The sequence below is a fragment of the Zingiber officinale genome, chromosome 3A, assembly GCF_018446385.1.
Source record: "Zingiber officinale cultivar Zhangliang chromosome 3A, Zo_v1.1, whole genome shotgun sequence".
In the NCBI taxonomy this organism is placed as follows: domain Eukaryota; kingdom Viridiplantae; phylum Streptophyta; class Magnoliopsida; order Zingiberales; family Zingiberaceae; genus Zingiber; species Zingiber officinale.
This window is the reverse complement of record NC_055990.1, coordinates 47302773-47374861: the sequence shown is the minus strand read 5'-3', so window position 1 is coordinate 47374861 and position 72089 is coordinate 47302773. Positions and strand designations below refer to the sequence as shown.

The window sequence follows — 72089 nt, the reverse complement described above, 5'->3', positions numbered from 1 at the left end:
CAAGATCAACATAAATCAAATAGTAAAAATAATACTTTCAAATCTATTATATTTATTACTATGTTTATAATTATATAGCATATTTAATCTTTCTATTATTATTTGGACAACTTATATAAATAAGTCTATTGACTTTAGTAAATCAACAGATCAAAGAATTATTCTCTATTCTATTTCCTTTCTTTATTTATTAGTTTTCTACATGGTATTAGAACCATCTTCTCTACCTTCCAATTTTCTTCTTCCAAATTTTTGTTACAACAACTATGGGAGTTTCTGTATGCTAGTTTGATATCATCGATTACAGTGATGCAATCTTAGCAACTTTGATGATGACAACAGTAGCTTCGACGATAGTAGCTTTTCTTCTTCTTTCATCAATGACTCTTTTCAATCGACGACAGCGGCAACGTTAATCATAGCAAGGCAAAGTTGCTATTTGTTCGTTTTGTTCATCTATTTGTTTTTATTCTTCTTCTTTGTTTTTTCCTTCTCTGTACTATTTTCTTTCTCTACACTATTACAGAAAAAAATAGGAAAAAAAAAGAAAACCAGAGAGGAGAAACAACGGGAAAAAAACTAGAGAGAAAAAAAAATAAGAGAGAGAAAAAAAAGTAAAAAAAAATAATGCAAAAAAATGTCTTCTTTAGATTCTACTGAGATCCCTACGCTATCACAAAATATCTCTTTCCCTTTTCATATGGTTCCTTCTTTTTCCGTTAAACTTGACCTTGATAACTATTTACTATGAAAATTACAATTTCTTCCGTTACTTTGTGTTCATGACTTATTTGGTCATGTTGATGGTACTTCATCCCCACATCAAAAAGATGATCCATCCTATGCTATTTGGTTTAAGAAGGATCAATTAGTCTTGACTTGGTTAATTTCATCAATTACAGAGCCTATACTTCCCATGCTCATTGGCATCAACATCTTTCGTTAGGTTTGGAAAGCTTTTAAACATTCTTTTGCATTTCACCCTCAAGCATGAGTTCTCCAACTTTGTCTACAATTACAGTCTGTGCAGTAAGGAGATGTCTCTATAAATGATTATATGCAATTAGTTAAAACCATTGCCAACAACCTAGTTGTAATTAGATATCCGGTCTCTGATCCAGAACTAGTAATGCATGTTCTTGCAAGTTTGGGTCCTTAATATGATAGCTTTGTTCCCAGTGTGATAACTCGCATGGATCAAGTGTCACTCGAACTCTTCATGGTATGTTATCTTCTCATGAAAGACTTCTACAAATACAATATCAAAGGATGTTAGATTCTTTTTCTTTATCAACACACATGATTAGAAAAGCTCCACGACCTGATCAACGTAATCAACCTCCTTCCCAACATGGTCATCAAAATCCGATTGGAGGTTTCAGAGGCCGAGGTTAAGATCGGAGACACTGTCAGATTTGCTTCAACTATGGTCATTATGCTCAAAATTATTATAAAAGATATGATTCAAATTGTCGAGGAGGACCTGTAATATCAAATTGATCCCTTCCCTCATCTTGGCAATCTAGTACTTAATCATCTCATTCTAGAGCCTTATCACTCTCCATCCCTTCTGATGCAATGTCATCGATTTTTGAAATCCCAGGATGACATACGGATTCTGGAGTGACTCATTACGTTACATCGGAGTATGATATTCTTATAGAAGTTTCGCCTTATCATGGACCCGACATGGTACAAATAGGTAATGCATTAGGTTTGCAAATTGCTTACATTGAAAACACATCCTTTCATTAATGTGGTCGTACTTTTCGCATGCGCAACACTCTTCATGTTCCTTCTATCACTAAAATTTTACTTTTTGTATGTCAATTTGCTCTTGATAATAATGTGTTTTTTGAATTTCATTCTCATCATTGTCTTGTGAAGGATCCTGCGCATGAACTATTCTACTCCAAGAGGACATTAAAAACAGTCTTTATCATCTTTAACCCATCTCTCTCAAAATCTTTGTTGGAGAATGCACGAACAAATTTTCTTGGCATCCACTTCTTAGTCATCTGTCTCTACGTCTTGTTCAGGATATTATTAATTATTTTGGTTTACCAACTTCTTTAGCATCATCATCTCATTTATGTGAAACTTGTATGAAAGTAAAATCGGAGTATGATATTCTTATAGAAGCTTTGCCTTATCATGAACCCGACATGGTACAAATAGGTAATGAATTAGCTTTGCAAATTGCTCACATTGAAAACACATCCTTTCATTAATGTGGTCGTACTTTTCGCATGCGCAACACTCTTCATGTTCCTTCTATCACTAAAATTTTACTTTTTGTATGTCAATTTGCTCTTGATAATAATGTGTTTTTTGAATTTCATTCTCATCATTGTCTTGTAAAGGATCCCACGCATGAACTATTCTACTCCAAGAGGACATTAAAAACAGTCTTTATCATCTTTAACCCATCTCTCTCAAAATCTTTGTTGGAGAATGCACGAACAAATTTTCTTGGCATCCACTTCTTAGTCATCTGTCTCTACGTCTTGTTCAGGATATTATTAATCATTTTGGTTTACCAACTTCTTTAGCATCATCATCTCATTTATGTGAAGCTTGTATGAAAGTAAAATCTCATAAACTACCTTTTGCATCCTCTACTGACAACTCTAGTTTTCCTTTAGAAATTATTCACTCTGATGTATGAGGTTCTGCTCCTATTCTTTCTAATCAAGATTTTCTTTACCATGTTATTTTTATTGATAACTTTAGCAAGTTTACTTGGATTTTTCCTATGAAAAGAAAATATGATCGCTTTAATATTTTTTTATCATTTTCAAAAGCATGTTTAGCTTTATTTTGATCGTAAAATACTTTTCCTTCATTCTAATTGGGATAGAGAGTATCAAGCCATTATCATCATCTTACTTCCTCTGACATCCTCTATTGAGTCTCTTGTTCCCACACTCCTGAGCAAAATGAATTCATCGAGAGAAAACATCGTCATATGGTTAAAACTGTCTTAGCTCTTCTTAATCATGCCTTAGTTTTACTTAAATTTTGGGATGACGCCATCCAAACCGTAGTCTACCTTATCAATCGTTTACCCACTCCACTATTTCAAAATAAGTGTCCCTTGGAGAGACTTTATAATCATCCTCCAGATTACTTTTTCTTCTAAAGCTTTGATTGCACATGTTATCCTTGGTTAAGACCTTACTCTAAACACAAGTTAAACCCTCGCTTTCAACAATGTGTTTTCCTTGGTTATGGTAATTTGCATCATGGGTATCGTTGTCTCCATATTTCGACCCGGTGGATATATATTTCTCGACATATTACTTTTGATGAATCTCTTTTCTCGTCTGTAGTTGCAACCTCGTATCCTCCTTCAAATAATCAAGGAACATATCTAATATCACCGATTAATATACTAGAATCCTCACAGATTGCTTCATCAGGATATATTAAAAGTACAAGGGGGGTGATATCTTGGATCTTGCTCCATCTCCACAAATTATAGTAGACTCAGCGGCTAGTGGTGATTCACTCTCTAGTTCTAGTTCTAATTCGTCTGATCACTCATCTCTGGGTAGCTCTGATGATGATATTCCTCGGTGAATGCTTCCTTAAATGATATTTATGCATGATGTCAATCAGTTTCCACTCGTTATCCTCTTCCATGTGCTTTTATTATTTCTTCAAATTTTGTTGAACCTTCTAGCTTTACATAGGCAGTCAAAGATCTAAATTGGCAAGCTGCAATGACTACATAGTTTGATGCTCTTCTCTGCAATGCAACCTGGAGTTTAGTTTCTCGTACTCTATCTATGAATATTGTGGGCTCTAAATGGGTTTACCAAATTAAGTATTATGCAGATGGATCTATTGAACATTACAAAGCTCGCCTTATTGCTAAAGACTTTAATCAACAAGCATGTATTGACTTCAATGATACTTTTAGTTCAGTCGTCAAAATTACAACTATCAGATTACTATTATCTATAATTGTTTCAATTGACTGATACATCAATTAGATATTTCCAATGCTTTCTTTCATGGACACCTTGAAGAAACTATTTTTATAAAGCAACCACTAGGATTCATCCATCCACAACTTCCAACACATGTGTGTCAACTTCAGAAATCTATATATGGTCTTCGGCAAGCACCTCATGCATGGTTTCATTTTATATCTACCTGACTTCATACTCAGGGATTTTTTTGCTAAAAAATTGACTCTTCCCTATTTTTACAAATATAATGAGAAATTTTTAATATTTATTTTGATTTATGTGGATGATATCTTAATAACTGGTAGTAATCAAAACAACATTACTACTTTGCTTTATCTTCTTTGACAAGATTTTTCTATTCGGGATCTTGGCAATGCTCGTTTTTTTCTTGGTATAAAGTTTCTCTCATATTCTAAAGATTATCTTCTCTCTCAGAGCAAATATATTACTGAACTCCTACAATGAGCTAAAATTGATGGTGCGCGTCCTATCTCCACACCAATCATTGAAGGTGGTTTCACTGTACCTTCATCCTCCTCTTTAATGGCTGACCCCTAGATCTATCAAAGCATTATTGGTGCCCTATAATATCAACATTACATGACTTGATATTACTTTTGCTATCAATCGTGCCTGTCAATTTATGAATGCTTCTACTAAACACCATTGGGAAGATATTAAGAGAATTCTTTGATATCTCAAAAGCACTATTCTACATGATTTTCTTTTATATCGTTAGTCCTCACGAGAGTTGATCGCCTATAGTGATGCAAATTGGGTTGGATCTCTCGAAGATAGACATTCTACTAGTGGATATGCCATTTTTTTTGGGTGAAATCTTGTTTCCTAGCTTTCAAATAAGCAATCTATAGTCTCTCACACAAGTATTGAAGTTGAATATAAAGCTATAGATAATGTGACATCAGAAATTATTTGGCTACAATTTCTTCTTTTGGAATTACACTTTTCCCCAACTATTACGACTAAAATCAGGTGTGATAATATTGGAGCTACTTATCTTGTGGAAAATCCTGCTTTTCATGCTCATACCAAGTATGTAGAGATTGATTTTCATTTTATTCGTGAGTGTGTGACGACTTGACAACTTTCAATTTCGTACATCTCTACTGAAGATCAAATTACTGATATATTTATCAAGCCATTATCCAGACAATGCTTTATCAAGTTAGCACTCAAACTCAACGTTCAGGCAGTCCCATTAAGTTTGTTGAGGGATAATGATAATAATGAAAAATAATCTTGAATTAATTTCAATCAATTGAGATTTATTATATTTGACATCATAATCAAGATCAGTATCACAATCAAGATCGACATGAATCAAATAGTAAAAATAATATTTCTAAATCTATTATATTTATTACTATGCTTATAATTGTATGTCATATTTAATCTTTCCATTATTATTTGGACAACTTGTATAAATAAACCTATTGGTTTTTAGTAAATCAACTTATCAAAGAATTATTCTCTATTATGTTTCTTTCCTTTATCTATTAGTTTTCTACATGAGAACACTTGAGAGTCGAGGGATCAGTCTTGCTATTCTCTTCTCGACTCCGCGGATGCTTAGGAGTCGAGGGATCTAACTTTCTATTCTCTCCTCAACTCCGTGGCTGCTTGGGAGTCAAGGGATCAAGCTTACTACTATTCTCTCCCCGACTCTATGAATACTTAGGAGTTGAGGGATCAAACTTATTATTCTCTCCCTGACTCCGTGAACGCTTATTTTCTTCTCGACTCTATGAACACTAAGGAGTCAAGGAATCGAGTTTATTATTTTTCTCTCCCCGACTTCGTGGACGTTTAGGAGTCAAGGAATCGAGCTATTATCTCTCTTAGTGAGATTGAGTCTTATTACATTCTCTCTCTCTCTCTCTCTCTCTCTAACTCCACGAAAGCTTGGGAATTGAGGGATCGAGCTTATTATTCTCTCCCCGACTTCGCGGACGCTTGGAAGTCGAGGGATCAAAATTACTACTCTTATTTACCCGACTCCATGGATACTTAGGAGTTGAGATATAGAGCTTACTATTCTCTCCTCGACTTCGTGGACGCTTGTGAGTCAAGGGATCAAATTCATTATTCTTTCTTTCCCTGACTTCGTGGACATTTGGGAATCGAGGGATCAATCTATTCTCTACCTTAGTAGGATCGAGTCTTATTGCATTCTCTCTCTCTAACTCCTCAGACACTTGAGAGTCGAGTGATCAAGCTTATTATTCTTTCTCCGACTCCGTGGACGCTTGACTCGAGGGCTCGAACTTATTATTCTATTTCTGGCTCCATGGATACTTGGGATTTGAGAGATCAAGCTTATTATTCTTTCTCTCCACAACTTCGTAAATGCTTGGAAGTTGAAGGATTGAGTTATTCTCTCCTTCAATGGGAATGAGTCTTATTTCATTTTTTTCTCCCCAACTCCGCGGCTAGTTGGGACTCAAGGGATCAAGTTTACTATTCTCTCTTTGACTCCGTGGACTCTTGAGAGTCAAGAGATTGAGCTTACTAATCTTTTCTTGACTCTATGGGTGCTTGGGAGTTGAGAGATCGAGCTTAGCTGTTCTTTCTCCTCGACTCCATGGATACTTGGGAGTCATGAGCTCAAGCTATTCTCTCCCTTAGTAGAATCGAGCTATTCTCTCCAAACTCTAACATAGTCATGGATAAGGATGCAAATGAACTAAACGGTTCGTGAGTTATTCGGAGCTCGGTTCAATAAAAAGTTCGTTTGAGTTTGTTCGTTTATTTTATCGAGCCGAGCTCAAGCTCGAATTCGAGCCGAGCTTGAGCTCGATTTCGAGCTCAACCGTTTTATCGATCCGAGCTCGAGCTTAAGGATATTCGGCTCGTGAACTCACGAACATGTTCGTTTGTAGGCTCACGAGTCAAAACATGAGCCTTAAAACGAGTCTTAAATCGAGCCAAAAATGAGCTCTAAAATGAGCCCGAAAACGAGCCCAAGCTCGCTTAACGAATTAGGCTCGTTAACTATGATAATCGAGCTAATAACGAGATGAGCTCGAACTGTTCGTGAGCTTGATAATTCCAAATCGAGCCGAGCTCGAGCCTTGTAATAAAAGTTCAATTCGAGCTCGAGCCGAGCTCGAGCCTAATACTGTTCGGCTCGGTTCAGCTCATTTACATCCTTAATCATGGATCAAGCTCGTTTATTCTTCTGGTCTTAGACCAGCTCCATCAGTAATTGCCCTTTTTAGAGTCTCACTTGTAGCATCGATGAGCACACATGACAGGGGGGTAAATCACGTGATAAAAGTTTTTTTAAAACGAAAGTGCACAGTAAAAAATAAAATGTGAGTAATCGATAGACAAGAACACAAGTTGATTTTACTTGGTTCGAAGCCTTTGGCGCCTCCTACTCTAAGACTCGGGTCCTTTTGAACCTTTTCGATAGGAAATTCACAATCAAATTGTTTCTTTACAAAAGGTTGGTTAGTAACAAAACTACCAACCTTAGAATATAATGTGTAAAAAGATGAAAGTAATAAAAAGCAACAACTACACATTACTAAACTTTAGTCTCATTTGAGTATGTAGCGGTGTCATGTAATTCTTGCATCGTTGAGGCTTGAATGCGGTAGAGTAGTAATGCACAATCAGAGCAGCCGAACGATCAAGAAAGTGTGTTAATAGTTATGCTTCAAACAATTGCTTGGCAGCTTCTTTTATAGGATGATGGAGGCACCTTTGATCAATGTTGATCGGATACGAGAAGCTCGCTTCTTATCCGTGAAACTTATCCATCGAGCTGAGGCGCCTTCTTTCCACTGGAGGTGCCTCCTCACCTTTTGCATTAAAGCACCTTCTTTCCGCTGGAGTCGCCTCCGTGCCTCAGAACGCAGAGGCTCAGTTGGCCAAGCCGAGGCACCTCCCTTACCATGGAGGAGCCTTAGATCACTGTTCATCCGAAGTAAAGCATATGTTTAACCTGCAAAACACTTGTTAGTCCAATATAAAAAATAACCTGTAAATAGAGTTAGTGCAATTGAAATAAAAATGATTATTAATTAGTGTTGGATCGTGAAACATCGATAGAGGGGAGGGGGGGTGGATATCGATTCGAAAAAACAGCGTTAAAAAGAGTTAAGCGCAGCGGAATAATAAAAAACTTAGACAAATGAACACGGTGTTTTTTACTTCGTTTGGAGCCTGTGATGACTCCTACTCGAAGGACCGTACTCCGTGAGTACTTTTGTTGGGCAATTCACTAGCAATTCGAAGTAATGATTACAAAGACAGTACAAGGAATGCTAATAAAAATTAAAACAAAGCTATACCGACAGAAAGAAAACCACAAGGACAAGAGCACGTTGTCGGAGCTTCGTTAGCATCGTTGGAGTGCAGAGTAGCCGAGTAAGCAGTCTAAGAGTTCTGAGTTGATATGGAAGCTCCACCCCTGGGGCTTCTTTTATATGCTGCTCTGGGCGCCTGGAACCCTTCTGGGCGCCCTGGTGCGACGTGGTAAGTCTAATCAGCGAACTCCACGTGGCGACGCCTCGGCTTGGATAAAACTTGCCTCCGGGCGCCCGGATCCCTTCCGGGCGCCCGGACCTCCTATTTCCAGAAATTCCTTCTCCTACAAAATAGAGTTAGTCCGAGACAAATATATATCCTGTAAAACTGATTGTTAGCAAAATTAAAGTTTCAACAAAGTAATAGAAAAGAGTATGACTTAGATTCCGTCTTTCCAAGACCGGAATCTAGTCACGGTCTCGACTTAGATATCCGAAATGGATCTAAGCCGGATCGACGCCTAATGTTCCCTTCCCGGGAACACGTCCTCGCAGTCACTCCCCTCCAGTGACTTACCTCACTTACCTGCCAGACGTCCGGTCAGCCCGTCGACCCGTCTGGACTTCGTGCCAACTATCCGGTCAGCCCGTCGACCTAGCTGGGCTTCGTGCTAGACATCCGGTCAACCCGTCGACCTGTCTGGACATCTCCTGCACACTTGATCAAAGTGTCAGACAACAACAAACTAACTTAACCTGATTTGTCATTCATCAAAACCTAGGTTAAATCGTTAGTGCTAACCGCACCAACAATCTCCCCCTTTTTGATGGAATGACAACATGGTTAAGTTAATGAAAACATATGCAAGTAACAACATGCATTTATGTGGTTTTAAAGTTAGTTTGTATTTTTCAAATTGGTTTAGTTAACTTAACCACCTAACCCTCCCCCTTTGGCATTCATCAAAAGTAAGCATGGATTAAGTAAGCATAAATACAGACCTCAGACAAAGTCAAGTTAATCTGGGGGAGTTTAGAACATAGATTATTTAGCTTTTATTTCTTAAATCTTTTTAAAAAAAACTAAGTCTTGAAAGATAGCTGATTTTTCAAGTGTAGTTTATAAGGTCAAAGTTAAAAATTCAAGTTTTCAAAATCAAAATTCCAAAACTAAGTTTGAAAAATCTATTTTTCAAAATGCAATTTTCAAAATTAAGGAAAATGATTTTGAGAAGCTTAGTTTGTAAACTTAAGTTTTGAAAAATCTAATTTCCACAATCTTCAATAACAAAGCAATTTTTAAAACTAATTTTTGTAAAATTTAACTTTCAAATCAAAATGTCAAAATTAAGTAAAATCAAATTTTAAGAACTAGAGTTTTAAATTCAATTTTCAAAACTAGGTTAAATTTTCAAAATCAATTTTCAATAAAAAGTAAAACCCAATTCTTAAAAACAGCCTAGTTTTTCAAAAATAGGTTTAATAAATTTTTAAGAAAATATTTTTCAAACACAAATTTTAAAATAAAGGGAAAATTTTAATTAATACCTCCCCCTGAACCTAACATAACATGTTGAAAGTATTTGCTAAAAATATTCAAAGTAGAATAATTTTTAAAACAAAGGAGTTTTCAAAATAATTTTATAAAATTCTTTTTCCAGAATCAAATTTTCAAAGTTCAAGAGTACTAGTTTTAAAACCATGGTTTAAAATACTTGAAAAGTTCGGTTTTCAAAGACTAAAAAAAATTTTGTGATTCATCACAAAAAAAAATTTCAAACTTTTAACCAGGTTGATTTTAAACTTTGATTTTCAAAATTAAGTTTAAAAATCAATTTGAAAAACTGAAGTAGTTTTATTTCTCCCCCTGAACCTGACATTAAATCAAATGTCTAACCAGTTTGTTACTGACTGACTTATCAGAAGATAGCAACTTTCACTTGGTTAGTCAAGTTAAGTTTAACCTTAACTTGATTAATGTATATTTTGTATTTAACGCCCAGACTTATATCGATGCACTGAAATAAGCATCTTAAGTCTTAGGTAAGTGGCCTATACATCTCACCCCTTTCTATGTTCGTCAAACACAAGCAAGGTAAGCCTAGGGTTTTGGTGAGATGCTCAAAACTAGTCCTATGGGTATATGCTTTCTAAGGATTTTGAACTAGGCTAAGGCTAAAAATATTTTTAAAGACTAAAAATAGGAAATTTTTGAAAATGAAACATGTTTTAACCTATAATTTGAGAATAATCATTTTTGAAAATATTTTTGAAATTCGAAACTTCTAGTCTATTAGGCGCATTCCTAGTTTTCTACGCAAATTGCTAAATTCACTTTCAGGGAGTGGTTTGGTGAATATGTCAGCTAAGTTTGACTTGGACTCAATGTATTTGAGCTCAATGTCACCCTTAGTAACATGATCCCTGATAAAGTGGTGCCTGATTTCAATGTGTTTGGTTCTTGAGTGATGCACTGGATTTTTTGTTAAATTGATTGAGCTAATATTGTCAATTAAAACTTTTACATTTGTGATTTTTAAATTGAAATCTTTTAAGGTATGCATCATCCATAATAATTGGGCTACACATTCTCCTATGGCTATGTATTCTGACTCAGTTGTAGATATTGCAACATAGTGTTGCTTTCTACTAAACCAGCTGACAAGTGATGGGCCTAGTAGTTGGCATCCACCACTTGTGCTTTTGCGGTCTAATTTGCATCCAGCATAATTTGAGTCAGAATATCCTATTAATTCAAAGTTATTGGTTCTAGGATATCAAATTCCTACATTTGTTGTTCCCTTAAGATATCTAAAAATTCTTTTGACTTGAGTCAAATGGGATTCTTTAGCATAGGTTTGGTATCTAGCACACATACTGACTGCAAATAAGATATCAGGTCGGCTTCTAGTTAAGTAAAGTAGACTACTTATTGCACTTCTATAATACTTTAGATCCACTGGTTTTCCATTTGGGTCATTGTCTAAGATGTGTTTACTGCCATGGGTGTTTTTATTTCTTTTGTATTTTCCATTATGAATTTTTAAGTAATTCTTTAGTATATTTATGTTGATAAATGTAATTTCCTTCATTTGTAATCCTAGGGAATAGGTCAATTTTCCTACTAAACTCATTTCAAATTCTTGTTCCATTAGGTTAATAAATCTTTTAAAAAATCTGAGTTAGTTGAACCAAAGATTATATCATCTACATATATTTGTGCTATAAATATGTCATTATTTAGTAATTTAACAAACAAGGTTGGGTCAATTTGACCTTGGTTGAATCCTTTGGATGTTAAGTAAGATGTTAGCCTTTCATACCATGCCCTGGGTGCTTGTTTAAGTCCATATAATGCTTTCTTTAACTTAAAGACATAATCAGGGTGTTCTACATCTTCAAACCCAGGAGGTTGACCTACATAAACTTCTTCTTTTATCAGTCCATTGAGAAAAGCTGACTTAACATCTATTTGATATAGTTTGAATCCCTTATGGGCTGCATAACTTAGTAACATTCTAATGGATTCTAATCTGGCTACTGGGGCATAGGTTTCATCGTAGTCAAGTCCTTCAACTTGACTGAACCCTTTGGCAACTAGCCTAGCCTTATTCCTAGTAATTTCCCCAGATTCACTTAATTTGTTTCTGAATACCCATTTTGTTTCTATTATTTTCTTATCTTTAGGTGGTGGTACTAGATCCCAAACTTCATTACGCTCAAATTGAGCTAGTTCCTCTTGCATAGCGATGATCCAATCTGGATCAAGTAGGGATTCAGCTACAGTTTTGGGTTCAATTTTTGAAATCAGGGAAATTTGACTTAGGTTCCTAAAGGATGATCTGGTTTGAACCCTTAGGTCTGGATCACCAATTATTTGATCAGTTGGATGGTTAGGGTTGATTCTTATAGTTCTAGGGGGTTGATTTACTTGAGTGCGTTCATCTTCTTCATGATCTAGGGATTGATTATTATTTTCTTCAAGATTATTATTTTCAATAGGTTGAAGTTGAGTTTGTCCTTGGGTTTCTTCAAATTTTACAATTGTGGTTTCCTCGATTTTTAACGTAATTTTATTATATATTCTGTAACCCCTACTGTTTAGAGAATATCCTATAAAAATTCCATTTTCTACTTTAGAGGCAAATTTTCCTAAGTGTTCTCTAATATTTAAGATGTAGGCTGGACACCCAAATACTTTAAAATATTTTATGTTGGGTTGTTTGTTATAAAATATTTCAAAGAAAGTTCTATTATGTCTTTTATTTAATGTTGTTCTATTTTGTACATAGCAGGCTGTACTAACAGCTTCTGTCCAAAAATATTTAGGTAAGTTATATTCATTTAACATAGTTCTAGAGGCTTCCAGTAAAGTTCTATTTTTTTTTAATAATTTTTAAAAGAATTTTTAAAATAAGTTTTAAAAGTTTTTAAAAGAATTTTTAAAAGAATTTTTTTAAAATGATTTTTTAAATGTTTTTTTAAAATAATTTTTTAAAAGAATTTTTAAAATGATTTTTAAAAGTTTTTTTTAAATAATTAAGTTAAAATAATTTTTAGGTTAAAATAAAATTTTAATTTAAAATAAATTTTAGGTTAAAATAAATTTTTAAGTTAAAATAATTTTTAGGTTAAAATAAATTTTTAAGTTAAAAAAAATTAAGTTTAATTTTTAAAATATTTTTTTTTTTAAAAAATTATGTTTAATTTTTAAAATAAATTTTTTAAGTTAAAAAAATTTAAGTTTAATTTTTAAAATAGATTTTTAAGTTAAAAAAATTTAATTTTAATTTAATAGTCATCTCACTCGATCTATGTTATCAATCAGGGAATCCTATAATTTTGTGAGATGAATTAAGTTCAACTTTAAGGTTTGTTTTTAACTTGTGTTAGATTCAGATTTAGCTTTGGGTTCAACAAATAGGCGTTCTTTGGATAAACTTCTGGGATATGGTGAGTCACTCGGACATCATTAAAGTAACCATGCCTTCGAAGTTTTCCAAATAGTCCTATCCACTGGACTTAGTACAAAACCTTGGTCTAACTGGTTAGGATTCATTAAGGGTAGCTTCGGTCAGTTCCACTTGACCAGATGCACCAGGTAGAAGCCATATCTTCCTAGACATGCATAGGCTAAGCTTCCCTAACGTACTATCATCCAAAACTTCACCAGTACCATTTTTCAAGTTAAACTTGAACCCTCTTTAACTAGTCCTAATTACCCTGTCGGGTAGGTTGGTTGGGGTTACCCTTTTCGGGTAGGTTGGTTAGGGTTACCCTGTCGGGTAGGTTAGTTTTGAAGGTGCTAACTATTTTGGAGCCTCCCCCTGAATTATTGGCCATTAATTTAGTTTTTAGTTCTGGGTTTAGTATAGTTAAGTTTTGGTTAAAATTTAATGTTTAATTTGTAATTTAGATTCAAGTTTTTAATTTTGAATTAATTAAATTAGTCAAATTATCTTTCTTTAAGAGAATGTATTTAATATTTAAATTTTCTTTCAATTTCACTTTTATTAGGTTAATTGAATTATCTTTCTTTAATAGCTTATTTTCAAAGTTTAAGTTTTTATTCATTTTAAAATTTGAATTAATTAAATTGTTTGAATTATATTTCCTTAAAGGTTTATCTTTTAACCTTTTATTAATTGTTAATTTTGAATTTTTCAGATTATCTTTATTTAATATGTTATTTTTAACATTTAATTTTATTTTGTTAAATTTAGTTTTGATTTTATCAAAGTGTTTGATTTTATTCTTATATTTTCTTTATTTTTTAAGTTGATATAATTAGTGAAATTTATTAGATTATTCTTATCGTTAAAATTTAATTTTCTATTAATTAAATTATCTTGGGTTTGGATAGGATTTTATAAATTAATATTGTCTAGATTATTAAATAATTTATTAATTTTATCTAGATCAATATATTCACCTTGTCATCTCTATCATTTGAGTTTTCAGATTTGTTTAGGTTCAAGTTTGAATTTTTTAAATTAATTGGATTTGTTTTATCAGATAATATCCTAGGGGTATTTTTGTAATTATTGTCAACTACATTATTTTCACATATATTTTCAGAAATAACCAGATCAATGCTCATATTTTCTAAACTACTATTAGCAGGGGTATTTTGGTAAATATCACTAACCTTGAGCGCAACCCCTAATCCAGTAGGCTTTTCGATTGGATCTAACTCGAGTTCGGATTCGATATTTACTTGATCCTCGAGCTCCATCGACTCCTCGTGAAGTTTGATCAATTGGGTCCAAAGCTCATGTGCATCTTTGTACTTTTTTACTCTGCATAAAACATTGTTAGGTAAAACATTACAAATGATTTTACTTACATTTGTTTTTAGTTCTGAGTTCTGAGAAGGTTTTCTCAATATCAGCCAATAATCAAAGTTTACGCTTCCTAAGAAGCATTCCATTAATCGCTTCCAATAGTTGAAATCTTGATCGTATGGTGGTGGTTCATGGGGGTTCCGTCCTTCTTGAAGAGTCATTATTCTTGCACACAAAGAAACAGAAAAAAATCCCAAGACTTGGTCTTGGATTAGCAGTGCTGAAAAAAATAATATTTTACTATTTTCGGAAAAAATAATAAAATATTATTAAAATATTAATAAAATATTTGAAAAAAAATATTATTTCAAAATTTTGAAAATGTAATATTTTTTAAATACTAAACAATGGTGAAGAGATGACGATGTATTTTTCAAAAACCATTTTGGAGGGAAAAAACGAAAGGCGTAAGGTTTTATTTAAAAGACAAACAATATCTAATTTTTTTTCTTTAAAGCGACCCCCCCTTTGCTTGATTGGTGGTTGCACCAAATCAGAGCGGTACCTGCTCTGATACCACTTGTTGGATCATGAAACGTCGATAGAGGGGGGGTGAATATCGATTCGAAAAAACAACGTTAAAAAGAGTTAAGCGCAGCGGAATAATAAAAAACTTAGACAAATGAACACAGTGTTTTTTACTTCGTTCGGAGCCTGTGACGACTCCTACTCGAAGGCCCGTACTCCGTGAGTACTTTCGTTGGGCAATTCACTAGCAATTCGAAGTAATGATTACAAAGACAGTACAAGGAATGCTAATAAAAATTAAAACAAAGCTATACCGACAGAAAGAAAACCACAAGGACAAGTGCACGTTGTCGGAGCTTCGTTAGCGTCGTTGGAGCGCAGAGCAGCAGAGCAAGCAGTCTAAGAGTTCTGAGTTGATATGGAAGCTCCACCCCTGGGGCTTCTTTTATATGCTGCTCCGGGCGCCTGGATCCCTTCCGGGCGCCCTGGTGCGACGTGGCAAGTCTAATCAGCGAACTCCATGTGGCGACGACTCGGCTTGGATAAAACTTGCCTCCGGGCGCCCGGACCTCCGGGCGGATCCCTTCCGGGCGCCCTGGTGCGACGTGGAAAGTCTAATCAGCGAACTCCACGTGGCGACGACTCGGCTTGGATAAAACTTGCCTCCGGGCGCCCGGACCTCCTATTTCCAGAAATTCCTTCTCCTGCAAAATAGAGTTAGTCCGAGGCAAATATATATCCTGTAAAACTGATTGTTAGCAAAATTAAAGTTTCAACAAAGTAATAGAAAAGAGTATGACTTAGATTCCGTCTTTTCGAGACCGGAATCTAGTCACGATCTCGACTTAGATATCCGAAATGGATCTAAGTCGGATCGACGCCTAATGTTCCCTTCCCGGGAACGCGTCCTCGCAGTCACTCCCCTCTAGTGACTTACCTCACTTACCTGCCAGACGTCCGGTCAGCCCGTCGACCCGTCTGGACTTCGTGCCAGCTATCCGATCAGCCCGTCGACCTAGCTGGGCTTCGTGCTAGACATCCGGTCAGCCCGTCGACCTGTCTGGACTTCTCCTGCACACTTGATCAAAGTGTCAGACAACAACAAACTAACTTAACATGATTTATCATTCATCAAAACCTAGGTTAAATCGTTAGTGCTAACCGCACCAACAATTAGATCCCGTTTTCTTGAGATCCGGATCTAGTCATGGTCTCAGCTTATACTTCTAAAATAGATCTGAGTTGGACCAGTATCTAAAGTCCCTAACTGTGACTCATCCTTATTGAATCACTCTCCTCTAGTGATTTACTTCACTTACCATGCAGAATCACTTGACTCCTTTGACCCATCAGGTCTTCTTGACAGTTGTCAATGTAAGTACTCCTGATAAGTTTTGATGTAATCAACCGGATTAAGTTAGGTCCTGTGGTATTTTGATCCTTGTGTCTAAGTGTGCAAGAACTTAACAACACAAGAAGTTGAGTGAAAGACATAGCGGATGAGAAGGATGATACGGGAATCGAGTCGACAGGCTGGGTGTGTCCGATGGACGAGAAGCTGCGGAAGAGTACACCGGTGGAGCGAGAAGGATGCACGTGACTCTCCTGAGGGATGAGAAGCTAGAGCGGAAGACTGCTAGAGGAGAGAAGGCAGAAGTTGGGTTCAGGTGAGTTCAACTCTGGAAGGCCGGAGGATCACCCAAGTGATAGGAGAAGAAGTCAGCGATTAGAGAAGGCGTCGGACGGTCAGCACGTAGCTAATAGATCCGGGGGCCCGGACTAACTGGTCCTGATGCCCGAACCGTTCAGGCGCCCAAACCACTTTGGTGCCCAACGGGCGCCTCGTCGAAGTGGATCAACTTCGGATCCACATCAGCTTCAGTCCGGGCACCTGGAGATGGTTCGGGCACCCGGGAGTGGATAAAATACTTATCCCTTTACCATTGTGAAGTGGATTGAGACAATCATTTAGGCGGCCAGTTAGGGGTGCTCGGATTGGGTCCAGATGCTTGGATCGTGCCACATCATCAAATAGTCACTTCAACCAGTGAACCTATAAAAGGAGCCCTGGTGCTTGGAATTTTATACAACACTTGCATTCGAATCATTTCTTTCTATTTTCATTGTTCTGAGCTGTAAATCATTGTATGAGGCTTCTCTACCTCTGAGAGTTTTCTCGAAGAAGGAGTTCTACTAGTATACTTTATTTGTCTTGGATTAGCAACTTTCCTGGTTGCAAACCAAGTAAATCCGGTAGTCTCGTTTCATTTTATGCAATTTAGTTTTATTTTTCTAACAAATATTTCTAATTAAAGTCCAAAGTTTCGAGAAGGGTGCATTTATAATTTTAAGAAATTTACCCCCCTCTTACCGACCATACTGAGACCAACAATTGGTATTAAAGCGAGGATGATTTAGAAGGAGTAACCGTCAATCGAAACACATAAGAAATGACTGGACCAAGCATCTACCTATCTAAGTTCGAGAGGGAGTTTGCGACTTGGAAAAAGAAGATGAAGGTATTCTTCAAAGCATATTTTGAATTATTAATAATTAATAATGAAAAACTATTTTGTAACATCTAAAGATCAACAAGGAATCGACAAAGGAGAATATTTGTGGATAAAGAAAGAGAAAGTGAACTTTGTGATAAATGGTAAGGCAGAATTCGATTTGCTGAGCATTTTACCACCACAAGAAGTCAACTGGATCGGAGCCTACAAGCCATCCAAAGATCTCTGGGAGAAGTTCTTATAGCTGCACGAAGGGACCTCAGAGGAAAAACTCACAAGATGGGATCTGCTCTAGATCTGCTCCGGAACCAGATCAGCAACCTCCGTATGGAAGAAGGTGAAGCAACCGCTTATCTAGACTCAAGGGTCAAGGAGTTGAACCTCGGGCTTACGAATAGTAGCAAATTGAGATTCGTTAAGGTACATTTTAAATACATTTCTAGAATACCCGAGTGGATATCCATAGTTGACTCATTTTACATCTCTAAGGATCTCGAGGTTAGTACATTAGAAAATTTATTTTCTACTTTTGAACTACACAAATTGAGATGTGCATGCTTAAAAAATAAAGAAGAAAATATAGCTCATAACCTAGCACTGAAGGCTAACCAGAAGGGTGAACCAGATTCAGACACATCACTTGACGAAGACAAAGCTGGTTTTATGGTAAGAAAATCCAGTAAACTTTTTAAGTCTAACAAGTTTAACTAGTTGCAGGCTAAGAAAATTTCATGAAGCAAACAAAATGTGTGATGCTATAACTGCCAAGAAGAAGGACACATCAACGACAACTGCCCAAAACTAAAGGACAAGGACAAAAATAAAAGACCCTAGAAAATGTACAAGAACCTAAAGGCGACGTGGGATGAAACGTTGTCATCAGAGTCGAAGATTGAAGCCTATGCCAACTTGCGCTGATGGCAAGTGATAACCATGATTTTACTGTATTATTGTGATTTATATATGCATGGTTTGATGTTGATTTCATAGGTTTAAATCATGGTAACATCACATTTTATACATTGTATCGATTTTGGACTTAATTACAAATTATCTTATTTTTGTGTTATTTGATGCTAATATTTGATTCTTATTTTGTAGGCATCAAAGGATCTTGGATTTGGATCTATTCGAACCGAAATTGTGCTCGAATCGGAGTTCAAACGAGAAGATCAAGCTGTGGAGCATTATGGGTCGTTCATCAAAGATTGGACAGATTTGAACCATCCAGTGAAGATCTGGTCGATCTGACCTAAGGGAGAGTAGATCCAGACTCTTGATGAAGATCCAGACCCTTGACAGGCGGGAATACTCACCATTATACTACAATGACGCCAAGATTTGATGTGGAGTTTGTCACACTCGTAAAACAAATTAACAATGTATAATTCCATGAACCCCTTAACTCCACAATAATGTTGTAATAAGGAGCCCAGGATCGAACCTCGAGGAAACAACGGTAGGATGTAATCTAGGATTGTGTTTTATTCTTATTTCTGGGGGTTTTAATATGGAATTGGGGGCTTGAACTTTGACTCGAAGCTAAATAAATGAAAAGCAAATAATAAGAAACTAACCTAATGCATAAATGAAATCTACCTAGGTGTCACCGATTAGTCCAATACGCATTTTCACACTACGTAATGAATTCATCTTCAACACAATTAACTACTAATGAAATAACAAGACTCAAATAAAATCTAATCTAAGCATTGAATTAAATTGGGAATGAAATAACAAAAAGCATTTAAATCTGATCCAAACAGAAATTAAACTCTAGCTTAAAACTTAAACACTCAACAATTAACCAAACATCAAATAAGACTTAAACTAAGCTTCAACAAGGTAATGAAATGCTAACTACTTGCTAAAAACATAACAAACATAAAAGGAAATATGTTCTAAGCTATAAAAAATAATAACAAAGCTAAATAAACCCTAACTAATCCAACTCACAACCAATCTATACAAACAACACATTCTTGCTGTCACACAAGAATGCCAAAGTCGAGAACACCCAACTCTGGACCTCAATGTAGAACCTCAGCTGCGTCTCAGTTCTAGGTATGCTCAACAACACCAGCGGACCACCTCTAGCGAGCTAGAACAACCCTAAACCCACTCAAGTGCCGAAAATGCTGGAAATCTGCAATCCCAGATCCAGAGATTTTGGATTGTAGATTTCCAGCATTTTCGGCACTTGAGTAGGTTTAGGATTGTTCTTGTTAGAGTGTATACTAAAAGCCTAGCTTTTGGTATAAACATTTATCTAGAAATAAAAATCACATTGGTCAAATGTCTACATTTATGATAAATGTAGTTGCTCAATTAATTTATATTGTAGATAACATGGCGTGTGGTGTCACACACAGAAGATCATGTTATCAGTACCTTATAAATTATAAACAGTAGCTCACGACCATGATGGAAAGGAACAAACCATTGGAAGGTCGTAGTGTAATTAGGTGTTAGTTTATCTTAACTATATAATTACATTAGTACACTAAGAGTGTATCGAGTAGGACCATTAGAGGTCGTTTCTTTTATACTGACTTTATAAAGGAACAAAGACCTCAGTTATTATGGAAGTATGTGCTCTTAATCCTAATATAATAACAAGCACATATATTTGATATTTATTTCTTTAATTTATCAATGGGTGAGATTTAGTTCGATGAATCAATAAGCCTGATAAGTTGAGAAATGATATCACTTATAGTGTGTGTTGTTGATTATAGAAGGAAACTGTGTCCTAGTAATCTAGGTTGAGAATGTCCCCAAGAGGAGCTCATAAGGATTGTCATGTTAAACCCTGCAGGTGGACTTAGTCCGACATGACGATGAAGTTGAGTGGTACTACTCTTGGAGCTAGATATTAATTAAGTGAGTTGTCAGTAACTTACTTAATTAGTGGACATTTGTTATCTTAAACACAGGGAGACTAACACACTCATAATAAGAAGGAGCCCAAAATGTAATTTGGGATTGGTGCGGTAGTTCAATAATAGTTCTTTAGTGGAATGAATTATTATTGATAAAATAAAGTTGTGTGTTCGGGGCGAACACGGGATGCTTAATTTTATCAGGAGACCAAAACCAATTCCTCCTCTCGGTCCCTATCGTAGCCTCTAATATATAGAGATTTATACCCACCGCATACCCACCTTCTTACCCATCCAATGAGGTCGGCCAAGCTAGCTTGAAACCCAAGCTAGGGTCGGCCAAGACCAAGTGGATGAGCCATGTAGGTGGCCGGCCAAAGTTTGGGTCCCAAGCTTAGGTGGCCGACCACTAGAATATTAAAAAGGTTTTTTTTTATTAAAATTATTTCTTATGTGGATATCATGATTTAAAAGAGAGTTTAAAAATTAAAATTTCCTTTTATAGCTTTCTACAAAAGATTAAGAGAAGAGATTAATCTCTTTCCTTATTTGTAGATTAAAAGGATGGTTTTAATTTTTATTAAAAACTTTTCTTATTTGTAAATCATCCACATGTTTAAAAGAGAGTTTAAAAATTTAAAATCTTTCCTTATTTATTGATTAAAAGGTGGATTTTAAATTTTAAGAAAACTTTACTTTTTAAACATGTTCATTATTTAAAAGAGAGTTTAAAAATTAAATAATCTCTTTTATAAGTTTCTACAAAAGATTAAGAAAAGATTTGATATATTTCCTTATTTGTAGATTGAAAGAGATTTTAATTTTTAGAGATAACTTTCTTTTTATCTACATATTTAAAAGAAAGATTTAATTTATAAAATTTCTTTTTATTAACCAATCATGAAGGGATAAAATTATTGGAAAAATTTTATAAATTTCCAGAAGCAAATAAGGAAGTTTTAATTTGTGTTTAAAATTTTATTTGCTTGGAGATTTGTATAATGGCCGGCCATTGTAAATTGAGAAGAGAAAATTTATTTTTAATTAAATAAATTTTCCTTTTCATGGCAAAAGAATTAAGGAAGTTTTTATTTAAATTTCCTTATTTGCCAAGACCAAGGATTATAAAAGAGGGGGTAGAGGTGCCTTCATGAGTGAACAACTCTATTATTTTTCTCCCTCTTTTCTTCCTCGGGTGTGGCCGGCCCTTTCTTTCCTCTCCTCTCCTTTGTGTGGCCGAAATTTTCTCATGGTGGAGATAACTTTGGTGGCCGGAACTAAGAAGGAGAAGAAGGAGAGAAAAGAAGCCTCTTTTCTAGCATCCCTTGGAGCATGGTGGTGGTGGCCGAACCTCTTCATCGTAGGAGAAGTTTTGATGTCCGAAACTTGTAAGGAAGAAGAAGGTGCTAGGTGGTTCTCATCTCGGAAGATCGTTGCCCACACAACGTCCGAGGTTAGAAGAGGAATACGGTAGAAGATCAAGAGGTCTTTCTAAAAGGTATAACTAGTAATTTTTTTTCCGCATCATACTAGTTATTTTTGGAAATAATACTAAATACAAGAGGCATACGATTCTAGTGTTTCGAATTTGTTTTCGATATAGTGTTCTTTTATTTTTCTTTTCCTTGTGATTTGATTGTTCTTTTCGGTTGACCTAAAGTTATTTTAGGAAATTAAATATTAGCTTTCCTTAAAAGGTTTTGTCTAGTCGGTGGTGGTTGCTCCCATATCCAAGAAGGCCATGTGCCTCGCCACATCAGTACTGGGAACCAATTTTGGAAATTAATATTTAATGGAATTAATAACTTAGGTGATTTGGATCAAACGTGTTAAGTTCCGCAGGAGATCCAAGTCAAAACCTAAAAGAACAAATAAATTAAGTTTTGGATCAAACGTGTTAAGTTCCGCAGGTGATCCAAAATTTAATTTAAAAGAACACATGGTAGCTAGGAAAAGGTTCAGACCTTTGTACAAAATTTTTGTACAGTGGAACCTCTAGGTTTTCCGAGTAGCAACCAACAGTTCTAGCTCGCCGGAGGTGGTCCGTCGGCATTGTTGAGTGTACCTAGAACTGAGACGCAACTGAGGTTCTACATTGAGGTCCAGAGTTGGGTGTTCTCGACTTTGGCATACTTGTGTGACGGTAAGAATGTGCTTTTTGTATGGATTGGTTGTGAGTTGGATTGGTTAGGGTTTATTTAACTTTGTTACTATTTTTTATAGCTTAGAACAGATTTCCTTTTATGTTTGTTATGTTTTTAGCAAGTAGTTAGCATTTCATTACCATGTTGAAGCTTAGTTTAAGTCTTATTTGATGTTTGATTAATTGTTGAGTGTTTAAGTTTTAAGCTAGAGTTTAATTTCTGTTTAGATCAGATTTAAATGCTTCTTGTTATTTCATTCCCAATTTAATTCAATGTTTAGATTAGATTTTATTTGAGTCTTTCTATTTCATTAGTAGTTAATTGTGTTGAAGATGAATTCATTACGTAGTGTGACAATGTGTATTGGACTAATCGGTGACACCTAGGTAGATTTCATTTATGCATTAGGTTAGTTCCTTATTGTTTGCTTTTCATTTATTTAGCTTTGAGTCAAAGTTCAAACCCCCAATTCCATATTAAAAACCCCAAAAATAGGAATAAAACACAATCCTATATTACATCCTATCATTAGTTCCTCGAGGTTCGATCCTGGGCTCGTTATTACAACATTATTGTGTAGTTAAGGAGTTCATGGAATTATACATTGTTAATTTGTTTTACGAGTGTGACATACTCCACATCAACAAGTTACCAAGAAGATGACATGTTCATCCGAAATGAGCATTGAGAGTATCGATAAAGGGGGAACTATGTTAGAGGGAAGTAGTAATGAAGGGGGAGCATCAAATACTGAGATCGATAAGGTAAGTTAGGTATGATCTTTACCTTCTGACAAACTATACAAATTCGTTAAATTGCTTTCTAAAGATTATTATCAGTTAGAAATAGAAAATAAAAAATTAATAAAGGAAAACTTAGAACTAAAAGTGAATTTAGTAAAATCTTGTCAATTAGAAGATTTCGACAAGTTAAAAATAAAAAATAAAAAATAAAAAATTAAAAATTAAAAGAACAAATATAAATATTGAAAAGAAATGATGCACGCCTAAATCCTAATTCTTTTCAAAATTCAAAGTTTAGAAATTATGGTAGGCTTAATTGGTACCTTAGATACCATAAGGGTCAAATTATAAATGTTTCACAAAAATTAATTTCTAAAAATTCTAGTAGGAAATAATTTATTTTGGATACCAAAATTATACTTAGCTCAATAAATTAATTTCATATACATGCTAAAAAATTTATTTAATTTATTGTTTTTGATAAAATCAATTATTTTATCAACTTTCTTATCATATATTTTACTCATAATTTTATATGTGAAACATATAAACATTATATACTAAAATAAAAAATTTTAAAATTTTTTGATTGCCATATTATTTTTTATGATTTTTTCAAAAAAGATCATATTTTAAAAATTAAAATTATTTAGTAGATTTATTTTTTAAAATATTTATTTTTATGTGTTAAAATATTATGTCCTCTATCAAAAGAATTTTTTTCAAAATTTTTTTACTGTTAATTTATTTTCTATGAATTTTTTTATCAAAATATTAATTTTAATATTAAAAATTCTCAAAAATTCAATATTTAAAAATTATATTTCTTTTATAGATACACTCTCTGTTTTATATATATGTAGAAAAAGTTACAAGATTTTTAGAACTCAAAATCTATTTTAATTTTTTTTTAGAAAAATTATATCTCTCTAAATAAAATAATTTATAATTTCTGATATTAATCTTGTTTACTCGTGAAAATTTTATCACAATTCTAGAATATTGTGTTTAATAGTGATAAAAAATTTTTAGATGTTTTTAAAGATTAAAAATAATTTTAAAATTATTTTTTTTTCAAAAATTAGTTTTTATGTCATGAAAATTCAGATTTTCAAAAAATAATTCCCAGAATTTTTTTAAGTATTAGTAACTATTTATGTATCCCTTAGAATTTTTTTTCCAAATTTATTTTTGATATTTATCCCTATTTTTAATGTGATCAAAGGAGAGAAATTGGAGGGGTAAAGTTAGAACTTATTTGCAAAATGTTAAGTTGAACTTAATTGCTTTATTTATGTCAATTTATTTATGTTAAATAATTTTTTTATGTCTATTTTATCCTAACTTTAACTGGGGTTGATGCACATCAAAAGGGGGGGGGGGGAGATTGTAAGTACCTCAGATAAGTTTTGATGTGATCAACCTTGTTAAGTTAGGTCTTATGGTATTTTGATTCTTGTGTCTAAGTGTGTAGGAACTTCGGAACACAAGAAGTCAAGCGGAAGATGCAGCGGACGAGAAGGATGACACGGGAATCGAGTCAACGGGCTCCGTGTATCCGAGGGACAAGAAGTTACGGAAGAGTACACCGATGGAGCGAGAAGGACGCACACAGTGCTTCCAAGGGACGAGAAGCCAGAGCAGAAGATTGCTCGAGGAGAGAAGGTCAGAGTTAGATTCAGGTGAACTCAACTCTAGAAAGTCGGAGAATCACCCAAGCGACAGAAGAAGAAGTCAGCGATTGGAGAAGACGCTAGACGGTCAGTGAGTAGCTGACAGATCCGAGCGCCCGGACCAACTAGTCTTATCGCCTAGACTGTTTGGGTGCCCAGAGCACTTTGGTGCCCAACGAGCACCTCATTACAGTGGATCAACTTTGGGTCTATGTCAGCTTCGGTCCGAGTGCCCGGGAGTGGATAAATACTTATCCCTTTGTCGTTAAGAAGCAGATTGAGACGGCCAGCTAGGCGACAAGCTGGGGGGCACCCGGATCGAGTTCGAGCGCTTGAATCATGCCACGTCATCAAATAGTCACTCTAACCAATGAGACTATAAAAGGAGCTCTAGTGCTCGAGATTTTACAAAACACTTATACTAGAATCATTTCTTTTTATTTTCATTGTTCTGAGCTGTAAATCACTATACAAGACTTCTCAACCTCCGAGAGTTTGCTCGAAGAAGGAGTTCTACTAGTGCACTTCATTTGTTTTGGATAACCAACCTTCTCGGTTGCAAACCAAGTAAATTTGATAGCTCCAGTTCATTTTATGCAATTTAGTTTTATTTTTATAACAAGTGTTTATAATTAAAGTCCAAAGTTCCGAGAAGGGTGCATTTGTAATTTTAAGCAATTCACCCCCTCTTGCTGATCACACCGGGACCAACAGTCAGGTTGGCAAACCCAACTAGAGTTCGGTCAACTGTCAGGTCCCGTGAATCCAGTTAGACTTCCCGTCAGATATCATGTCACTACTTGACCTATATAGACTTCCCATTAGCTATCAGGTCCAATAGACTTAGCTGAGTTTCATCTCGGTGTCAGATCCTCTAGACTCGTCAAGTCCTGCACACTTAGTAACAAGATTAGATAGCACAACATTTAAGTTTAATCCATTTATCATTCATTAAAACCTAAGTTTGATCATTGGTGCTTATTACATCAACACCACCTTCACCAACACGTCTTAGACAAGCATGGAGCACCTATCCCCATGCTAGCGACTTGGCTTTCACAGACACGCCTTATGATAGGTATGGAACACATAGCCCTGCACTAGTGATTCACCCTTCACCGAGATGCCTTACAATAAGCACAGAGCACCTAACCTGATGCTAGCGACTTGACCTTCGTCGACACACCTTATAACAAGCACAAAACACTTAGTCCCGTGCTAGTGACTCAACCTTCATCGACACACCTTACGATAGATAAAGATCACCTAGCCCCTTGCTAACGAATGGACCTTACGATAGGTCCAGAAAATCTTCTCCAACTCCTTAGTTTAGAGTAACTTAGCCTTATGATAGGTTGGACGACTCTTTCCTCGACTCCTTAGTCAGGAGCAACTCAATCTTACAACAAGCTTGACAGCTCTTTCCTGTTTCCTTAGTCGGGAGCAATCCAACCTTATGACAGGCTCGGAGACTCCTTTTTCGACTCCTTAGTCAGGAGCAACTCAGCTTTATGACAAAGACGAAACTCCCCACGCTAGCAAATTGACTTTATGATAGGTTCATAAACTCTTCCCCTGCTTCTTAGTAGAAAGTGACTTTGCCTTACGGCCAACATAGAATTCCTAGCTTCGTGCTAGTGAATCAACCTTACGGCAGGTTCAAAAACTCTTCTCCAACTCCTTAGTCAGAAGAGACTCTGCCTTACGATAGACATGGAACTCCTAGCCCTGTGCTATTCCGCCTTACAATAGGCTTGGAAGCTCTTTCACCTACTCCTTAGTTGGAAACTCCCTCAATGACCCCTCAATCAAAAATTTATGGCACGCTTAACTAAAAACCCTTTACTCCCTCATGCGGAGGTTCAACACTTGATACAGGATAGATAAATTCTGAAGGTCTGCCAATGTGACAAACCCATCCTACCATAACATAATAATCCAGTCAGTTAAATTCATGCCTCCTTCGACTAGACTTGAGGGAGATATTTGTAATGTGGGTATCTAGTGGAACGATCTAGACTGGGAGCGATCTAGACCCTCCATCCAGATCTGAGTGATCTGGACTTTCCATCTAGATCTAGGATGATTTGTATCATTGGATGTCACTAAGGAGGAGAAAAAGCCGTAGGTTTTTTCTCATTCACTCATGGACTTGATGGGGTGCCCCTCTCCTTCTCAATGGTAGACCACGGAGCAAGCTCCCTTGCTATCTTCACCTACCGTCGGATCTCTCACAACCACCTCCATTGAAGTTCCCTCCCTTATTTGAGAGGGATCATTCCTTATTCTTTCTCAATCGGGAGAGGCATTATGGTCAAAGCTCTCATCCGATCGGAAGAGCTCTCCATCCACAAGTAATTTCGACCGACCGTTGAATTTCATGCAACCACTTCCATCAAAGTTCCCTCCTAGACTTGGGTGGGATTGTTGGAGCTCTCAATCAATTGGAAAAGCTCTCCACCCACAAGTCATCTCCTTCAGCCATCTTCACCACTTCCCCATTGGACGCTCCGCTACTCTCCACTCGACCTCCACTGCCATCAGGAAGCTCAACTCCTCTCCACTCGACCCTTCCGACCAAACACCTAGCTTATCTCTGATCCATCCTGCCGTTTGAATGCTCTGACTCACGTTCACTCAGATCTGACGCCCCTTCACAAGTCAAACCCTCTGGCCCATTCATCTAGTTGGTCAATAGCACGTGGGACAACATGTGGATTGTCAGAACACCTGGAGTAATGTGATTGATATAGCGTGATCCCATGCAATTTTCTACCGTGCAAAAAATGAGCAACATGACCTTCTGATACAATGCGACATTTTAATAATTAATACCTTAAGAGAGGTACCATACTTTTCTCTTACACCGGTGATACATATAAAAAGATCTACTTCTCTGGGCACAAGTACGCATATTTATTTGGACAGATTCATTTTTATTAATATACTATTATTCATCTTCTCCATTTTTCTCCCATAAGAGACTAATTTGAGAGTCGGAGTGGGTGAACCATGACACCCCTGGTCTCCATTTTAACCCTCTCTTTCCCTTTCTTTCCCTCTCAAGACTGGCGAGCATCCTAGATGACTCCTTCCTCCCCCTAATAATAGGTGACTTCATCAACATCTTATACAGCTCACCAGTGGCTTGTTCATTAATGATCTCAATAAGGAACACTCACTATGATACTTCATTTCCTGTACCATTAGATCTTTAACCAACTGTTGCCTCATGCCTAGCTAATCCTAGGACTTCCCTAATATGCCGTCACTTTCCAACTCTTAATTTATTTTTCAAGCAACTTGAGGTGAATAACTAACTTGGAATTGCCAAAGATTGAAGCTCTAACCGAGTTGGTATTCAGGTGGTAGAATTGTTGGGGAAGGATCGAATCCTATGAGATTCATTTCCCAAAGAATTAAATGCTCTCTTACCTAGGAGGTCATTTGGTACCTTAAATTTTCTCCTTTCATCTCGTTGTGGAGTCAACAATGTGTTGGTTCAGCGGGGCCGACAAGAGGGGGTGAATTGCCTGAAAAAGAAAAAAATCTTTCCCATTCTTTCAACTCTAATTACAAGTAACTATAATAATAAATAAAAATAATAATTTAAAGACGAGGCACCAGATTTACTTGGCTACAACCTAGTGGTTGTTAATCCAATACCAATGAAAGCACTAAAATAAAATCTCCTTTATTGAAGGCAGAGAAGCCTCTTACACTCATTGAAGAGCTCAGACAGTTGCTAGAAAATGATTACCAGAGTTGATTGTCTATTTCTTAGGTTTAGGGGTCTTTTTATAGCCCCTGGGAAATCTTATCCGGAGTTGGAAGACACCTTCAATAAGGTGGAAGGCACCTCCAGCGAGGAATCAAGGGATAAAGGTTTATCCCTTGGTAGCGGTAACATCAGCCTAGTCGAAGGCGTCTTCAATAGGGATGGAAAGCACCTTCGTACTGTTAATCGAAGGAGCCTTCTAGCCATGGAAGGCGCCTTCCACAGTGAGGCGAAGAGGTGCCGCGAAGGTGCCTTCAATTCCCTTTGAAGGCACCTCCAGCAGCATCTTCAACCTTCTTTTTCTATCCCGCTGCTCTGATCGCCTGGGTGATGTCGGCTAACCGAAATAGGGTTCATCCGAACTCAATTTCTAACCTTCTCTTCGAGCAGACTTCTGCTCCATCTTCTCGTCTCTCAGAACGTAGCGCACACCCTTCTTGTCCAGTGGTGTACTCTTTCGCAGCACCTCGTCCCTCGGATGCACTGAGCCCATCGACTCCCTTCCCGTACCATCCTTCTCACTAGTTGCATATTCCGCTCAACTTTTTATGTTCCTAAGCTCTTACGCACTTAGACACAAGGATCAAAACATAACAGGACCTAACTTAACTTAGTTGATCACATCAAAACTACCATGGGGTCCAACAATCTCCCCTTTTTTGATATGCATAAACTCAAGTTTAAGTTAGGAAAAAAAACAAACAAACCAAATTGTAAGTTGTAATGAAATTGCAATAATAACATTATAAAAATTAACATTATAATGTTGTAATTGAGTTAGCAAAATTTTAAAAAAAATTAAATCTCAAAATTTTAAATTGATAAACATCCTAACTCCCCCTAAATTTGTACCTATTCCCCCCCTTTGATCACATAAAAAAAATGAAATAATAACATAAAAAGTTAGAATATTTTGAAATTAATTTTAAGAGGTACTTAAAAAAATAGTAAACAGAATGGTTAGCAATTTTTTTAAAAAAATTCATAAAGTCAAAATAAAAGAGTTAACAAAAACACTTCGTCAATTGTAAACATTTGACTAATATTTTTAAAAAAATTCTAACTTATTAAAAGATTATAGCAGTAAATCATTTTAATAGTTAGTCAACTAAATATTTGTTTCAATAATAGGCTTCCAAGCTATGACTAGGCTCTAGGCCTTCTTAGATATTGGAATATCAATCACTTTCTTAGACAAAGTCTTTTAAATAAATTAATATTTTAAATTTCAGTCTAAGCATGACTTTAGAATCCAATATAGGTTCCTATCTACTGGATTAATTATAAATTTTGGAGGTATATAATGTCTAGGGATCTTTTTAATTTGACCCCTGTGAAATCGTAAATATTAGTTTATCCTATTATAATTTCTAATTTTTTATTTTTGACAATTATTTAAATTCAAGTATGTGTGGTTATTTTTCAATTTTTCAATTTCTATCTTTAATCTTTTGTTTTCTAATTTTAGATTATTATACAATTCTAGAGGGCATGCATTAGCTAATTATCTTTTTAAATCAATACTTTCTTTTTCTAATTTGTATAAATTTTTAGAAAGTATTTTGATAAAATTAAAAGACTGCTCGGAAGATAGTACACGTACCACACTTACCTTGTGATCTGATGCTCCTCCTTCATCGTAACTTTCTTTTGATGATCCTCCTCCTTCATTGATGCTCATCTCTGAGCTGCTTTTATCTTCTTTATGATGGTTAGCCATCAGGGCTAATTTGGAGAAAGATTCGACCTCAGACTCAGAGGATGATGATTCATCCCATGTGACCTTCAGATTTTTGTGCTTAGATCTTGTTAGTCATGTGCTTTTAACCTTCTCCTTTTTCTTTAGTTCTAGGTAATCGTCTTTGATGTGCCTTTTTCCGTAGCAGTTGTAGCATCAGATCTTCTTTTTGTTTTGATAATCCTTTTTCATCTGCGATTTAAACCTATTAGATCGGATACACTTATTAAATTTTCTTATCATTAGGGCCCCTTCGGCTTCATCAATTGATGCTTCGGAGTCTTGATCTTCCGTTCTTGCCTTTAGGGCAATGTCCTGACTCGGTCCCTTTCTTCATCCTGCATAACGAGATTCATGTAATTCAAAAATGGAAAAGAGATTTTCTAAAGTATTCACCTCGAGATCTTTGGATGTATAGTAGGAGTCTACTATGGATGCCCATTCTAGTATTATTGGGAACACATTTAATGCATACCTTTGTGCATTCCGATTAGTTACCGATTTTCCAAGATTTGTTAATTTGGTAATAAACTCCTTGATTCTTCCATGTAGATGTGCTATTGACTCTCCTTCATCCATCCGGAGGTTCGTCAGTTGGTTTTGGAGCAGGTCCCGTCTCGCAAGCTTTGTTTCGGAAGTTTCTTTGTTGAGCTCTAGGAACTTCTCCCAAAGTTCCTTTGCTGATTCGTACTCACTGATCCTATTCACTTCCTGGGGTGAAAGTACGCTAAGTAGGTGGAATTTGGTTTGTCCGTTTACTACAAAGTCGGCTTGCTCCTTCTTGGTCTATTGATGTTCTTCCTTTTCATTTCCTTGGGAGTTTTTGGGAGCTACAAAATCATATTTAATTATTAATAGTATTTTAAAATCAGTTTTGAAGAATACATCTATGCATTTCTTCCAAGATGCAAATTCTCCCTTGAACTTCGATGGGAAGATTATTGGTTCAACCATCATCTCGGTGCTTCAATCGGTGGTTAGTCCTTCTAAGGCTGTTAGGCTTTGATACTACTTGTTGATTCAGTGGGGCCAGCAAGAGGGGGTGAATTGTCTGAAAAAGAAAAAACCTTTCCCATTCTTTCAACTCTAATTGAAAGTAACTATAATAATAAATGAAAATAACAACTTAAAGACGAGGCACCATATTTACTTGGTTACAACCTAGGTGGTTGTTAATCCAAGACCAATGAAAGCACTAAAAGAAAATATCCTTCGTTAAAGGCGAAGAAGTCTCTTACACTCGTTAAAGAGCTCAGATAGTTGCTAGGAAATGATTACCAGAGTTGATTGTCTATTTCGTAGGTCTAGGGATCTTTTTATAGCCTCTAGGAAATCTTATCCGGAGCTGGAAGACACCTTCAATAAGGTGGGAGGTGCCTTCAACGAGGCGCCAAGGGATAAAGCTTTATCCCTAGGCAACAGTAACATCAGCCTGGTCGAAGGCGCCTTCAATAGGGCTGGAAGGCACATTTGTACTGTTTATCGAAGGTGTCTTTTAGCCATGGAAGGCGCCTTCCACAGTGAGGCGAAGAGGTGCCATGGAGGGGCCTTCAATTCCCTTTGAAGGCGCCTCTAACAACATCTTCAGCCTTGTTTTGCTCTCCTGCTGCTCTGATCGCTTGGGTGATGTCGGCTAATCGAAATAGGGCTCACCCGAACCTAATTTCCGGCCTTCTCCTCAAGCAGGCTTCCGCTCCGGCTTCTCGTCCCTTGGAACGTCACGCACGTTCTTCTCGTCCATTGGTATACTCTTCCGCAGCACCTCGTCCCTTGGATGCACCGAGATTGTCGACTCTCTTCTCGTGCCATCCTTCTCGCTAGCTGTGTCTGTCGCTCGACTTCTTGTATTCCTAAGCTCCTGCACACTTAGACACAAGGATTAAAACATAACAGAACCTAACTTAACTTGGTTGATTACATAAAAATTACCACGGGGTCCAACGATGAAGAATATCAAAATGAGAAGAGAAGATTAACATTATTTACTCGGATTTGAAGCAAGGTACTAAGAGTCTATATGAATAGCTGACATCTCTCCTATATTTAGGCTGATTCTCCTGTCTCTCTCAATCAAACCTTTATTTTATTAATTTTTATTTTTTATTTGGTATTCAATTCTTACGAGCTGACTAATCCTAAGATGGATGACCCAATTCTATATTCTGCCTACCAAGTAAATCAGAAAGTGCCCGTAATTATCTGTATGGAACGACCAACTTCCTTGTTTTATCATCTCATTGAAGGAAAATGCCTTGCAGTGTGACGTTGCTGAGATTCGAACCCTGATGCCTAATTAATCGCTGAAATACCTAACCGTTGTACCAACGGTTGGGGTCGTAATCAAACTTTTTTTATAATCCAAGTATTCAATTTTTCGAACTAATTAATCTTGGAGGTGATCGATCAGGCCCCACAAAAGTTTCCTATCAATCACTAAGGTAAATTGAGAAGCATTTGTAGAGGTCCATCTAAGCGGCTAGCGTTGTTAGAGTTGTCATCCCATTGAAGAAAATCAATCAAACCTTTATTTATTTTAGTTGGTACTAGGTTCTAGCTTAAGTTGACTAATTTTGGAAGTAACTAGACTAACTTCACAAAAATTTTTTATCAACCACCGAAATAAACCAAAAAAATACTTACAACGAACGACCTTATCAACTTAGAGTTCTTATCAAAAAATTCATCTTTTAATTTACCCAAATTGAGATTTGATACATATATACCTAAAAAATTAAGAACTTATAATGTTGCAAGAGTGAAATTGACAGCTTGCTTACCCTAAAATTAGAAAGAAAAAACCTTGTTCCCACCTAATTAACGCAGATCGGCAGCTTGCTCAGACTAAAAATGGAATAACAGAGAAAATAGCATGTTTCCATTATGCGGCTCAATTTTTTGGGTATGTGTTGGGGCTACGAATATGACAAGTCGTTTAAAATTTTTTTTTTGCTTTATCCAAATCCTATCCATTTTCAAGAATACCAGAACGGGTCTAATGACTCATTTATTATAAATTTGAGTCAAATCCACCGTCCAGTTTGGTCAGTTGATCGTTAAGATTAGCCTTCTAAATGGAAAGAAGCAGACGAAATTGGACCATTTGCCTCGCGTCGATTTTATTTTATTTTATTCTATTTCTATTCGAAGCCTCCCGTTCCTTCCCCAGATCGCCGTGTGCCGATCTCGATCTCGTCGTTTTGGTTTCGCAATCTCGGCGACAGGGAGGTGAATCCTCGATCTGGGGCTTCCATGGCGCAGGTTTTGTCCCAGAGGTGCTTCCTTTCGCCGTACGGCGGCCGCCGTCCCTTGTCGTGTTCTTCGGCCAGGAGGAAAAGCCCGGGCTTTGTGGCCCTTCGCCGCGTTTCTTCTCTGAAGATTGAAACCTTGAGGTCGGCTTCACGGAGCGGCGGCTTGCATCTCCGGATACTCCATGTTGGGGCGCTGCGGTGGAAGAACTCACGGGGTTTCTTCTCGGCGATTCCTGTACAGGTGGGTACATGCTTCTGGGACCTAATTCTTCACGATGGCAATTGTTCTTGAATGCTCGATCTCTTATGATCCAAGTTCTAATTATGCTCGAAAGCCATATCATTCTAAACACAAAGGGACATTGTTAGGGCTTATTTATCTTGGTTAAAATTGATATTGGAACTTTGGGCGAATTGCATCCAGATGACTCTTACCATCGGGAAATCTCAGAAATGGTGGGAAAGGGGTCTCCAGTCCAACATGAAGGAGATCGAGTCGGCACAGGATCTCGCTGAATCCTTATTGAACGCCGGCGACAAACTTGTCATCGTAGATTTCTTCTCCCCTGGATGTGGAGGCTGCAGGGCCCTTCATCCAAAGGTATGATCTTTCAACGAAATTTGCCTCATCAACTGCTTTATATCATCAATTTCATGTAATTTGGAAGTTCAGTCTGTCTTTCTTGACGCAGATCTGCCAGATTGCAGAGACGAATCCCGATGTCCAATTTCTTCAAATAAACTACGAGAAGCACAAGCCCATGTGTTACACCTTGAACGTCCATGTCCTCCCCTTCTTTAGGTTTTACCGCGGAGCACATGGTCGACTCTGCAACTTTAGCTGCACCAATGCAACTGTGAGATCCGAAATCCCAGAAGCTAATTTCCATTCGATCGTTTTCTCTTCACCTTTTTTTTAACCGCCGATTTGTTCATCAAGCAGATTAAGAAATTTAAAGATGCATTGGCGAAGCACAACACAGACAGGTGCAGTCTTGGGCCAGCAAAGGGATTGGAGGAATCAGAGCTAATGGCTCTGTCTGCAAACAAAGATCTCTCCTTTACTTACGCTAAAAAGCCAGTTCCTGTCCCCAATCCTGATGATGTCGCGGGGGGAGATTCAACAAACCCGACGACTCTTGTGCCCACAATCAATGGAACCGGCGAAGACTCGGAAGGGAAGGCCCGGTTTGTCTCGGCAGGGGGATGAAAATGGTAGACGATGGGATCGCCATCTCCATGCTTGTTGTAGCTGTAAAGGGTTTTATTCAAGTTCAGACACCACTTTCACTTGTTTGTGCGTACCATTGTTGGTGGGAGAATGGAGATGCAAGAGGAGAAAGGAAAAGGCATATTAACAGCGTTGTTACAACGTGAAGTAGCTACGGAGTAGCTGTTATACGATATAACAGTTATAGAGTAGTTCTTACAATGTTGTAACTTACTTCTAATATTATTACAGCTGTTACAATGTTGGAATACAATATTATTGTACAGCTTCTGTTATACCAGGTACGCACGGGATGTGCCTTAGAATAATTATTTTAAAGTATAATTGTGCAGTATGTATGTTAATTAATTTATAATAATTTTGATCAAATTTAAATAGTTTTAATTGAGTTGGTAAAAATATTTTAATATACTAATAGTATATATAATAATTTTGATTAAAATAAAATAATTAACTTTTTTTTATTAATTTTACAAAATTTAAATGCGTAAAAATTAAAATATTCTAAGTATTTATTTTTTTTTTATTTTAGAAAAAAAATGTCGAAACTATTTTCTCAGAGTGCGGAGAGCCAAATTGGGCCAACAAATTTTTTCCCGGATTGGCTGAACAACCGCTTTCCAACAGAGACGGAGACGTGCTCTTCTTTTATGAGACGGCGTGCAATTTCTTCAGATGAGATAGATGCGGTGCCACGCAGTGGTCCTCTGCATAGACCATCTAGAACGTCATCAAGTGTCATCCACTCCGATTCCAGAAAAACAGTTTGAAAAAAACATGAATCTTCTTGGAAAAAAACTGAACCTAAGAGGAATTTTATAGAAAATTTTCATTTTAGTATTCATATTCCATTATTTATTTTATTTTCTTTCTTTTCATTTTAATGTTAAAAATGCTTCATACTATTTTTATTTTTATTATCAGAATACTTCTAGATAATGATGTTATAGGACGTATTTTTAAAGTTGTTATTCTCTATCACAAGAATACCATCATGATTATAATAATTAGGCTTGTGGTTTAAGATGACAGAAGAAATGACGTCATTGAGACCCTGTAGAGATCGAGACGAGAAGCTATGTCCTGGACCACGAACCCGGGAGCGAGCTTCCGAGTCCAACACACCTTCCGCGTCTTCTTCTCTAGAACCCCAAATCGAAGACTTTCGGAAACCGATCCCATTCTTCTCTTGCTGGGTACCAGCTTATTTCCCCCTTTCGCTCTTCGATTCTCTTCTCTGATTGCCGTTCATGCTCTGAGATTGCCTGTTTATGGCTAGTCATAGCGTAAATCCGCCCGAGGATTCGGCGGCGGCGGAGGCCGCGCCGAACACGGTTCCTCCTCGGCGGGGGAGCTTGTCGTTCCGGTCTCGAGCAGAGAGGAGCTCGTCGGAGACGTTGTCGGTCGAGATTATGGAGCGGTCGAGGTCGAGGCCCATGGCGTCGTACGCCTCCAAACGCTCCGACTCCGACAAGCTCGGCTCGCAGCGGGAGATTGATGACGACGAGGCACGGTTCGTGTACATCAACGACCCGGAGCGGAGCAACCTGGCCGCCCGGTTACCGAACAACGCGATCAAGACGACCAAGTACACCATCCTCACCTTCCTGCCCCGCAACCTGTTCGAGCAGTTCCACCGCGTCGCCTACATCTACTTCCTGATCCTCGCGGGGCTGAACCAGGTCCCACAGCTGGGCGTCTTCAGCCCCGCCGCCTCTATCCTCCCGCTCGCCTTCGTGCTCGGAGTCACCGCCGTCAAGGATGGGTACGAGGACTGGCGGCGCAGCCGCTCTGACCGCAACGAGAATAATCGCGTTGCCTTGGTGCTCGTGCCCGGAGACCGCGAGTTCCGCCCCACGCCCTGGAAGTACGTACGCGTTGGCGAGGTCATCAAAGTCGCTGCCGACGAGTCAATTCCCTGCGATATGGTCCTGCTCGCTACCAGCGACCCCGCCGGTGTTGCCTACGTGCAGACAATCAACCTCGACGGCGAGTCCAATCTCAAGACCAGGTACGCGAAGCAGGAGATGCAGTCAACAGCTCCCGAAGCCCTTTCCGGCCTCATCCGCTGCGAGAAGCCCAACCGCAACATCTACGGCTTCCTCGCCAGCGTCAACGTCGACTTCCCAACCGGAACCGCCGCCACCAAACCCGTGTCGCTCGGCCAATCCAACATCATCCTTCGCGGGTGCGAGCTTAAGAACACGAGCTGGGTGGTGGGCGTGGCGGTGTACACGGGGCAGGACACGAAGGTGATGCTCAACAGCTCCGGCGCTCCCTCCAAGCGCAGCCGTCTCGAGTCGCAGATGAACAGGGAGGTGATCCTCCTGGCCGCCACGCTGTTCGCACTCTGCTCCATCGTCGCGATCCTCGCAGGCGTATGGCTCGTCGATCACCGCCACGAGCTCGACACCCTGCCCTACTACCGAAAGCAGGATCTCTCAGAACCCCAAGTTGGGAAGTACAACTACTACGGCATCGGGGCGGAGACCGTCTTCGCCTTTCTCATGTCCGTGATCCTTTTCCAGGTCATGATTCCGATCGCTCTTTACATCTCAATGGAATTGGTGAGATTAGGACAGGCCTTCTTCATGATTCAAGACAAGAACATGTTCGACGAAGCGACCAAGACAAGATTCCAATGTCGCGCGCTCAACATCAATGAAGATTTAGGGCAAATCAAATACGTGTTCTCTGATAAAACTGGAACCCTGACCGAAAACAAGATGGAGTTCCGATGCGCTAGCGTCCGCGGCGTTGACTACAGTCACGGCGAGGAGGAAAGTCTCTTCAGTTCGGTGAGTAGTGGCGAGACACGGAAACCAAAAACGAGCGTTAAGATCGACCCTGAGCTGATGGATGCAATAAAAGGCGGCCAGGGAATCGAAAAGGCTAATCTTGCTCGCGACTTCTTCCTCGCGTTAGCAACGTGTAACACCGTCGTGCCTATACTAGTGGAGACTCCGGATCCATCGGTGAAGCTCATCGATTACCAAGGCGAGTCGCCGGACGAGCAGGCATTGGTGTATGCCGCCGCCGCCTACGGTTTCATGCTCGTGGAACGGACCTCCGGCCACATTGTCGTCGACGTCCTCGGTGAGAGACAGAGGTACTCTTCATTTCCCATCAATTACTTAACTAGAGTCAACATCAAAGTAGTTGTAAAAGTTGTATTAGATAGTGATCTCAAGTTGTTCTGGTTAAAAGCATGCTTATCCAAAAAAATTTGGCTAATTTTTAACCAACATGAAAAAGACATGCCAATTGGAAAGGTTGTTGAATACTTGGGCAATTGGATGTTTAATGGTTGTCCCTTTTGCTTGCTTCGCTGGAGGTTGATATTCTTCATCCATGGTGGTAGTGCCTTCTCCTCAATTAGTCCAATGAGTTGAATAATTTCATGTCTGGAAAGGGCATTTCTGAGTCTTCTGTAGCTTGTTGCTTGCCTTACATCCTACGGCATTCAAATGGATGCACTTGACAATGGGACTGTGGATTTGGAGTGCTAGACTGCTAATGTTGAAACTTGCACAAAATGATGTAGCTGCCATCATGTTCTTAGTTCTATAGACCATTTAGTGTCAACAATTAGTAGGATTGAGGGCAAAGGACTCACAGACATAGATGAGTATTCATAAATAAGGAATGAAGGAATTCACCAATGTGCATAGAGGCTCACAGATGAGAGTGGGGTTGGAGCTCATCAATGGGGGCAGATGGCTCACAAACAAGGTGAAGAGTGGAGGGGAGCTTCGTCATAAGGTGAAAAGTGTTTGTTGATAAGGGCGAAAGGGTTGCATAAAGAATGTAGCACTTGCGGTCAAGGTGTAAGGGGAGACTTATGGATGAGAGAGGAGCGCAGCGAGCTCATAGATGAATAGGAGAAATGACTTTACTTACCTTAAGCAAAGTCATTTTTCTCAAAAGATACTCTTGTTTTTTTTATTGGCCAAATAAAAAAATTTCACTGATTTTCTAGATAACAATTGAGTATTGAATTTAGTTGATTCCGCAATAAATACTTGTTGAACTTATCTCACACTTCACCTTCTGGTTATTTCTTAGTGAAGTTACATTTATCTATCAAAATTTTTGTGAATGAGAATTTGATCTACCCATAGGAGCAATTTGGTATCCCTAACCGATCAAATTTTGCAAGATTTAGTTTCGTGATTAATGTTTAATGTTTGTTTAGTCATAATATATTGGGTGTTTCGTGGCGTCCAAATTTTGGTTGTAGAATCCAAAGAACATGTGGCTTAGCTCATTGGTTCAACCTAGAAATTAAATTGGAATAATGTGGATATCATGCATTAGGTATGAATTGGAATATTGTGCATATTAAAACATTGTTGGTCCTTGGCGGGTATCACACCACAATAAACAAAGAATGGTGGTCAATCATTGATACTAATCTATACAGTAAAACATTAATGAATTGATTTTCCAGTGTTTGCTACTGTTTCTCACTTGAGACATTTCAGATGTAAATGAACTAATTTTTTAAAATATTTCTGTGATACTGTAAATGCAGATTCAATGTTTTGGGCCTTCATGAATTTGATAGCGATCGGAAGAGGATGTCAGTTGTAATTGGCTTCCCGGACAAGACTATAAAACTATTTGTGAAAGGTGCAGATAATTCAATGTTTGGGGTTATACGAAAGAACATAGACTTGGATATCATTAGGGAAACTGAGACAAATCTGCATGCATATTCATCAATGGGTCTGAGGACATTGGTTATTGGCATGAGAGAATTTAGTATAGATGTGTTTGAGGAGTGGCATTCTGCCTATGAGAAAGCAAGTCAGTCCTTAATTGGTAGGGCAAAGTTACTGCGAGCTGTTGCAGCCAATGTCGAAAGAGATCTGAACATATTGGGGGCCTCTGGGATCGAGGACAAGCTGCAACAGGGTGTGCCTGAAGCCATAGAGTCTCTGAGGCAAGCTGGGATCAAGGTCTGGGTTTTGACAGGGGATAAGCAAGAAACAGCGATATCTATTGGGTTTTCGTGTAAGCTTCTAACAAGAGAAATGACTCAGATTGTGATAAACAGCAACTCAAAAGAAGCCTGTAGAAAAAGCCTACAAGATGCAGCTTCTACGGCCAGGCGTCTCAAAGCAGCACCTGACTCTGAAAGTACATTTTCGGGCACAGGATCCATGCAGACTCCTCTGGCTTTGATCATTGATGGCACCAGCCTTGTTCACATCTTGGATACTGAATTGGAAGATGAGGTAAGGGTTCGCAGTGTTATCATGTCTTCGGATTTGTTGTTTGATGATTTCACCAGATTCGATTCATGTTAGTTTGCTTGTTGTTCTTGCTGGCGTAGCTGTTCGAAGTGGCCACTGTATGTGACGTTGTATTGTGCTGTCGCGTTGCTCCAATGCAAAAGGCTGGAATAGTCACTCTTATAAAGAACCGAACCGATGATATGACTCTTGCAATTGGAGATGGTAATGTGGTTAATATCAATTCTCACTTTATGTTGTGACAATAAAAAAATATCACATTGTTATGACTTGGTTTGTAAATTGTAATATCAGGTGCAAATGATGTCTCGATGATCCAAATGGCTGATGTTGGGATTGGCATAAGCGGGCAAGAGGGTCGGCAGGCTGTTATGGCCTCAGATTTTGCTATGGGACAGTTCAGATTCTTGGTGCCACTTTTGTTGGTACATGGCCATTGGAATTACCAAAGGATGGCCTACATGATCATGTACAATTTCTATAGAAATTCAGTATTTGTTTTCCTCCTATTCTGGTAAGTATTACCATTTCAGTTTCAGTTTCAGTTTGTTGGGGCCACTTTTCCCTGTTTCTTTTATTCATCTTTTTGTAGCTCGTGCTATCTTCAACATCATGAATTCTCACTTATAGTCTCTCCTCAAGTTAATATCTAACAGATGGTTTCTCAATCATAGGAATGTACTCTACACTTCATACAGCTTGGTAAGCGCAATAAACGAATGGAGCAGTGTCTTATATTCAGTAATTTACACAGCGCTGCCAACTATCATCGTAGGTGTCCTCGATAAGGATGTTAGCAGGAAGACATTGCTAAAGTACCCGAAACTGTACCGAGCAGGCCAAAACAATGAACGATACAACCTGAAATTGTTTGTCCTTACGATGATGGACTCCCTTTGGCAGAGTCTCACTGTATTCTACATCCCTTATCTTGCATACAGACGCAGCACCATTGATGGTCCAAGCCTAGGGGATTTGTTGATCCTTGCAGTGGTCCTTGTAGTCAATATTCACTTGGCCATGGATGTGTTTCAGTGGAATTGGATCACACATGCATCGCTATGGGGCTGCATTGTCGCAACAATAATTTGTGTCATTATCATCGATTGCATATGGATGTTTCCTGGTTACTGGTATGTCCTGTCTTGCCAACCTTTGGATCCATAATTTCTAACCTAACAATGCCTCATTCTTGTAGGGCAATATTTCATATCATGGGGACGAGACTATTTTGGGCTTGCCTTTTCGGAATTTTAGTGGCATCGATGGTTCCTCGCTTTACAACCAAGGCTTTGACAGAGTATCTCATGCCGAGTGATGTACAACTTGCTAGAGAGCTGGAGAAGTCTGAGGAGACAAATCTATCCAATTCATCAGAGATTCCATTGAGCACATTCTCACAACTCTAATGCTCATGTATTAAGTTTTTTCTTTTCTTTACCTTCCAATTTTGTTCACTTTTGATTTCTACTTTGTGTATATTTATTCTTTTAGCTGGCAATCGGATCATTGGCCGAATGCTAGAGGGTCACCAATCCTTATCCTTAAGGATCTGGATTTGTGTTGTGTATTTAGTTGAATGTCTACTTGCTTTGTTTAGTCTATTTCTTTTACAAATATCCCTTTTTATTGTTTAGTTTTACACTTGTATTTGTTTAAGATTTGATAAGGAATTGGTATACCTTTCGGTGTAGTTATTGTCACGACTCTACATTTTCGGTTTATTAGATGTTTTTCAATATAGTTGGAGTGCTTTTGAAAGCTGTGATAGAGATATTTTTTGTAGGACAAAAATAAAAAGGGTGTTTCATCCTTTTAGGATTTTTTTAATATTTTTTAATTAAAAGGCTGCTCCTTTTTAATTTGTAATCAAAAGGGCTCTAATATACACTTTGTGTATTATTATCTTTGTCACTCATTTTCATCAATCAATTTTATAAATATAACTTTTGTTATAATAGTTATGAATTATAGTTGTTATAATAATATAACAATTATAATTTATTTATATGAATGTTGTTAAATAAGAAAGTTTATATTGTAACAATTATAAAAAACCATACTGAGAAAATGTAATTGTTATTGAATAAATATAAAATTAAAATTGTAGCTGCTAAAAAATTATAATAATTGTGAATTTATAATTGTTATAATATATAAAAATTATTGAATAAATTAAATTTGTAGACACTGTAGGATGATGATATTATTATTATTATTATATTTGAGGACACTCTTCTAGTTTTTTACTTATTTTTTATATAAAAATAATTTATTTATAAAAAAGAAAATATGAGTATACTTATATGCATCATTTAGTTGGAAAGTAATTCACAGTCGCCTGATTTACAATATAGATTTCCATCACTTGGGATAAGGAGCACTTTTATTTTTATTCTATAAATATTATGCAATATTAAATTCTTAGTTGCTTCTATTAATTTCAGCTCCTCCTATTGAATCCGGTCAACGGCGTGAATTCTTGGCACCTGTAAGCAAGTCAAATCAAATGCCTGAACAAAACGGGAGTATAATCGATCGCCGTCAGCGATGGAATCCATGGTAGAATTTGGATAATAGTTGTGTGCCATAATTAATCTTCACTGGCAAACAAAGATAGTGGTCAGTTTCCTCCATTCCGATCTTTTTATCGAGATCCGTCTAAATAATTTGAATCTCGATCCTATTTATTGATCATTGTTATCTATTCTCTTCAGTTTTGGATTGAATTTGATCGGCCCATCAGTGAAATTGCAGTCAAATACGATTCAATCCCGGCACGGATTCAAAAGCACTAATTTGTGAACCAATTACAACGATAAGCCCTAAATTAAAAATCTTGACAACGCAAAGCCCCCCCAGTTTCGTTGAAAACCGGGTTGTTGGAGAAGGGCTGGTTTCCTATAAGAGGCGGGTAGGTGAGCTGTTGGCGAGGAGGTTCTTCATATAAGCATCGGTAGGTTTAGGGAGAGAGCAGAAGAGAGAGATAGAGCGTGGGGTTCGGAGCGCAAAGGAGTCTCCTTTTCTGCAATCCATGGATTTGTTTGGGTCCTGTGGCATCGAGGCTGTCGGGATAGCCGTCGCCGTGGTCGCCGTCGCTGCAGGCGCCGCTTACTTCTACTTGGGCAGGAAATCGAAAGGTGAGACTTTGGGTATCTGATTTATCTTTTTTTTAGAGCTGAGCCTCGATGTGCTTGGATCGATTTGACTTCGCTGTCGCTTGTGTTGTGGATCTGGCCGCCTTCTTCTTTGTATTAAGCGATTACTCGATTTGTTCTACTGGATATTTTCCCTTCTCTCGTCCTTAAAAGATTACGATTTTGGTATTTTTTTTTTTCCTTCCGTCTCTGTAAATATCAGATCACATCATGTAGGATTTCGTTAAGTTGGTCTGATGATTCGAAATTAGAGGATGATTAGATGGTGATTCAGAGTTATACCCTTTCTCTTTTTTCTTCAATAGATTTTGCTGTAAATACTTCTGGATAATAGGTTCTAGAATTTGTAGTCTCTTTGACTTGAGCTTCTATTACAGAACGTGCAATCTTTTTCCTTAAGTTATGCTAATTGAATTAAGAATATAATTTGATTGGCGAGTGAATTCGGATTTCTTTGATGAAAAATGCTTTGAATCCAGTAAGCTCTTTAAGGTTTCATTCTTTGCTTTCACAGGTTCCTTGGATCCAGAGAATTTCAGGAATTTCAAACTTGTTCAGAAGAAACAACTTAGCCACAATGTTGCTAAATTCCGATTTGCTCTTCCTACTCCCACTTCTGTGCTAGGTCTTCCAATTGGTCAGCATATCAGCTGCAGGTTGGTTAATCTTTGTCCACATATAGTGAATGCTCTTATATCGATCTAATGGCATTTTTGTTTGCATTGGCAGGGGAAAAGACAATCTTGGTGAAGAAGTTATTAAACCGTATACACCAACTACTCTGGACTCTGATATTGGATACTTTGAACTTGTTATAAAGGTAATACAGAGACTTGTTCCATGTAAATGAGAGAAAATCTATATGCATACGGTGAAGCATGATTTCTTGCTCGGTGTACATCTAATCTCTTGAAAACCATAGACAGGTGCATGTGGCACGTAGTTGGATAACCTCACAGCACATGCAGCATGCTGTATGCGGGTGCACATATGGTCCTTAATGGAATAATAAACTTTAAATAGTTTAGTAATTAATCAATATGAACATACTATACAATATCATTGACTTCTATCTCATAATAAATAACCAAACTGCAAAAGGAATATTGGTTCTTATACAGTGGTAGTTCCATAAGATTCAAACATTGTTATTCAAAATTGTTAAATGCTTTGTAGGAAGGAAATATTTACAAGATGACCTGATTGAGTTTCTCAAATCATGGGTTTGCTACAAGTGGTGAAGAAATAGGAAAATGTAGAATTAGGTTATAGGGGAGGCATTGACCATCAATTTGCATTAAGTGGATTTTAGCTTTTAGTTGTGGGCATCCATGATTTTGTAATGCATGCTATAGAAACCATATAATGTTTTAACTGAGTGTGTAAATGGTCCATTTGCACAATTATGATGCATATAGCATATACAAAGCTCTGAACCTAATTATGTTGTGAACTTTGTGCCTGTAATGCAGATGTATCCTCAAGGAAGAATGTCTCATCATTTCCGTGAAATGAAAGTTGGTGACTACATGTCAGTGAAAGGGCCTAAGGTATGTCATACTAGTTCATCTTATTATGTTGTCATAATAAGCCTATACTAGATTAAATTTCTTTTCTTATCGGTATTTTTTTGAATCATTATTATGTTGTCATAGAGATATCTTATATAGTTGGCGACTGTGCTTGCCCTTAGCGCCCCCGCCAACCTATCCCCGGTTGACACGGAGGAGGTAAATCACGGGTGACTACTATCCTTTGGAATAGTGACTGGCGCATGAGGGAGACATTTACCTTGGCTATGCTAAGATTTGAACCCCAAATCTCAAGTTGGCAGCACCTCATGCGCTAGTCACTAGACTGTCCCGAGGGAACAAGAGATATCTTATATAGAATATGAGTATGATTGTTGAAATGGAGAAGAGCGTCGGGTGTTTTATGTGATCGTAAAGTACTTCTAAAATTTAAAATGAAGTTTTATAAAATGGTTAGACCTGCTATATTATATGATGCTGAATGTTGGGCTATGACTTGAGCACATAAGTAAAAGATGAGAGTTGCAGAGATGAGAATGTTAAGGTAGATCTGTGGACATATAAGGATGAACATAATAAGAAATGAGAGCATTAGAGAGAAAGTTGGAGTTGCATCTAGTGAGGAAAAACTCTGAGAGACATATTTAATATAGTATGGATATGTACTTAGACACCCAATAAATGCTCTACTTAGGCGATGTGAAACTACGACAAATACACACATCAAATGAGGAAGAGGAAGACAATAAAATAAGATACAATTTATTTAAGTATAGATGATGATCCATATAGTTGACCCCATCTAGTGGAATAAGGCTTGATTGCTGTTGTTGTTATTGTATCGATATTTTCTTGGATTGTTGAGTTAATATTTATACACACTCACCAATTAAAAATTGCAAATGCTTTTCACAGTAAGTATAGTTGTTAGTAGGTTTTTATCTAAGTACTTTTACGTTAAGCTCAAAGTTTATATTCCCTTGGTGCTCCTTCACCATCATTCACCCTTTTTTTTTTTTCTCACTGCATGGTATGGATCGTGCCTCAAAAATGAGGTTTCTAACAATGAGAAAAATAAACATCTAGTTTCCAATAGAAAGGTTGAACATATCTCTTCAGTATTTGAAGTCAAATATTTGGTTTCTTGTCCTGCCCGAGTAACTCTCATTTACAATGTGTCCTTCACAACTGCATTTTTTAGTAAATGGTTACTCCATATGACTTCTAATCAGCCCTTCTATACTTCCAGGGACGCTTCAAGTATCAGGTTGGGCAAGTCAGAGCTTTTGGAATGATTGCCGGTGGATCTGGCATTACTCCAATGTTTCAGGTATAGAATGATTTAGTCATCGTGTCTTTGATATGACTGAAAATGGCCAAACCTGTAATTCTAATACCAATTTTCATCTTAGGTTACAAGGGCCATACTGGAAAACCCAAAGGATAAAACTAAGGTTCAACTTATCTACGCTAATGTCACTTACGAAGACATTCTTCTGAAGGTAAATTCACAACTTATGATACTTCTTTCATGATAGATTATACACCAAGTACTATATAACTTAATAGGTCAATGGTAGGATTGCTCGTTGGGCACCATATTATTTTTTGAAGTTTGAATTACTAGTGTTTGTCCATCTGTTACAATTATGAGAAAGTTTGTGGCGTATGCAGGAAGAGTTGGACGGCTTGGCTAGGAATTATCCTGATCGTTTTCAAATTTTTTATGTGCTTAATCAGGTGAAATACTGTTGATTGTCATTTGAAGTTCTATTATATGGTGTCACTTGCAGTATTACCTCTGATTCATATCTGAAGCAGCTGATGTGATGGTTTCTTGATAATCAAATTCTGATATAATATCTCCTTCGCTATGTTTTATTTGTTTCGCTTATTATTTTCTGAACATTGTTATATCCCTTTTTCCTGCAGCCCCCTGAGAGTTGGGATGGTGGTGTTGGCTTTGTGTCAAAAGATATGATCAAAACTCACTGTCCTGCACCGGCACAAGACATCCAGGTAGACATGACAGACTACAGAGTCATCTATCATTATATATGCATAAATCATCACAATTTTGGTCCTCAACCCAGATAAAAAAAGTTAGAAAGTTTCATTATGATCGAATAGTCAGTTAAAACAATGTCAACCCTAATGAGCATAGACCTACACTGTAGTTATTATAAGACTAAATTGTCAGTCGTCACTAGTGATAGGTATGAAATCCTTGAAGACAATGTCGATTCTCTGATTCATGACTCACGTGCATATGTGTGCATTCATATTAATGTATATTTGCATAGTTTATGGTAACCGGAGCTTTCTTTTGACACAGGTCCTGAGATGTGGTCCGCCTCCCATGAACAAAGCCATAGCAGCACACCTAGATGACCTTGGTTATACAAAGGAGATGCAGTTCCAATTCTAATAAGATTGAAAAAGGCAAAAATAAGATTAAGATTTTCCTCAATTTCTCTGCTTTGTTTCTGTAGAAGCGATGCCCAAACCTGTTAATCATTTAATTTGAAAGTGTCTCGACCAACTAAAACCTTCTGCCCTTCCTAGTGAACTTCTCTGTGAGATTGCCTTTGCTTTTCCGAAAGCAACATTTATTGTGTTCTAAATTGAGCATGGATAATAGAAAGAAAGCATTACTATTTGTATGCCTATTTCAATTAGCAGCAATCTTCTGTGTGAGAAATGGCCTACAAGAGTTTCATTTTTTGTTCTGTTGCGAGATTCAAACAATAATAATAAAATTTTATTATACTAAGTAGGGTATTTCTCTATTTATATTTAAACAAATTTTATTTTATTATTAATTAAATCTTTTTGATTTTCTTTGTTTGATAAGTATATTTGTCTCATAATTCAACATTCAACTTCACATAATATAATAGATCTAATTGTCATTTTGTATAATTTTTTTTTTAAATTTAAAGATATTTTATGATCACAAAGAATACCTAACATTTTTTTTTTTCATTTTAATCATTTTTTTTTTGTATTTTTACATAAGACATCTTTCAATTTCTCTATAAATTCATTGATGTGGTGGATATTGGAGGCCACATGTGGTAGGGTCAAGATGAAAGCCAAGTCAATTGGTTAAAAGGCAAGTAGAGGTGGAAGTTAAAATTGTCGATCAGACTCTTTCGACTCGGCCATATGATTATTTTGACTTAGTCATGCGACTAATCGATCGATTCGGCCAACCCGACTACTCCAGCTCAATCATATGACTTTAACTTGGTCATACGACTACTCTAGCTTGGTCAACTTACTACATCAACTCGGTCAACCAATTACTCTAGCTAGGTCAACCGATTACTTCGATTTAGCTAGGTCGTTTGACCTCTCCGACTTAGTTTACTAGACTCCGTCAAATTGATCATCCTCAGTGGAGACCTACATCCTATGTGATTTACCATACCATTTTTCTCAAAAACGTGAGTAACATATCTGTCACTCTCGAAGAACTTGGATATCGTGAGTGTTAAGACGTGGGCAACCGAATTAATTTTTTTTGTAAGACGTGGGTGCTACAAGAAAACTATCGATTAACGATCAAATTAATATTCATTTGTTAATTTAGGGATCAAACTTTAATTCGGTTGCTAATTTAGTAACGTAAAAAATATTCCATCACTAAAATAGTAGTCTAATATTAATTTTGTTGCTAATTTAATGATCGGACATTAATTTAGTCGCTGTTGACATCTAAGTACATATTTTGTATCATTTTAAATATTTTTGTTTTCTTAATGGGTACAATTCTGTCTTTCTCTTTAATGTTCTTATTTTTTTTATTTTATTCATTCTCGTTTATCTGTACACTTTAATATTTTCATCTCTTATCTTTTACTCATATGTTCGAATTATAACTCAATATTTAATTCATATAACATAATAAATTTAATTATGATTATATATATATATATATATATATATATATATATATATATTTTAAAGATAATCATCCTCTTTATATTTTAATAAGACATCTCTCAAGTTTTAAATTAATGTGATCACAAACTGTTTGCTAGGCTTCTATAACATGCATGCATGCTTCTGCATGATTGAGTTTGTATGCCTATTTCCTGGGAAGTTTACGTTGGAACTGAATGGTGTGAATTCACCATTTCAAAAAAGGAAATTAGGCGTGTAATTGGATAGAAGAATTGTAATTGGATAGAAGAATTGTACCAACCTCAAGAATTATTAAGTGGAAATATTTTGGGCTGACAATACTTCTACATCTCGAGAAAATCTTAATTTAATGTAAAATTTGTTTTAAAAAATAAGTTCACATGGAGATTCAAATTTATTAGAAGAAATTAGAAATGAGCAATAGATTAATAACTGAACGATTTAGACCAAATAAATTAAAGATAATTTAAATAAATTGAATTGACTGAATTTATTATGAAAATTGAATTGATAAAAATTCGATTAATTCGATCAGTTACCCAATTAACCGATGTTTTAATAATTTAATTTTTTTTTTTTAAAAAAAACATCAGTCAATGTTTACAATATATATATTAGTGGTTTGAGGGAGTGACAAGCAGTGCTCTGCTCAGGATTCGCTCCAGAGCGTTCTCTCGGGACGATGCGATGGTTAAAACATAAGATGTTATCATATAAGATTTTGGGGTCGAAATTCGACATGACCGAGCATAATTTTCTCCATGTCTTGGTCATTTGCACTAATGACTAGTAATCATCCGTGATTTCTCCTCCGTATTGATCTAAGAATAGCTTAACAGGACACTGAAAACGAGTGAATCATTTTTTACCACATCTGAAGCCAACGAGGCACTACAGCCGCATAGTGCTGTGAATGTAGAAAATATATTCTAAATGCATGATAGACGAATTAATTAAATGCGGTAAAAATTTACATCGATCTCCCGCAGATCTGCAATCGGCAGTGGCGAAAACTCGCTGTCGGAAGAGCAATCATTAGATCGGAAAGCCCTCCGCAATTCCACAAACCAAATCCCGCCGCTTTGGATGTTCTCCTCTTACTCTCGTCGCACGATCGCGATATCACACCCCCTGAGCCTTGGACGGACCCCCTTTATATAGGGAAATACACTAGGGGCATAATGGACTTTTCCATTATGTGTAGTGGAGAACATGGGCCACGTTCCCCACTATCCCCATTTCCAACATCTCCCACTCGTCCAAGGTAAGTCACTAAGACTTTTTCATTCAGGTAAGTCACAAAGACTAGTTCATTCAGGTAAGTCACAAAGACTTAATAAGTCACATAGACTATTAGAGAATTTGGTCACATAGACCATATGAGAACATCCAATCCATACTTAGAGAAATGGTTCGTGCGACAGCAAGCACACTGAGCGATAGTTGCTAAGAAGATTGTTACACCTTGACTTAGCCGCTCGTTGAGCAATCAATGCTAATAAAGTTGTTACACTTTGCTTAGCTGCTCAAATAAATTAGAGACACACTCTTTATGGCACTTAGCCACTTTCCTGGTGGCACATAGCCTTTATCCAGGATCCATCCAATCTTCAAATGACACACAGCCATTATCTTGAAGGTATCCATGTCTTGCTATTTACCCAGATTAAATAATTTTCATTTACATCGATATGAACATCTCTAATCCCTTATAATGACCATTATGTCATGAGCATGTTCCATATCCAATATTCACATTCATTTTCGTACATAACAGAAATGGGTCTACTAGTGAATAACAACAAAAGATGTAAATATATTTAATCTTCCTTTTTAGCTAGAATCAATTCATTTTAATCAGTCGCTTTCCTAGTTATGCTCCATAGACCGAATCATCCATAGCCATAGGATACACGCTAAAGTAGCAGACACTGATTAAAACTTCAAGTAGACAGCTAAATAGTCACTAAGGCAAAAATTGAGATTAACATATGATCTCAAAGGTCTCACATAGTAGAGAAACAGGGATTCATTCTCCTACTACCTTTATTGTCGCAATAGCACATGTGGTATGAATCACATGCTACGATGTTATTCTCTTTACTAAAAAGAGTGCATGTTGTCTTCAAATTTAACATCGTACAGATTTCGATCTAGACATACCTAACGTCTAATCCTGAATTCAACATATGAATTCTAATCTGGCTTTCAACAGGTTTAGTAAATGGTGGGTTCATTTACTTCGATCATTATTTACACATAAATGATCTCATCTTGATACAATTATCAAGGCGACCTCAACTTATGAATCTGTCTCTAATTTCATAATTTCAGCTACGTAAGCTGTTTCATAAGTAACGGTCTTACCCCTATTTGTACTTAACAAACAGAGATGATTGTCCATGTGAGTGGACCAATCTCCACCTGCCAACATGCTCACCGAGATCTTACATGAATGTAACAAATACAACATATACACTGAATAAATTATGGCAAATGACACAATCATAACACAAAGTCTGATTATTATTTCAATATTGTTACATTCTACGAAGTCCCAAAGACTTTACATGTTCTTTAAATGACTCTTTAGTCATTGGCTTAGTAAAAGGATTTGCAAGCATAACACGTGTAGGGACATACTCAAGAATGACTTTTCTTTTAGCCACAATATCCCTTACAAAATTATATTTAATTTCTATATGCTTGCCTTTGCTATGATATTTGGGATCCTTGGAAAAAGCTATTGCAGCTTGACTGTCACAGTAGACAGTTACTGGACTCCCACTATCCTCAGCAATTTTCAGATGCTTCAGAAACCTTCTCAACCAGACTGCTTCTTGCACAGCTGCTGAACATGCCACATATTCAGCTTCCATAGTCGACAAAGCTACACAAGCTTGTTTCTTGCTGTTCCAGGAGATGGCGCCACCATTCAGCAAGAATGCATAGCCTGATGTGGATTTTCTATCATCCAGGTCTCCAGCCCAATCTGCATCTGAATAACCTTTCAGACTCATATCTGATCCTTGAAAACAGAGACAATAATCTGTTGTCGCCTTCAGATATCTGAATATCCTTTTTACTGCCTTCCAGTGTCTCGGTCCTGGGTTTGACTGGAAGCGACTGACCAAGCCCACAACATAGCTGATATCGGGACGTGTACACAACATAGTGTACATCAAACTACCAATAGCACTGACATATGGTTTTTTATTCATCTCAGCTATTTCCTCTGGAGTTTTAGGACACATACTCTTGCTCAACACAGTACCTTTCACAATAGGTGTATGTTCTATGTTGCAATTAGACATGCTGAAATGATGTAACATCTTATTTATATAAGACTCTTGTGACAGACCCAAAAGTCTTTTAGGACGATCTCTTATGATCTTCACCCCTAAGATGTATTCAGCTTCTCCCATATCTGTTGTATCAAATTGTGATGACAGCCACTTCTTGACTTCATTCACATATCCTATGTCATTTCCAGCTATCAGCATATCATCAACATATAATGATAAAATGACATACTTTCCTTTTTCCTGTTTCAGGAAAACACAATGATCCTCATTGATCATCTCGAAACCATAAGATAAAACGACTTCGTTAAATCTTATGTTCCATTGTCTTGACGCTTGCTTTAGCCCATATATAGACTTTCTAAGTCTACATACTTTTTGCTCTTGGCCTTCAGCAATGAAACCTTCTGGTTGAACCATATAGATTTCTTCGTCAAGATCACCGTTAAGGAAAGCGGTTTTTACATCCATTTGATGTAATTCTAAGTCATAATGTGCCACAAAGGCCAAAATAACTCTTATTGATACAAATTTCACTACGGGAGAAAATGTCTCTTCAAAGTCAATACCCTCCATTTGGGTATATCCTTTTGCAACTAAACGAGCTTTGTATCTATTAATCGATCCATCTGCTTTCCTCTTTATTTTGAGAATCCATTTATTCCCAATAGCCCTTCGGCCCGGAGGAAGATCGACTAAGTCCCAAACATGATTTTGAATCATGGACTCCATCTCTTCAACCATTGCAGCTTTCCATTTTTCTCTAACTCTACATCCCAATGCTTCCTCAATGGATTGAGGCTCGTCGTCGTCAATTGGAAGTGTAACCAATGCCTCATTCTCAATATCAAACCTCTTCTTAGGTTTGATCTTACGAACACTTCTCCGTAAGTTGGGCTGTTGAGAAGTCAACTCATGACTCGGCATATCACTCCCACTCGGTTGACTAGACTCAGGTATCCCTTTTGACACCTCTCTTGTTGATAATATTTCATCCTCCTCAAATAGAGGAACATTTTTATCAACATCACCTCTGATTGGGAACTCTGTTTCAAGAAAAGTCGCATCTCTCGAGTCTATTTCGGAGATGGTTCCATCTAGTTGCTCACCTATGAAAACATAACCTTTGGAGGTCTCATGATATCTTATAAAGATACATTTCTTACCTCTAGGCCCCAGTTTTCCATACTTGTGAGAACTATCATGAACATAAGCAGCTGACCCCCAGGGTCTCAGATTACTCAAATCTGGTTTTCTGCCTGTCCAACGTTCATATGGGGTAGATGGAACTGACTTTGAAGGCACTTTGTTAAGTATATAGGCTGCAGTTAATAATGCATCTCCCCAATAGGAAATTGGCAAATTAGCTTGCGCTATCATAGACCTAACCATTTCAAGAAGAGTCCTATTTCTTCTTTCAGCTACCCCATTTTGCTGTGGAGTTCCAGGGATTGTCAGCTGTCTAATAATCCCTCTATCATTACATATTGTCTTGAACATATCAGACAAATACTCCCCACCACGGTCAGTGCGTAAAGTCTTAACTTTACGTTCCGTTTGATTCTCAACTTCGTTCATATAACGAATGAAGCAATCTAATGCTTCGGATTTGTGAGAAATCAAATACACATGACCGAACCTAGAGAAATCATCAATAAATATAATGAAATAGGAAGCTCCATGTCTAGCCTTCACATTCATTGGATCACAAATGTCCGAATGAATTAACTGCAATGTTGATTCAGATCTAATAGCCTTACCAAATGGTTTCCTAGTTGCTTTTCCAGCAAGACAATGCTCACAAATAGACAATTGAATCTTAGCTCGAGTGCCCAATAGACCCTCTTTAGCTAATCGATTCATACGTTCTTGTCCTATGTGTCCTAATCTAGCATGCCAAACCTCATCAGTTATATCTGCATCACTAGTTAAAGCAATGTTTGAAAAACAACCATCAATAGCATAATTGACATCTGGTTCTACATCAAGAACCATAAAACCATTTGTTAAAAAACCATATCCGATTGACACTGAGTCAATCTTAAGTTCAACAGACCGACTGTAAAAATTAATACAATACCCTAAATCAAGAAGACAAGTAACGGAAACAAGATTTCGTCGAATTTCAGGAGCATACAGGACATCATGTAGAAATAAAACTCTACCACCACGTAGGTTGAGTTTGCAAGTGCCGACTCCTTTGACTTCAACTCTTGCATTATTTCCCACATAGATCCACTTGTTGCCAGCTGGTACCCGACGGTACTCAACAAATGTAACTCGTTCCCGAGCTACATGGTTGGTTGCTCTCGAATCTATAATCCACAAAGGATAAGAATCAGCTAACAACACTGAACTAGCAACAAAATGCTCTTGAAAAGAAGACACACTTGGATTTACCTTTTTCGGCTCATTGCACTCCCGAGCAAAGTGGCCCTTTTTGCCACAATTAAAACAAGTCAACTTGTTTTTAGGTTTCTTTCCAGTATTCTTGACTATCTTCTTGATTGGGCCTTGTCCCACAATAGCAGCTTCCCTCTTCTTTCCCTTCCCTTTCTTGAACCATTTCTTCTTGGATCCATATGATCCTCCAGAACCTACAGCCACATAGGCTTGTCCAGAAATCCTTGCGGATTCAACTCTCTCCGCCTCCAATTCTACATGGCTTGAGACATCAGTGAAAGTCTTGATACTCTCACTGTGAGTTAAGGTCTGCTTCATGGTTTCCCAAGAATCTGGAAGTGAACGTATAACTGCTTGAACCTGTTGTTCATCAGTCAACTCATGACCAGCAGTTTTAAGCTCCCGAATCATGTTCGACATCTCCCTGAGGTGTTGAACCATTGACACATTCGGACGCTTTTTGTAGCTGTCAAATTTAATTGTCAGCTGTCGAAGCTTGCTCAGACTTACTCCACTGTATTTTTCTTTAAGGGCAACCCAGACTTCATGAGCCGTAAGATATGACTCATATTCAAAAGCTAGGTCATCTACCATTGAACTAATCAATATACCCTTTGCAGTGGAGTCCTTTTTCTTCCATGCCTTATAGGCATCAAGATCTCGTCTGTGTTGTGCAATGGGACCATCAACAGGTACTTCCATAACCTGATTTACAGCCTCTAGAACTTCTTGTTCCTCAAGTACATATTGTATCTTGAGGTGCCAGATTTTGTAGTTATCCCCATTAAGTTTTTCACCTTTGTTGAGTTCAGCTATTATGTTTTTGGTTGCCATAATCTATCATAAATAAACACATTATTTAGTATTCAGTGTAAATCATATGTATGCAATTTATGATTGACTTAATATTACTTTGAGTTGGTTTACAAAATCAAGTGACAACTGTGTTTTCACTCATCATCCGTATGACCAATCAAATTAATATTAATCAATTCTATTACATACATCCCAACAAATGAACTAATCATTTATAATATCATGAATTCATTAATTAAATGAACTAATCATTTAACATATCATGTATTTTTTTTAAATTAAATGAACTAATCATTTAATATATCATGAACTAATCATGCATCATGTCAAGCAAACAGCATAAATAAATGAACATATCATTAATATAAAATTATGCTGCAAATTGTTAACATATAACCAACTGACATGAATGAAATAGACTAACTATTGTTCATACAAAACGATAATAAAAATAACAGAACTCTAATAAACTAGATAGGCAACTACCACTCCCACTAGGACAGACACTAGTGCAGTGGCCAAAATAATCCCTCTCAGCCTGGACTCATTTGGAGTAATCCCAGGCAGGACAGCTTCAAGATTTTTAATTGGTTCCCACACACACTCTCCCAAGATCCTCTGGATCTGCCTCTGGATCTTCAGGCTCTTCTGAATGCTCTTCAGATTCTTCTGGATCCTCCTCTGGAGGATCTTCAGGATCTTCTGAATCCTCTTCAGATTCATCTGGATCCTCCTCTGGGTATTCAGGACCCCAATAGAGATGAAGCAACTGTCTGCACATCTCTGAATACGAGATGTGTCCATCATAATCATCCCAAAGTTGGAATGCTATCTGCCTAAGGTTTTCTGGCAGTGAATAGACTAGAGCAAATCTTCTGTGTGTGTCTTCTACTGGGAATTCTTCTCGCTCGAGTTTCCAGAACAACCGATCGAGCCGACCAATAAGCCATCCGAGTCCTAGAACAGGGTCGAAATCAAGCTCCTTAATCTCCTCCCAAAGCTCATGTTGTCGTAAATCACGACTAGCCATCTGAAAAATTGAAAATAAATAAGTCAGTACAAAACCGACTAACCAGTACAAAACCGGCTTATTTCAATTTATACAGGCATAGTACCAACATAATAAATCAAGAAAAACAAATCTTCTCGATTTTCAGGAGTTAAGTCGACAATTAGAACTAATCTAATTGGTTAGATCCATTGGATCGGTTGATTAGGGATCCAGATCCTAAGCTCAGTCCTTTGTACTTAATTAGAACTAATCTAATTGGACGGGGATTTTTGTACCTATGTTTTGTTACTTTTTTCTCTAAGTCCATTTCTACCAATTTCAGACCTATTGATCAAACTCAGGTCTGTTTGATCAAACCAATGCCCATTGGTTTAAGTCCGATCAATTAGAACAAATCTAATTGTTATGATCAAATATGACCTAATAGAACAAATCTGGTCATTTGATCATATTTGGTCCAAGTCCAATTAATTAACCCAAATTTATTTGAGTTTGGATCAAATTGGTTCGATTAAACCAACTAATAATTTAACCTGAACCGGGTCTAATTGGACCAACCAGATTAAACCCATATAATTAATTAAAAATGGATCAATAATCCTAATTTTAATTAATTTCATCATGCATATAAAAAAAAATTTAAACACAGAAGCTTAAAAATTTTGCATGGAAAAATCATACGAAACTTAAAGTTTCATTTTTTATTTAATTGCATGCAGTAACTCTGTGAACCTATCACAGTACTGGAAAAAAAAAATTAATGCAAGGCTCAGGTGTGAACATATCACAGCACTGCATGTTTTTTTTCGTTTTTTGTTTTGAGAAAAATTCAAAACAGAAAACTCATGTTGATCTCTTCGCCGTTTTCTTCGCTGCTACGTCCCTATGCACGCACGCACGCATTCTGTGAACGTTGTGCACGCTGCCACGCTGCCTTTTTCAATCACACTGCGGAAACCGCCCACGCCGCGACGGACACGGTCGCCGGTCATGACTACCTTCTGCCGGTGGCAATCGATCCCTTTCCGGTACCATAAACTAGTCATCTATAGGCTCGACGAGATCGTCGACGGTAGTTCTACCCGTCCTAGCCACCAACACATAGTCGGCCAGCCAGGACGCCAACAACGGCCAAAGACTGCCGTCGTTGGCAAATTCAACGGTAGCGATTTTACAAATTTGGCACAACGTGTATGCTACGACATATTAGTCGTGCAAAACAACGACGGGAAATGACAAAACGACACAAAAAATTTCCAAATAGAGATTTCATAATTCGTCTCTAAGCATTTAGAAATAACTACGCGCTCTGATACCAATGTAGAAAATATATTCTAAATGCATGATAGACGAATTAATTAAATGCGGTAAAAACTTACAGCGATCTCCCGCAGATCTACAATCGGCAGTGGCGAAAACTCGCTGTCGGAAGAGCGATCACTAGATCGGAAAGCCCTCCGCAATTCCACAAACCAAATCCCGCCGCTTTGGATGTTCTCCTCTTACTCTCGTCGCACGATCGCGATATCACACCCCCTGAGCCTTGGACGGACCCCCTTTATATAGGGAAATACACTAGGGGCATAATGAACTTTTCCATTATGTGTAGTGGGGAACATGGGCCACGTTCCCCACTATCCCCATTTCCAACAGTGAATCCTTGGACAACAGTAGAATAGAAGTCATACATCATGCCTATCAAGGATAGATTAGATTAGTGTAGGTCGAGTACCAGACGTACCCGTTGTGTCAGAGGGAAGATGAGAAGGCGTTGGATAACCTCATAGACAGATGGATGCGACATGTAGTTGGATAACCTCATAGCACATATGCAGTATGCTGTATGCAGGTGCATATATGGTCTAAATGGAATAATAAATTTTAAATAGTTTTAGTAAGGTACTCGACCCGTTGTGTCAGAGGGAAGATGAGAAGGCGCTGGATAACCTCATAGATAGATGGATGCGACATGTAGTTGGATAACGTCATAGCACATATGCAGTATGCTGTATGCAGGTGCATATATGGTCTAAATGGAATAATAAATTTTAAATAGTTTTAGTAATTAATTATGAAGGTATTGAAATTTTGTTCTATTTTAATTTTTTCTGTACAAAATTAAACAAGTACAGAACTTTTCCTAACAACCCACATATTCGATCAGACATATGTTTGATCAATCAAGCAAGTTCTTGATGGATTAAAGCACACCTTGATCGAAGCACAAGATCGCTGACCTCTTATGTTGATATTCAGGATCCATACAAAGAAAATTAAACTAATTAGGCAGTGGAATTGAAAAATTAGTTGTACCTTTTCTTCGTAGCCAAAGACCTGGCCTCTTGATTTTCTACTGTGTTCCTCTCATCTTCTTGGACGTCGTGTAGGTGACGATCTACCAAGACAAAAATCACCCTTCTTCTCTTCTTTGTTTCCAAACCACCGACCACCAAAAAGAGGCTCTAGGATGGGGGGGGGGGGGGCCTTCTCCTCTTCTTCCTCTCCTCCAAGCCGTCGACCCTAAGGTGGAGTTGGAAGAGATTTGTGCTGCCAACCCTAAGGTGGAGAAGGAGAACCTTGTGCCGCCGACCCTAAGTAAGAGAGTTGTGGAAAACTTATGTTTAGAGGGCGCCACCTTCCCTTTTTTATAACCCTTGCCATCGGTTACAAAGAAAGAAAAATAACAGAATTCTGTTTAGAAAAAATCTCCCTTTTATAAGCGAATCCTGTTGGGGTGGATGCGAGACTTTATATAGAGGCTATAACATGGACTTAGAGGAGGAATTGGTTTAGGCCTCCTGATGGGCTTGAGCTTCCTGTGTTCGGCCCGAACACCCAACTCAAGTCCATCAATAATAACCCATACCACTAAAGGGTTATTATTGAACTACCGCACCAATCTCATATTACAATATGACTTCTTATCATGAGTGCGTTAATTCTCCCTGTATTTAAGATATCGTATGTCCGTTAATTAAATGAGTTACTGACAACTGAATTAATTAACATCTGATTCCAAGAGTAGTATCACTCAACTTTATTATCATGCCGGACTAAGTTCACCTGCAGGGTTTACATAATAATCCTTATGAGCTTTTCAAGGGGACATCATCAGCCTAAATAATTAGGACACAGATTCCTTCTATAATCAACAACACACCATATAAACAGTACTATCTCCCAACTCATCGTACCTATTGATTTAACGAATAAATCTCACCCATTGATAAGTTAAAGAAATAAATACTAAGTATATGTGCTTGTTATTATATAGGGAATAAGAGGATGCACATCCATAATAACAGATGTTCTGTTCTTTTATGTAGTCAGTATAAATCGAACAACCTCAAATGGTCATACTCAATACACATATAGTGTAATAGTGTAATTTTATAGTCAAGATAGACTAATACCAAATTACACTACAACCATTCCAATGGTTTATCCCAATCTATCTTGGTTGTGAACTACTATTTATAATTTATAAGGAACCGATAACATGATCTTCTGTGTGGCACCACACACCATGTTATTTATATTATAAATTAAATGGACAACTGCATTGACATATATATAAATATAAAATACAAATATTTGACCAAAATGATTCTCATTTCAAAATATATTTCAAAACAGATATTCATATAAAAGCTAGGCTTATAATATACATCCCAACAATCTCTCACTTATACTAAAAGACTATGCTGTCATACATCTGATTCCCATCCCCTCAACATGCCTATCAAAAGCTCTCATCGGAAGGGCCTTAGTGAAAGGATCTGCCAGATTATTTGTTGATGTAATCTTGGCGACAACAACTTCTCCTCGTTTTACGATATCTCATACCAGGTGGTACTTGCGCTCAATATGTTTACTTGCCTTATGGGCTTGTGGTTCCTTCAAGTTTGCTACTGCACCATTGTTATCTCAATAAATTGTGATAACTTTGGGCAAACCAGGAATCACATCTAAGTCCATCAAGAAGTTTCTGAGCCATACAGCTTCTTTGGCTACCTTAGAGGCTGCTACATACTCAACTTCCATGGTGGAGTCTGAAACGTATTTCTGCTTAACACTTCTCCATGCTATGACTCCACCTCCCAAAGTAAACATATATCCCGAGGTTGATTTACTATTATCCCTATCTGATTGGAAGTCAGAATCCGTGTAACTCACAGGGAGCAAATCATCTGCCTGATAAAATAGCATATAATCTCTAGTTCTTTTCAGGTACTTTAATATATGTTTTACGGTAGTCCAATGTCCATATTTTGGGTTACTTTGATATCTGCTAACCATGCCCATGACAAAACAGATATCCGGTCTCGTACATAACATCGCATACATTAGGCTTTCTACAGCTGAAGCATAAGGAACTGCCTTCATCTCCTCTATCTCCTTTGGTGTCTTAGGACACATCTCTTTAGATAAAGGTCCTCCATGCCGAAAAGGTAGAGAACCTTTCTTGGAGTTTTGCATGCTAAAACGAGCTAGGATAATATCGATATATGAAGCTTGGGATAAACACAATATCCTTTTCTTGCGATTCCTTATTACTTTGATTCCAAGGATATATCCACATTCTCCCAAGTCCTTCATATCAAACTGCTTGGATAACCATACTCTTACGTCTGACAACACTTTGATATTGTTGCCAATGAGCAAAATATCATCTGCGTATAGTATAAGAAATACCACCACATTTCCGTCACTTTTCTTGTATACACAAGACTCATCCAGACACTGAATAAATCCATAAGATTGGATCACTTCATCAAATCGGATGTTCCAAGATCTCAAAGCTTGCTTCAGTTCATAAATAGACTGATTCAACTTACATACAAGATGCTCTTTGCCCTTGATAGTGAAGCCCTCTGGTTGTTTCACATAGATATTTTTTTAAAGACTTTCGTTAAGGAAAGCTATCTTGACATCAATTTGCCAAACCTCATAACCCATATAAAAGAATCCGGATAGACTTAAGCATGACTACCGACGAAAAAATTTCCTCATAATCGATTCCCTCTTTCTGAGTATACCCCTTCGCAACAAGTCTTGCTTTAAAGGTTTCCACCTTCCCGTCTGTTCCTTTTTTCCTTTTGTAGACCCATTTACATCTAATGATTTTTACACTATTTGGTGGTTCTATAAGCTCCCAGACCTGATTAGAATGCATAGATTCTAGTTCAGAGTTCATTGCACTTTGCCAAGATGCTGTATCTTTATCTTGGAGTGCTTCATCATATGTCCAGGGATCAACTTCATGTTCACCATGGATCAAGTCCGAGGACTTTCCCAAAAACATGAATTTATCAGGTTGTCTAACAGCCCTCACACTACGACGAGGCACTACTTGTAATTGTGCATCATTTGTGACACGTGTTGCAGTTACTTGTGATATCTTATCTTGTACCGTTGGTACTAAAGTAGAAGTGTCCTCTCTTATTTCCTCAAGAACAATTTTATTCATGGGCTTGTGGTTCATTACATAGTCCTTTTCTAAAAATCATGCATTGGTGCTAATAATGACCTTCTGATCTTTAGGACTCTAAAACAAACCACCTTTCGCTCCCCTAGGATAATCCACAAACAAGCGAACTTCTGTACGTGATTCCAACTTATCAGCGTCTCCCTTCAACACATGTGCTGGACTATCCCAAATCCAAATGTGTTTTAGACTAGGCTTACGCCCATTCCAAAATTCTGTGGGAGTAGAGGGTACTGACTTAGAAGGTACTAAGTTCAGAATGTACGCCGCCGTTTCCAGAGCATATCTCCAAAATAAATTTGGTAATTCTGAATAACTCATCATTGATCTAACCATTTCCATAAGAGTCCTATTCCTTCGTTCCGCCACACCATTCTGTTAGGGTGTACCAGGTTCAGACAATTGAGATTGAATCCCGACCTCTGATAAGTAATTCCTAAACTCTCCTAAGAGGTACTCTCCACCACGATTTGACCGTAGTGTCTTGATACTTTTACTATTGACGTTTCTCTACATCAGCCTTGTACTCTTTGAACTTATCAAAACACTTAGAATTGCGGCGCATCAAGTAAATGTACCCATATCTCGAATAGTCGTCTATAAAAGAGACAAAACATTCGAAACCACCTCTTGCCTGGATAATCATAGTCCCATACAAATCAGAATGAACCAATTCCAACACTTCTTTGGCCCTATACCCCTTTGCCTTAAAAGGCCTCTTGGTCATTTTTCCTTCCAAGCAAGACTCGCAGGTTGGAAAGTTTTCCACCACCAATGAGCCCAAAAGTCCATCGGCTATTAACCTCTGAATCATACTTAAGTTAATATGACCCGACCTTAGATGACAAAGATATGTTTGATTCATTTCCGAAGGTTGCTTTCTCTTATTAGAATTAGAAGATGTGTTATTAATTTCCATTTATTGCATCGTGGGAGTTATTGGATTAAGAGTATACAAATTGCTAACCAATGCACCAGAACAGATAACCACCCTATTTTTCTTGACAACTACTTTGTCATCAAAAGAAATAGAATATCCATCCATAAATAATTTAGAAACCGAAATCAAGTTTTTTCTAAAACATGGTACGTAAAGACAATTTCTCAAAATCAAAGTTTTATTTCTATCAAAAGATAAATAAACATCTCCCACTGCAACAACCGTCACTTTCGTAGTATTGCCCATGTAGACGGTAATCTCCCCTTCATATAGTCGTCTGGTTTCCTAGAACCCCTGCAATGAATTACATACATGATCAGTGACTCTCGTATCTACACACCAGGTACCGGTAGATAACATCACTAAATATGTTTCAACAACTAATGAATAAGATATACCTTTATTGTTCTCTTTTCTGCAAGGACAATCCACCTTCCAATGTCCAGATTGCTTGCATGTGAAGCACTTGCCCTTCGGCTTCTTCACACCTCCTTGTGGCCCAGTCCCTTGAGGTTGAATCACTTTCTTTGCCAAACCAACTTATTTCTTCTTCTTCTTTCCGCCTTTCGGCTTAGAAGCAGAAACATTTTCAGCAATGTGAACTTGAGAACTTTGACGAAATAACCCTTCTGTCGTTTGACGTTCTGTCAGAAGTTCCGCCAATGAATAAACCCTTTTGTTCATGTTGTAGTTCAGGCGAAACTGCTCAAAACTCTTCGGTAGCATTTGCAAAATGATATCGACCTGAGTTTTCCCATAGATTTCAGCTCTAAGGACTTCCATCTCATTCAAATGAGCCATAATCTTAAGGATATGATCCCTAACGGGTGTCCCCTCAGTCATGATGGTCGTCTTTAAGTTTCTCATGGTCTCTTGCCTGACAGTCCGATTCTGGTGTGTCACACCCCAGGTAGTTTCTGCCAGAGAAAATTTTGGCAGCATCTCCCCTGTACGGGTGACAATATGAAATTTCCTACAATGCCCTCAGAGCCGCATACACATCGGTCAACACGGCCAGAACAATAACAATAAAAATAAAAGTACAAATATAGCAAGCATCCACGCAGTTTAATAGTAACAACTAAACATAAGCAGAGATAAGGAAAACATCGCAAAAATCCTACTCAACTACACCCATAACGCACAAAACCGATATCCTACTCAACTACACCCATAAAACACAAACCCGATATTATCCAAACAAAAACTCGTCGATAATAAGGAATTGTACCAAATCCAAATTCCAGCAGATACAAGTCTGAAATATAGTCTAACATAATAAGAAAAAACCAAAACAAGGATCCAAAGTGGAAATCCTCGCAACCTGGAGGGGGACTAGCGATTGGAACTCCTCCGGACAACCTCAACCTGAAAAGAGTAATTACGGGGTGTGAGTCCAACACTCAGTGAATACTTAGTTGACATGCATAGTAAACTATAACAAATAGCAATAACTATGCGTATAGTCTCCTGATATAACATATAGAAAATGCAAAACGGTAAGATAAGGAGTAACTGTACTAACCAGAACCTGGGTATAGGGATATCAAGGTCGTCAGACCCAAAGTATCATAAATCCTGTATGCATGTCAAACAATGCATCCATCCAGTATGCAGCATATAAGGTGCAACAAACAAACGCAATAAATGCAAATAATGCATATGATGCCAATAACATATCCTGGTCACCCCTACTCTCTAGTCAGTCGTCTCACACACGATGGTGAGACCGAGTGGATAGGGCTGTGACAACAGTGCACTCTGTCGTCACTGCTCCTGATGAGTGACCGAGTGGACGGAATGCTGTCGGAGTATACCTATCTTCCTACCCCAAATCATAAGTGGGGGAGCTCAATGATCTCATCTCCCTAAGACAATCCAGTGGAGGGACCCCTGACGTGCTACCACGCTGCGTCACGCTACTCATGAGTGGACCAGCGGAGCACCGACAGAGCCAGCACTACACCCTGTTTGATTTACCACTAACCCGTGAGTGGTGGTGTATGCAGATCCATGTAACTGGCGATGCGCTCAACAATAATGGAGTTATCAACCGCTCAGTATGCAATCATGCAAGATGGTGTATGTCACTAAGCCGGGAAATATCCTAATCCTATCCCTCTCCATATAATGTGTACCAAGATATGTGGATCAAATAATATGATCTAGGTACACATGTCAAGTAGGGTATCTAACCAGTCCAGTATATCATAGAGCATGACATGTCACTACCTCTATAACATAAATAATAAACAGGTAACAAACAATACATGCTCGAAAATAAATAGTGATATGCTGATGCAGATATAATCATAATTATTACTACTTGTTAAAATCTACTAAACATATCAACAAGACGTATCAAAATAGATAGGTCAAGATACCTGCCTCAAAAATGGAGATCGAGTTAGACAACCTCTGCGTCGAAGTGCTCGTCCCAAATCAATGTCCTGTAACAGCCACATTTAATTTAGCTATATATATATATATCACATAACTAAAGTAATTTATTAATTACTAGAATCCTATTTCATTCATTTATTCTCGATTAACTAACAATTTGGATCTAACCGTAGCTTAGATTAGACCTGACCCTTTAACCCTAATTCAAACTATCATCACAAGACTACATCCAACACTTAATCTACAACATGTATCAACTAAATCCCTACACCTTACCTCAATTTAGCCGCTGTTGTAGCTACTGGAACAAAGTGAGCTGCTAGATGGAGTTGCTGCCAGAACCAGGAACACCCCATAGCACCCAAATTTCCAGATCCCCTGAACAGTGCAACCTATTGGAATCAATCAGATCAATAAGCAATCAAGCAGGAAGATTATTGATCAAGCACAAAATTGGAGATCACGAATCAAATCCACAACTAAACAATTCGCCTACCTCAAATATCACCACTAGGACACAGCTTCATGTGGTGATAATTGATCGGAACTGGAGGTAGAAACCTAGGGCACAGGTGCAGAACAGAGGCAGGACAGTGAGCATAGAGGAAGATCTAAGCCCAAATCCTAACCTAGGTAAACACTTACCTTCAAGATCTTGCTAGGGCACAGTGAGAGATCGGTTGACGACGGTGAAGGCGCGAGGAGATCGGGTGCACTCTAATCATCGGCGTCAGTACTCGGCTCAAACGGCCGGTGTCGACCCGCGAGGGTCAGCGGCGACGAGTAGAGGAGAAGGAAGAGACACGACTGAGAAGATGGCTGGCGGTGTGCGGCGAGGCTAGGGCACAACCTCGATGTTGGGAAGATCGCGTGGAGAGGATGAGAAGCAGAGATGGGGAAGAGGAAAGGAGAGACTCGCCACTGCCTTTGTACTAGAGGAGAAAATAAAACGTACGGCGGCGGCGGTTTTGGGAAGAAGAAGAAACGACCGGAGTTTGGCTCGAGTACGCGACGCGGATCAGGGAAGAAACAGTGAAGGAAGGGAATAAAGAAAAGAAAAGGAAATGATTTAAAGAAAATAACATTTCCTCGTTTAAACGAGGTAGCCTAAACATGCTTTCTCGGGGCCCAATATTGATCCCCGAAACCCGAGTCATATGAGCTCCGAAAAATTCTCGAAAAATTTCTAAAAATTATGGAAAATTCCCTTATGGTTATCTGTCCTTTTTTTGGTATTTTACATGATGTCCGAAGAGTTCCTTAAGATTGAGCATCATGTCATAGGCAGTAGGTATAACCTGATGCTGATGTTGCAGAACATTTGACATAGAAGCCAAAATGTAACACCGCACCATCTCATTTGCCTTTACCCATTTCCTATGTCTCTCTTTCTCCTCTTCACTGGAATCCTTATCAGGCACACTAGGATAGACCTCAAAAAGTACGAACTTGTAGTCTTCAGTAGTTAAGACAATATTCAGGTTTCGTTTCCAATCAAGTAAGTTTGTTTTCTTTTAAAATAATAGCAAGAGGATTGAAAACTATTTTAAAATCCTGAGAATCACAAAAAAAAAAAATTTGGTCAAAACTTTAGAATTTAAAATAATATTGATTCCTCAAACAATATAATTTAAATTCACCAACACCTCAAAACATCGTGAATTTCGTATGCCACGATAGTGTGGACGTATACTAATTCAAACATTTGTAAGAGGAGGTTTTACTCATTAATTTTATTATCTCGTCAACCTAACTTTATGACAAATAAGATTAATGGTTTGTTTATCTTCGACCATATAAATAATAGCAGTGACTCCGATGGGGAGGATACTATTAAATACGCCTAAGTGTATACCATTACTTGATACTTAGTCCATTAATTAGGATTGTGCCCTTTCAGATGGAGAAAATTACACATACCTAAATAATTTTCTATAATCATCTATAGAGGAAGTTTGATCTAGTGATCCACAAACAAACTCATTCGATATGGAGGAAGACACTTAAAGCGAATGCACAAGTTTGAATGCATCACTTACAAACCAGTAATGGAGATCGTGGAATTTATTTAAATAATCCCTCTCCCACTTAGTTATTTAAATTGAGGAATTTTAACATATACACACATCACATCACATAAAAACAGCATATAAAGGCAATAAATATGAAAATAAAATTTTCAACTATTATGGCCTTATCCATCGCTGCCCTCCAATATGCCGCCAATGGATCATGTCGTCGCGTCTATCTTGCTTCCTTCTTCGCCGCGCCTCCCGTCCTCAAAATAGCACCACGCATAGCAAGGATACAAGCCGCAACAAAAAGAAATAAAATTTACATTTATCAATCCTATATTCCACAAAGGAATTTACATGTAATCTAGATCGAACAGAATAAAAAAAACTAATACAACAACTGGCAGTATTTAATTATTACAATCATGTATAACACAAAACAACCTCGACATGCCCGAGGGTTCAAATCATACATAAACATAAAAAGCCATAATAGTTGGAGCTAGGACGCCTGCAGCCACAGAGTTAATCTTTCTTGCACATCCTACTATTATCCTGCCTAAATTCATATATTAATAGTGCATAATTTAACCAAAAACCAATCACAGAGCTAGATGCATAACTTAATCGAAAATCAATCACACAGAGCCAAAGAACTTGACTCTGATACCACTTGAAGGCGCTGGAATTCCCTCCTATTTCAATTTCCCTTATACAAAATTGTACAAGTACAGAACTTTTCCTAGCAACCCACATGCTCGATAGGACATGTGTTTGATCAATCAAGCAAGTTCTTGACGGATCAAAGTACACTTTGATCGAAGCAAAAGATCGCTGGCCTCTTGTGTTGGTATTCAGGATCCATACAAAGAAAACTAAACTAATTACACAGCAGAATTAATGAACTAGTTGTACCTTTCTTTCGTAGCCAAAAACCTCTTGATCTTCTGCTATGTTCCTCTCCTATTCTTGGACGTTGTGTGGGCGATGATCTACTAAGACAAAACCACCCTTCTTCTCTTCTTTGTTTCCAAACCATCAACCACCAAAAGGAGGCTCTAGGATGGACGCCTTCTCCTCTTCTTCCTCTCCTCCGAGCCGTCGACCCTAAGGTGGAGTTGGAAGAGATTTGTGTCGCCGACCCTAAGGTGGAGAAGGAGATGTTGCTTGCTACTCGGAATACCATCCTAGTTCCCCTGTACAAAAATTTATACAAGCATAGAACTATCCTAGCTACCCATGTGCTCTACTGAAGTTAAATTTGGATTGCAAATGATGCTTAACATTATTAATCCAAATTGTCCTTCAGAAGTTAAACTTGAATTGGAAACTATACTTAACATTTTTACTCCAAGTTTAACCAATGTGATCTTCCTAAGTTAAATCATATTACATAAGTTATCAAATATCTATTTCAAAGATCGACTTCCAGGTTAAATATGACGCGACACTAGGCCTTCTTGGGTATGAGATCATCCACCACTTTCTAGACAAAGCCTCATAAAGAAATTGGATATTTAACTTCTTACAGTAAACTAGGTTTAACTATAGAGACCTCAATAAAAGCACATTATCGAAACATAAAATCGAAAAATAAAATCGATAACAAAAACGATAACTTAAAACCGATAACCTCTTGTGTTTGGTTTTTCAAGATCTATACAAAAGATGAATTAGTTATGATGCGGAACCTAATAACTAGTTATACCTCTTGTAGCTTATAGACCTCTTGATCTTCTGTTGTATTCTCCTCCTTCTCTTGGACGTCGTGTGGGCGACGATCTTCCAAGATGAAATCCACTCAAGCTTCTTCCAAGGCTTCCAAGATCCGACCACCAATTAACCTCCAAGGGATTCTAGACAAGAGAGCTTCCTTCTCTTCTTCTTCTCCTTCAAGCAACTGGCCACTAAGAGACTCCCACAATTGATGCCGCTACCCTCCAAGGAAGAAAACAAAAGGAGAAGAGAAAAGGAATAGTGCCGGCCACCAAGGATTGGAAGAGAGGAATAGAAGATGTGTTGTCTCATAAGGCACCCCTCCATCTCTTTTATAATCCTTGGTCTTGACAAAAAAGAAAAGTTTTAAACATAATTAAAACTTCCTTATATTCCTTGCCAATGACTAAAAGGGAAAGCTTTAAAACAAAAAATTAAAACTTCCTTTTATGCTTGTCATGGTCGGCCACCTACTTGTGCTCCAAACAAGGAAAGTTTTAAACATAAAATGAAAACTTCCTTATTTGTTTCCGGTAAGAAATTTTAATTAAAAAATCTCTCTTTTAAATCCCTTGTTAGTTATAAAAGGAAAATTTTATAAATTAAAATTTCTCTTTTAAAACATGTGGATGGTTACAAAAAGGAAAGTTTTATCAAAAATTAAAATCTTTCTTTTAACTACAAATAAGAAAAAATATCAAACGTTTCTCTTAATCCTTTGCAGAAAGTTATAAAATGAAAGATTTAAAATTTAAAAACTCTCTTTTAAAACCATGACTTCTACAAAAGGAAAGATTTTAAAAATTAAAACACCCTTTTAATTTAATGTGGAAGGCCACCTAGCTTGGGCTCCAAGCTTGGTCGGCCATAAACATGGCTCCATCCTTTGGCTTGGCTGACCCTAGCTTGGGCTCCAAGTATGGCTTGGCCGGCCACAACAAGATGAGTAAGAAGCTTGGCTCTAAGTGGATTATAAATAAGAGGCCACAACAGGGACCGGGGGGAGGAATTGGTTTTGGTCTCCCGATAAGCTTGAGCTTCCCGTGTTCATCCTGAACACCCAACTCAAGTTCATCAATAATATCTCATTCCACTAAAGAGTTATTATTGCACTACTGCGCCAATACCATATTACAATATGGACTCCTTTTTATCATGAGTGTGTTTATCTCCCTGTGTTTAAGATATCGAATGCCCACTAATTAAATGAGTTACTGACAACTCACTTAATTAATATCTAGCTCCAAGAGTAGTACCACTCAACCTTATTGTCATGTCGGACTAAGTCCACCTGTAGGGTTTACATGACAATACTTATGAGCTCCTCAAGGGGATATTATCAACTTAGATTACTAGGACACAGTTTCATTCTATAATCAACAACACACCATACAAATAATATCATTTCCCAACTTATCGGGCCTATTGATTTAATAAACTAAATCACACCCTTTGATAAATTAAAGAAATAAATATTAAGTATACATGCTTGTTATTATATCATGATTAAGAGTACACATTTCCATAATAACAGAGGTCTTGTTCTTTTTAACAGTCAGTATAAAAAGAACAACCTTAAATGGTTGTGCTCAATACACTCAGAGTGTACTAGTGTAATTTTATAATCAAGATAAACTAATACCAAATTACACTACAACCATTCTAATGGTTTGTCCCATTCCATCTTGGTTGTGAGCAACTATTTTATAATTTATAAGGAACTGATAACATGATCTTCTGTGTGGCACCACACACCATGATATCTTCAATATAAATTAAATGAACAACTACACTTAGCATATAAATGTAGACATTTGACCAATGTGATTCTTATTTCAAAATAAATGTTTATATAAAAAGCTAGTATTTTAGTATACTCTCTAACAATATCCCACTTATACTAAAAGACTATGTTGCCATAAACGCTGCCATATATCTGATTCCCATCCCCTCAACATGCCAATCAAATGCTTTCACCGGAAGGGCCTTAGTGAAAGGATCTGCCAGGTTATCTGCTGATGCAATCTTGGCAACAACAACTTCTCCTCGCTTTACGATGTCTCATATCAGGTGGTAATTGCGCTTAATGTGTTTACTTGCCTTATGGGCTCGTGGTTTCTTCGAGTTTGCTACTGCACCGCTATTATCACAATAAATTGTGATGATTTTGGGCAAACCAGGAATCACATCTAAGTCCATCAAAAAGTTCCTGAGCCATACAACTTCTTTGGTTGCTTCAGAGGTTGCCACATACTCAGCTTTCATGGTTGAGTCTGAAACATATTTCTGCTTAACACTCCTCCATGCTATGGTTCCACCTCTTAAAGTAAACACATAGCCTGATGTAGACTTACTATTGTCCCTATCTGATTGGAAGTCAGAATCCGTGTAACCCACAAGGAGCAAATCATCTGCTTGGTAAACCAACATATAATCTCTAGTCCTTCTCAGGTACTTTAATATATTCTTTACGGCAGTCCAATGTTCCTATCCTGGATTACTTTGATATCCGCTAACCATGCCTACGACAAAATAGGTATCCAGTCTCGTGCATAACATTGCATACATTAGGCTTTCTATAGCTGAAGCATAAGGAATTGCCTTCATTTCTTCTATCTCTTTTGATGTCCTAGGAGACATCTCTTTAGATAAAGATACTTTATGTTGAAATGGTAGAAAACTTTTCTTGGAGTCTTGCATGCTAAAACGAACTAGGATAGTATTGATATATGAAGCTTGGGATAAACACAACATTCTTTTCTTGCGATCCCTTATTACTTTGATCCCGAGAATATGTGCGCATTCTCCCAAGTCCTTCATATTGAATTGCTTGGACAACCATACCCTTACTTCCGACAACACTTTAATATTGTTGCCAATTAACAAAATGTCATCTACGTATAGTACAAGAAATACCACCACATTTTCATCACAGTTCTTGTATACACAAGACTTATCCAGACATTGAATAAATCCATAAGACTGGATTACTTCATTAAACCGGATGTTCCAAGATCTTGAAGCTTGCTTTAGTCCATAAATAGACCGATTGAGCTTACATACAATATGCTCTTTGCCCTTTGCAATAAACTCCTCTGGTTGC

At 37.5% G+C, this 72089-nt stretch overlaps 3 protein-coding genes across 3 annotated transcripts; all 3 read left to right on the top strand.

Annotated features, from left to right (window-relative positions):
• Positions 1-33623: 33623 nt before the first annotated feature.
• On the top strand, positions 33624-35390 carry LOC122051847 (thioredoxin-like 1-2, chloroplastic). The gene is made up of 4 exons (XM_042613149.1): positions 33624-34023; positions 34207-34383; positions 34475-34639; positions 34726-35390. Exons 1-4 carry the CDS (start codon positions 33784-33786, stop codon positions 34990-34992), a joined length of 849 nt encoding a protein of 282 aa, XP_042469083.1. The 5' UTR covers positions 33624-33783; the 3' UTR covers positions 34993-35390.
• A 732-nt stretch (positions 35391-36122) lies between these two features.
• On the top strand, positions 36123-41974 carry LOC122051846 (phospholipid-transporting ATPase 1-like). Its single transcript, XM_042613148.1, has 6 exons — positions 36123-38122; positions 39548-40253; positions 40352-40475; positions 40566-40785; positions 40946-41404; positions 41470-41974. The coding sequence occupies exons 1-6, from the start codon at positions 36285-36287 to the stop codon at positions 41678-41680; spliced, it is 3558 nt and encodes a 1185-aa protein (XP_042469082.1). The 5' UTR covers positions 36123-36284; the 3' UTR covers positions 41681-41974.
• Positions 41975-42703: 729 nt separating this feature from the next.
• On the top strand, positions 42704-47639 carry LOC122051845 (NADH--cytochrome b5 reductase 1-like). The gene is made up of 10 exons (XM_042613146.1): positions 42704-42893; positions 42989-43411; positions 43944-44085; positions 44159-44249; positions 44902-44979; positions 46211-46291; positions 46374-46463; positions 46636-46701; positions 46894-46980; positions 47297-47639. The coding sequence occupies exons 2-10, from the start codon at positions 43306-43308 to the stop codon at positions 47387-47389; spliced, it is 834 nt and encodes a 277-aa protein (XP_042469080.1). The 5' UTR covers positions 42704-42893; positions 42989-43305; the 3' UTR covers positions 47390-47639.
• Positions 47640-72089: the final 24450 nt, after the last annotated feature.

Bases quoted from the DNA above. Each gene is read 5' to 3' on its own strand.
- LOC122051847 (XM_042613149.1), top strand. From the start codon at position 33,784: ATGGCGCAGGTTTTGTCCCAGAGGTGCTTCCTTTCGCCGTACGGCGGC. The intron at 34,024-34,206 runs GTGGGTACATGC...AATTGCATCCAG, and splicing joins TCTCGGCGATTCCTGTACAG to ATGACTCTTACCATCGGGAA. The intron at 34,640-34,725 runs GTGAGATCCGAA...TTCATCAAGCAG, and splicing joins TTAGCTGCACCAATGCAACT to ATTAAGAAATTTAAAGATGC.
- LOC122051846 (XM_042613148.1), top strand. From the start codon at position 36,285: ATGGCTAGTCATAGCGTAAATCCGCCCGAGGATTCGGCGGCGGCGGAG. The intron at 38,123-39,547 runs GTACTCTTCATT...CTGTAAATGCAG, and splicing joins GTCCTCGGTGAGAGACAGAG to ATTCAATGTTTTGGGCCTTC. The intron at 40,254-40,351 runs GTAAGGGTTCGC...TTGCTGGCGTAG, and splicing joins ATACTGAATTGGAAGATGAG to CTGTTCGAAGTGGCCACTGT.
- LOC122051845 (XM_042613146.1), top strand. From the start codon at position 43,306: ATGGATTTGTTTGGGTCCTGTGGCATCGAGGCTGTCGGGATAGCCGTC. The intron at 44,086-44,158 runs GTTGGTTAATCT...TTGCATTGGCAG, and splicing joins GGTCAGCATATCAGCTGCAG to GGGAAAAGACAATCTTGGTG. The intron at 44,980-46,210 runs GTATGTCATACT...CTATACTTCCAG, and splicing joins TGTCAGTGAAAGGGCCTAAG to GGACGCTTCAAGTATCAGGT.